Genomic DNA, 72,089 nt, shown 5'->3' on the forward strand with positions numbered 1-72,089 from the left:
AAGATAAGTTACGTGTACTGAGAATTACTGATTCCAGATGCCACATTTCTTGCCATCATATATTTAAAATGAAATACAGCTTCATAGTGTTAAGTTGCTTATTTTAGAATGTTCAAAAAAGCAACATTTCCTAGCTGGAGGTGCACACTTAGACTTCTACAGTCATTAAGGATTTCCTGAGCCAATGGCCTAAGCTAGGAGGTGAATGTTGCTATTTTGCTTTCAAAGGGAAATTTAAAAATTCATTAAATATTTACCATAGAATAATGTTTCTTGAAGACCACCATTATTTACCTTCATCCTGTAACATTGTTTATGCCATTTCTTCTTTTAAGTTTCTATATTTTTCTGATCAATACTATCTATGTTCTCTAAATTTTTAGTATTTTCATCTTTGAGGAAGTTAGTGCTCTATGCATGCAGAAAGTATTGGGAATGGCCAGTGTTGGAAGTGAAAGGAGAAATGTGGGGTACTGTACTTCACAGCAAGTGAGACTGCTGTTGCTTTCGTTGAACAGCACTTGCCTCCACCCACCTTGCATTAATTAACAATAGAATTTTTACAAGTTATTTCCACATTCCTGTAATCAACAAAATATTTTGAAATTTATCATATATTTTTCCTGTTGTATTGCTGAAAAATTTTTGATTGCCTGACAGATGCAATTTGTGAGCATCTTTGCATGTATGATTTTCTTATAAACAAAGTTTAAACAGGCACAGTTGATGATTAGGGGCTCTCCTGAGCTCCTAAAAAATTCTGTTGCTATTTTCAAAATAAAACAGCACTTGCTTAAGAACACAGTAGTAAAACTTTTAAGAACAAAACACAGTAGCACACATAATAACAATGTATTTTTTATTTGATCATATATTCTTTGCATTACTGAGGAGTCAAACAAGGTTTGCTAGTTTTTTTATCTTCAACCCTGAGCTCCTCATACTCATTGGCTTGGAATTTAAATCTGGATTAGAGCTTCCTGTTAATCTCAGAATTCTGATCACATACAGCTCCATCAGCTGCAATTTTATGATGAAGGCGTTTAACTAGCCTTTGATTGGAGCTTTTTGTCAGTTAAAAAAATCATATATATACAAATTTGGTAGAATTAACAGGATTCATTAGATGTTGATAGTATTTGAGAATGGTAATTCCTGCATTTCCTAACAGGGGAAAAATTGCCAGGGTGGGCTTAATGGTGGTGCACATCTGGAAACAGGGAAATAGTCAAAGTAACTGCTCACCTACTGTTATATTTGGCTTTAGTCAACCTAATTAACTGTGGTTTTTCTGAGTTTTCCATGGAAGAGGAAGTCTTGCATGGTTGTGCAGAAGCTGAAGGTTTTGCAGGTTCTGTATGTTCTGAAGAACTCAAAGATTGGTGCAAACTGCATTTATGTTTCTTGGCTGATACTGGATCAAAATCTGCTGGTTAACTGTCTGATGATATCTGATGCAAAAAACAGAGCTTGGGAGTCAACCTGTTTTTCAGTCACTGACCCTGAATATGCTGGGAATGGTGCAGTTAACCCTCATAGAATTACCCCTGAAATAACAACAAAATGTATAGACCTTCATCCATAAATTTCTGCTTCAGCACAGCCTATCGTTTCTTTCCGTTTCTTCACATAAATGTAGGCCTTCTAACTAGAAGGAGTGCATAAATAAATTACCAAAATGAATTGTGTGGTTGTAGCACGCACATCTTATTTAGATTCTCTCCTGAAATTGTGCATTCCCTCTACTATCCCAAGCTTTCCAAGGTTTTCAGGAAGACAGCTAAAGTTAAGGCCAGTACACGAACTTGCTTACTGACACAGACCTCAGAAAATGAGCCTTTAGGCGCCTGATAAGAAACATTGAATGTTGGGTTATGTTTAAAATCCAGTTGTTTTTTTGGACAACCCTATAAGCTTAGGATCAAGTGCCTGAAATTGCTACTTAAAATACGTGTCTGAAGATATTGTTTTCAGGACTCAGCAAAAAGTCTTCAATAAAAAACAGTAATAAAAGATAGTTTAAATCTTTAATCTTTTAAAATCTAATATTTTCTGCTCCTTATGTTTACAGTGAGTGCCACTTCCACCAGTCATATATGTTTTTTGAAGGGATGCGCCTCATTCTCTTGTCATTCTGTGATGCAGAGGAAATGTTTTCTGCAAGTGGATTATGAAAAGGAAACATTAAGGATATTTTATTCAGCCTAGGGATTAGACTATGAAAAGTTTTAAATTCTATATGAGCCTAAAGTTTTCATAACCATGTTATGAATTTGGAGATCTTCAGTGTCATGGAGTAAATTCTAATTCCTAAAATGTAACTGTTAATCTGACTAAATGGTTTTGTTTGTATGGGCACAAATGACTAGGATAGGAACGACATCTCCACAGCTCCTGTTTAATGCCCTACTCAGGCATTTAAACTAAATTTATTGAAAGCATTGAATGTAGGATAGTCATCCCTATTATGTTGTTACTGTTTCGTTCTGTTTTATCCAAACTGGAAGACTTGTTGTTCAGGAAGATCAGACTATAACATAGTGTATGTAAGGCTTCCATTTACCAATTGCACAGCAGTGGCTTCAAAATGGCACATGGAAAGCCTCAGGCCCTTATGTGTGGTGGTTTAGCTGACCAGAGCTCAGGATGAGTTCAACAGAGGGGTGAAGTAAGTGCGGCTTTGGGGAAAATTAGTAAAAACCACTATTATTGTCCCATAACATTTAAAGTTTTAAGAAATGCTGAAGCAATCATTAGCCATTGAGATCTTGTTGTGGTAGAAGCCAAAAGATAAGGTTAAACCTTTCAAATAAGTGTCAGCTGATAGCATGCACAGTCAGGTGAAACTTTGTGCCATTGTAAGGAAAATTGAGTCTCCTATTGAAAAGATTTCTGTTACAACAGAAACAGTATTATGCCTCCAGTCAAATTTGCCAACAATAAATGATTAACATTGGAATGCTTCCACTCTCTGACAACAGCTCTTGAAACAGTTTTTTCAATAACTGGGGGAAGAGAATAATTCAAAGTTTCACAGTAAACAATACTAAATTACAGGAATGAGATTAAGTTTCTCAGTTCAAACACCTATAAGTTTTTCTTAAAATAGGTAAATTCTAAGGAAGTGCCTCTTCTACCTAAGTGCGTTAACACTCATTATCAAACCAGTAGTGATAATTACCAGAATGTAGATGCTCAATTATCTGAAACAAAACTTTGATTTGTATTCTCAGACCTCATAATCTCAAATACTGGGGGAGTATAAATATATGTGTACATGTGTATTATAGATATCTATATCTGTATCTATATACATTAAAGGAGGAAAATCAGATTCCTGTGGAGAAATCACAGTTGTATCTGATGAAGTTGCTCTCATACATGCTAAGGGACATATACCAAGGACTTGAAAACTGCAATTGCTCTTCTACAAATTTCATCTAGAGAGATCTCTAAGTGTGATAAACTATACTTCTAACTATCCTGTAAGCATCACTAATTGTAGTTTGGTGGTATCCTTACTTCATCTCAGTAAAAGTAAGATTAACTCTCAAGTGGCTGTGAGAGCTTTTGTCATTTTCAGATGATAATTTGTGATTCTGGTGCAAATGTCGAAGCAGATTTTAGACATATGTAATTTAAAGTTTGTGGCCTCTATGCTGAAGAGTTTCTGCTGTAGTAGACCATCTCTTGACAAGTTCATAATAACACAATCTACAGCAACAGGTTTTAATTTTAAGTAGTTCACTTCGTTGTACCAATGCCACTCCTTTATTCCGTCTGAATCTCTGCAATTGAAAAATCATTTGGTTTTTTTTTTTTTTTTTTCCTGAAAATGACACCTTACTTCATGACTGGCTCAGCTGCTCTTTCTTCAACCTGTGATTTTATCATTACACATTGATTTCCAGTTTAAAAGTGAGTTTCCTTTTTGCCTATAACTGGTTGACAATTGTGTTGGTAGTCTTGGAGCTTAAAAAAATTTTATGGACTCTTTTTTGAAAACAACACATCCAAAAATGAAAAAAGAGTACTCCAGGAGATGTAGCTGTCATAGGGAAGGATGTTTCTGCACCTGCTCAGTGGTGCAATTCAAAGATAGGAGTGGAGTAGGAAGGTGTAATTATGTTAGTTTCTGGGTTCTGCAACTCAGACTGAAACTGGGCTCATTTGAGTAAGGAGATGTACACAAATACTAAAGATGTACAAGCATGACATAAACAAAAAAGAGAGCCATCCCAGTGAGGGGGTGATTCCTCATATGATATAAATGGGAAAGTCTCTGTTTTGGTCCAGTCAGAATGCTTATTCAAGGATTGGCATAGTCCAAGTTTCTGCAAGAATCCATTCTATGGTGAATTTGGTGTTTTATTGGTGGGGAAAGGAGGGAAGAAAGAAATCTACCATTACACGTACCTTTACAAATAACCATCTAAAGAGAAGACAACTCTAAAGTAGGTAGATGGAGGAGGATACCTGTCCCTGAACCTGAAGTATGCAGCCCACCTGAGTGTAGTGTATGTTCACTGGATTTCTGGAGCTGATTTCAAGAGCTGATTTGGATTTTTTTTAATTTATCCATCCACATTTTGGCAGTCTGATCAAGTCTACAAGGTTGTTTTTTCGGATAAGATTATACAGATTCCTTGGGGATTATTAGTATTTTACTTTAACACCTGCTTGAGTTAGCTAAATTAGCTGCCTGTTCTCCTAGTGTTAATGGAGAGAGTGGCTCTTAAGGTGATTTTCAAAATATCAGTCTAACTTAGACTCTGTGAATAGCCTCCTGAGGTGCTTTATCATATATCCATTGATACAGACTGGACTTGAAATATTGGTGTAAAAACCCCCTCATCCTTCAGTAGCATTCTCAACATTTTCATAAGAAATGAGATTTACAACATTAGTTTCTATATGCACACATTAAAATGCTTGTGACTGTCAGTGGCACAAAATTCAGTAGTTTATTCTAACACTGTTACTTCATTAAATTCATTCTTTGATGCAATAAAATATGGTCATTTGTAAGACCCAGGCTCATGCTAAGAATCTGTTTTTGGAGGTCAAAAAGGGACACTCCAGTATGGAAAATTTTAAATTCTGACCCTTGAAGAGTCAACCTGAACTTAAATGTTGTATTAGCTTACAATGTACTTTATGCAAATTTATTTTATTTCAAACTGATTCATTATGAATTTGCCCAAGCCTACTTTGTAATCTTGATGGATATATTCTGATTAGTAAAACTGACTCGTATTCCAAGTGACATAAATTAAAGACTTAAGGAGAATACACACCTAATTGACTGGTGGCATGCTGAGAATATTTGGTTTGCAGATGAAAGAGTTCATGGATATTATTTGGCAAAAATCTATGTGAAAATATCTTAATTTTGTGTTTTGCATTTTGCCCTGTGAAGATGTGATTTTTAAAAATATTATTAGTAGCTGAGTCAATTAAAGCATTGGGGTGTAGTTGCTGTTTTCTCATATGCTGTTAGTTATGAAATTTCCTCTGATATATATCACATAATATTTGATTTCTGTAATTTCATAGACATAGTTTTCATCATAGCTTCGTCAGAGCCTGGAGATATCAACATTTGCTTAATATTTGAGAAGCACAATGCAAAACCCTCTAGGCTCACCAGGCCTGTTTCCATAATCCTTAATTGGGAAAAGTAAGTCTTGAGACTTTTGCAATACCATGCTGAAATTGAGCTCAAGGGCTGGCAGCACTAACCTCTAAAACTCCCTATGTAAGCCCACAAACAGTAACACAGGCACCACCCCTTCCCAATATTTGTCAATAGCCTAGAAAATGTGCAGCAACAGCACAGTAAGACTTTTAAAGTTAATTTGAAATAGTAAAAGTATAAAACTCTGGGTTAATTTTATTTTTGAAAACATAAGAATATTATTTTTATGGTATTTCTGAAGAGAAGTTTTCTATTTCCTCTCAAACAATAGTTTATGTTATTTTTTTCCTTAAGTCTCTGATGGGAGTTGATTAATATACAAAAGCACTTGTGGCATTTCAGATTACTCAATAAGAGTACGGTTGTGACCAGTAATTCATCATTTTCTTCTTCATCCATTTCAGCTGCCTTTTTGAATTCTGCACATTATTGGAGGGTCATACAGGTGGCTTCAAGGTATATGCAAGAAAAATATTTCCATACACCTTCATCTTTTCTACATTTTTGTTTTTTTCTAAATTTTCCAAATTTTTGAAAGGTCTTTCTGCTCATTGTGCCACTAATTTTCAGGGCAGCTTTCTTAGTACCAATGGACTTAATAATGATTTAAAAGACAAGAACTGAGACTGGTTGAATGGAACATAGGCAGAGCATGAAACAGTTTACACTGGTTTTGTGCCATTTTGCATTTTCTGTTGATTTAGATTTATCTCAGAACAGTGATGGCATATGTTGAATAAGTGGGAGAGGAGGTTGGGAAGATATATGTTTATTAAAAAGTGCTTTCTTCAAGGCACAGATAATTCAATTTGTTTTTAGAAAGGAAAGCAATATTGTTTATCTTCTGAACCTCAGCTGGGCAAATATGTACTAGGCAGTGTGTGCTAAAACAGTGTCAAAGTAGACATTTGAACAGTCAGCTTAAAGGTGGGAAAGCTGCTGGTAAAGCTTAATTTTGGAGGATTTAATGTTTCTTTTGGAAGCACTCCCCTGAAGATGTTTTTTAATGTACTGCTGTAAATGTTATGCAAAATGCTATAGCTGCTGTCCTAAGCACCCCACAAAACATAAAGCCAAACTATTAGGAATTCAATGAGGTTGTATTACATTTAGGTGCATTAGGATGACAACTTGTTAATAGCATTTTGAAAATATTTAGAAAAATAACTTTTGGTGAGTCTGCCTTTAAATTTTTTGTAATATTCTGCTTTCCATGTTTTTTATACTCTGTTTGCTTTTGTTTCCAAACATTGACTGGCTAATTTAAACTAGATTTGCTATGCTACCTACAGTATTGTGAAATTTTTAAGTGTGTTTTGAAATTGCACTGAAATTTCTTCAGCAGCTGGAACATTTTTAGATGTAGAAATGAGTCTTTGTTTCTATGAAGAAAAATGATGATAAATTGGGTAAGACACACAAAATTCCTGTTATGTTGGAAGAAAGGCAGATGAGAATGATGGTATAATTTTTTTTTCTACTGGATCTAAATTAAGAATATTACCCATAACACCACATAATTGAATTAGTATATTGAAATATTGGTATTAATTCCAAAGTATGAGTGAAAGGCTTAGTGTTAAAAGGCTGCTAAAACTTAATTTCTCCTGAATGGGATTTGAAGGAAAGAACCATCAGCTTATACCTATGGGGAAATGAAATACTTGTTGAAAGTATGAGAATGGAAGATGAAGGCTGGTATGCAGAGGATGTTTACCAGTTGCTGTTTGTTTGTTTTCTTGCTTTTTGCTGTTCTACTGGTTTGGCATTTTAAATTTATTTGTAATTGCCATTAGGCAAACCTCTAGCCACTTCTCCATAAACATCAATAGTTTTTGCTGGAGTGATTTACCAAATCTGAGACTTGTAAGCAACTGAGAAATTGGATGAGAAAAAAATAAATACTAAGGTGAAATGCCAACGGTCTCTCTGCTACAGTTCTCTAATATTTGGGTTTGATGCGCTTCCTCTCTGACTTATTGAGTGTAAATCACTCTACCAAGAAATTGTAACTTTACCAGTGCAAATAAATGTGATTTTCTTTTCTGCGGGATTTAGATTTTTGATTAATACTTCTAACTTTCTTTTGGAATCTGTGATTCCAAAACCTTTTCCAAACACTAAAGGAACCCGTCCCTCCAGACAGGTTTGGTGGTCACTACAAGAAGTTACAAATCAATGCTTAAAGAAATTAAAAATCACATCTCTTCTACATCTATGAAATATTATACTTTTGTGGGCTGGATGTTTAATGTAAACCAAATAAAATATATGAATATTCCCAACTGGTTAATATGTGAGCCTTATCTCACTGGTCTCTCTTATTAACACTGCTTAGCTTAGCTAAACAAATGGTAGCATCTGTATTGTTAGTGAGTTTGCCTTCTTACATCTATACTACAAATTTATAATGGAAGCAATATCATACACTATTTAAATCCAACATTAAGTGATTGCCCTACTAGATTGCCTTTCTTTTATTTAAGTGCCATTACTTTTGTGTAGTCCATTTTCATTGCATTTAGTCCAATTTTAGTAATAATGTTTGCATGATTTACCAGGAAAATGCAATCTTTGCCCTGAATGGCACAGTGCAAGAAAAAATGGAAGTTGTTAAGAGCCTGAATGGCAAAAAAGTATTATTGACCTATGCTGGCAGCCATGTGTTTCAATTATTTTCAAGAATCCATTTGTCAAATAGGTGAAGCAAAGTGGGACGTCAAGTTCAAGCTGGGGTTAGTGCCTTTCTACAGCTCATATGATGTATCTTCTGTAGCCATGTAATTGAATTACCCAATTTATTTTTCAAGCAACAATGCTCTACCAAGAGCCATGACATTAAACAATTAAATACTAGTTTAAAACTCTGCATTTTGTGTAGTTCATCATTTCTCTGCAACAGACAGCTGGCCTAGGGCTGTGCTGCATTCTGGTACAGTAAATGCTTAGTGTCTCAGAGAACAACTATCCTGTCCAAAACAGCCAAATTTTGAGACCAGTACACACAGAGAATATGTATTTCCTTTGCCTGGCTAGTACTGTAAAAGGTGTATTCTTAATTTCTGAGGAAATGACAAAGAGTTTTTTTAAATTAGTATGCTTCAAGAACTTCTGGATTTCTGGTCTGAGATGAGAAATTCAGAAAAGGGACAAAACTAAAAGAAATTATGAGCAAAATATTAAGGGAAAGGCTGGACTAGATTGCAAAACTTTTCTAAATTTTTGTAGCAGTAAGAGTTACACTGTTTTTGTCACCTTGATCAAATTGTGTGGGATTTTTGCTTTCCCTTTTTTTATTTTTATTGGAAATTTTTTGCCTGCAGTGCAGTAAGAGAAGTAGTTGTTTAGTTGAGTTCTTATAAAGTGCACTAGTCTATATCCATATTCTTCCACAAATATTTAAAATACTTTCACCAATTTTACTAAAATATAAGTTGAAGAGCCAAGATTTATCTTTATTTCTTTGTGTTTTCCAGGTGTTACTGGAAATTATTGAAAATAATTTTTTTAAAAAATCTTAGATGTTTTCTTTTGTGGTTTACATATATTTTTATATGAGAAGAATAATTACTGAAACAGAGAGAACAGTAATGACTCATTTTTTTTTCAATTAACATTCAACAATTAAATTTTAATATGGTCAGGGAATTGTTCAGAGACTTTTGTATGGAATACTCCACCTTTAATTATCTGCCCTCTGGTGCCAAGCCTTTTCTTTGAGTGCTTCCATAAAAGCTTATTGCAGCTAGTTACTGAGCAAATTAGTACTTGAGTTTTGGTGAAAAATGTCTTTATTAGTCCTAAAACCAGAGTCACTGTGCATTCCCAGAAGGCGTGGTTTTGTTTGATGAATAAATCTAGTAATTATCCTGCTGTTAGGGCTGTACTGCAAATGTCATAAGCAGATAAACAGAAGGAGTAAGCCTTCCGTAAATTCTCTAATTATCTGTGTTGGATTATTTATTGCCTGCAGATGATATATGAGCATATTGATATATCCTTAAGTATTTTCATTTGAGTTCACGGATGCAAATAATTAAGACAGTAGTAATTTGCAAAAGAAAGTGGCAGGTAAGGGTCATCTCATTATAAAACTTGTGCTCATGTTCATGCTATGGGAGAACATACAGGTATTAGCACTTCGACTAGGCTTCCTCCTCTGATATCTTTAGCATTTCCTTTTGGGTTTCTTTTGTATAATTCCCAATTTTACATAAATATGTCTTAGACCTCAGTTTGCTAAGATACCATCAGGTCAAAATAGAGATTATTGTCAGAGTGATTTCCAATACCCAAAATGTATATTAATCTGGAAAGCCACACTGGAAAGTGTTTAGATAATATCACTAAAGACTGTGATTTTCTTCAACTTACTATTGTTTAAATGTTGTGTTCATGCTTTTACCTCACATCATATTAAAACCTGTTATATCCCTTTGTGTAGTCAGTGTGAATGAAATAAATATTTCACCTTTCTTTCTCAGAGAAGCACAAAGAAAGCTTTATGTGGAAGCATATAGATATACAAATTTTTATATAATGAAAGCCTCTGTGTGTGTAGCAGGAAGAAGATAATTTTCTCCATTTCAACTGTTAAGGGAAGTTTCTGCTGAATGCTCAAGATATGGGGAATTTACTTCCAATAGTAAAAAGCAGCTCAGTGAAACTACTGGAAAAGCTTGTGCTATGCAATGTATGTGAGATATCGTTACCTTATATCTAGATGTATCTGGGTTTTGTGTATTGCTATTTGCATGTATTTCCCTTGTCACATGCCTATTCATCTATCTGCCTAATAGTAGACAAAGACTTTGGCCTAATGTGTTACAGATTTTTGTGGATGATATTTTCAGTTTTACTTAAAAATTGATGTAGTGGAACCAGCATGATTTGTGGGCTAAAGAATAAAAATAATGTAACTGTGACTAAAATCGGTGTTTATAAGTGCTGCAATCACTTTCGCTCAGGGCTGATTCAATAAGTGCGCTTCATCTCTTGCAATAACTATTTTAGTTTAGTTTTGCTTTAGGAAGCATATTTGAACAGGCTTTAACATGGGAAGTGAAGAACTGACATTTACAACTTTCTATTGATATATTGAATATTTAATCTTCCAGATGTACTCCCATCATAATAACTTACTTCAGCAGAACCTTTTCAGAAAACACAGTAATTGCATGAAGCTGTATCATACTCAAATGGTATAATGGCAAGTTTAGCTGAAAATTCTTCTCAAAATTTTAAAACTGATAATTTGAAATATGCCCCAGGAATTATGATAGTGGTTATGATGCTGTTTGATGTGTTGCCCTATAAGTGTTGTCATATAAATAAGACTAAAATAATAATTCTAGTTCTTTTCATACAGCTGTGTTGTATGGTTATCTGATTTTTGATTTGTTTGTGGAGGTGTAGAAACGGGACAGTATTGATCTACCAGGCACACATAAAATGGGAGTAAATAAGATAAATAATATGATTTCGAGATTATCACTAATCTAGTCTAGGAAACCTGACCTTTCTGATAATTTCTTCTGGGCATAATAAACTTTGATATCACTTAAAGTATTGTTGAATTAAAAAAAAAAAAACAAAAAAAAAAAAGATTGGACTGACTTGTACTCTTTCTTTCCTAAGACCAGCATATCGTGGATTTGCTATCTTTATGGAGAGGAGTTTTTGTGCAACTAGAATATTCTCCTTTAAGTGAGGTTTCTCCTCAATCTAACTGACCTTACTGCATCCCAATTTTTCTTTTTTAGAAATATTAACTTCTTCTCTCTAGAGTCACAATGTGATTGCAAGAAAAAAAGATGGTTTATTGAAAAGACCAGAGGAATCAATGATTTTCAGAAAGACTGGTAACAGTTAGGGATTAAATACTGAAAATCTGTCTAGCTACTTCTAATCAGCTAAACCTCACATGCCATCAGATAATGGGTCAGAATTTTTTGTAATTCATGTGTCAGATAATTTTTCCATACAGACAATTTTGCTTCCTTGGGAACATCAGACAAAAATTGTTGTTATTGTTGCTTTTAACTTAGAATATCAAGGTGAATTTTAGTTGTTGGTTTTATTTTTTAACTCTCCTCTCATAGTAACATTAGTAACTTGGCAGCCAGAAATATTTAGAACATGTGAAACAATTAGTTTACAGTGCTTTTAGGACTTTGCGAGAATTTTATGTGAACAATCAGTCAAATACTTTAATCAATTTGGTGCGTCTCCCATTGTGTTCTTTTTCTGTGTTCAAATTTAATAGTGTTTACTGTTGTCTATGTTTATACAAATTTTCTTTTGGGGTACATGTTTGTGAACATGCTTGTAAACTGAAACCAAATTTCCATCCATATTCTATCAGAGTTTTTAGGATGAATTAATAAAAGTAGCAATATGTGACCTCTGTATTTATGACTGTATTTATGGAAAAATCAAATATGAAAGCATGATATTTACAACAATTTATTAATAAGTGATTTTAATAGCTTTGAGATACCTATTCAAATAAATAAAATGTTCAAATATAGCATGAACTCATGAGGAGTGAATGGAACCATAACATTAGTCAGAATTAGTTTCTTGAAATAATAACTCGGAGCTATTTTACTTGTTGTATTGTGTAGGTAGTGTCCCCTTCATAGCACCTTGAAAGTATTCCTGATCACCTCAACAACTTCTTAAACTTCTGCCTGGCTTACAATGAAGAAATGTACAGTAAGACTAAAATCCTCTTCCTAATGAGCCTTATTTGTGGATGAAGGAGGAATGGAGTCTGCAACGACCAGAGGTTTTATTATTTCTGGTGTTTTATGTAACAGTTAAAGTCTGATGGCCATGAAGCCAAAAAGGAATCTCCTGGAATGTGGAATTGTTAATTGGTCTCTGTCAGAGTCTTTTATCAGGCATTATATGAAAGCTAGCCTAGATGAGTGGCTTTTTCCTTTTACGAGAATTAATAAAACTGGGCTGTTCTCACTAAAATTAGTTTCGAAAGGTCAGATAGCTATTCTAAAATGTCTCTCCTGGTTTGAGAAGAGGGTGCTGACGATTTATTTGTGAGAAAACTACAAATATCCAGGTTCCATATTTTTAACCACTTAATGTCTAATTAATAAATTAGATACTACATTTATTCAGAAGGAAATCCTGAAAAAGAAAAATAATAGTGGTAACCATATTTAATTATAGTATTGGTAGCATTTATTACTCTGTACCATTCAGAATTGTTTTATTCAAAGTCGGGGCATCAAATATTGGAGTGTGGATTATGCACTAAAAATAAGACAGTTTACGTGAGTCATTTCTTAAATTATCATATTCCTTATCTATTTCTCATTATTATCTTAGTTCTTTTAGTTTTGAAATTTTGTCAAAAATTTTTAGCAATTTTTTTTTTGTAGTGGTAAAAATACTTTAAAACATAAGGCTTTCTATATGTTTATATATATATTAGTGTGTTTGATTTTAAAATCAATGAGTATTATTGAGTCCACTTTACTTCAGGACTAATTATATACTGACTGTGTATTTGTAGTTAATAAGCTTAGATACTAGAGGAAAAATCAGTAAAAAATATTACACCACAGATAATTAATAAAAATTAATTAGTTTGTTAATGAGTACTCTGCCATTACCCAAGGTAGCAGAAACCAGCTGGGGAAAAAAGCAATGTCCCTGAATAGGACATTTTAGATGGCTGAGATCTGCTGAGAATTTCAAAGGAAATGACTAAAAGAGGCAGCACTACTTGGGTTAAAACTGGCTAAATTTCCTCTTGAGACTGAGGCCCTCTAGCTAATAAATCTACTAAAAAAGTGATTCACCTTTAGTGTGTGTTATAAACCATCTTCTGATGCCTTAAGTACATTGCTCATTGCCCTGTATTAAAAACAAACCGCACAGTTGTAAATGTCAATGACTAGGATTGTTAGAACTCTTGCATCTCCTCGCTCTAGTGTAAAAGCTGGAAACACCCATTACCTCTTGGATGACTTTAGGATAACATTTTGCGTTCAGATATATAAATGGCATAAAGTCAAACATGGTCTGGCAACAAAATGCAAACTGCCTTCAAAACGTCCTTGGAATAAAATGGAAAAGTTCAATGGCAATGCTTATCCATTTGTAAGTGTACTTCTGTAACAAAATCTGTAACATGTTTTCTATCACCTTTCTTTTACTTTGTCTCTCCATTGCTAGGCCCTAGGCCGTGGTAAATTTAATCAAAGTCTGTTCAGAATCCAAAATAAAATTATAATCCATACACACACTGTCAGCGGGGGGTTTTTTTGTTTGTTTGTTTGTTTTTTCTTTTTCCCTTTTTTCTTTGGGTGGATATACCTGGGAAGGAATAAGTATTTCTATGGCAAGAGAGAGGAAGATGCTTGGATCTGGAATCATCGCATATAATCCAAATTTCATTTTTCTTCTCACGAAGCAAAGGAAAATAATTATATGTAAAAGGTTAAAGTATTGACCTCACCAGGAGTCAAACTATTTGTATTGATCAAGAAAGATGCATACCAGAATAAGAAAATTTCTCATTTTTAAATTAGTTGTAGATGGTTATAAACTATTGCTTCTGTCTTGGTTTAGATAGACAGGTATCTGCCAGGGAGGGTTGGAGTCTCCCTTAAAATGTAAGCCCCTCCCCCCCTTTTCCAAATTATCATAAATTTGCAATTAAAAGGCTGTCAGGCAAAGATTTTGGGAATAGGTATAGCAGTTCTTTACTAGGGATATAAAAATACAGATGTTGTAGTACAGAAGAATTAGCAAACAAATAAACAAACAAGAAATCCTAGAAAACTCTGACAGAGTCAGAAATACAACCTGACACCCTGTTGGTCAGGGTGTTGGAAGCAATCCAAAGTAAGCCCTCCTGGAGTGGCAGATGTGGTTCTGTTGGAGTAGAGATGGTCCCGTTGAAGAAAAAGGGTCCAGTAATGATGAGATGGGTCCGGTCTTCTTCCAGGGATCCGGTGGAAAAACTGGATACCTAGTGGGACTGTGGCTAATTTTTATCAAGGTTAAGATGGTTTGGCTCCTCCTCCCTGTGTGGAGCAGCTTACAGTAGTGCACTGTAATGTGTAATGTCATTGATGAGCTCTTAATGGTCCATTAGCAGAAGACATTCCCATGGAAGTAGTGAAACAATGAAGAGAGATAAGTAGCACTCCACCATCTGATAAGTGACACTGACCCATTTGAGCAAAGATAAGCAATTCTGCTCCACCCAGATGGAATAAAATAATACGCTCTTTACAAAACCCATGACAGTTTCAAAAACATTTTCTCTGTGAGAGAACTTCTATTGTTGTGCACAGGCCAGACATGAGCCAGATAAGTAGAGTATTTTAATGTTACTATAGTACTATAGTAACTATACTGTTTCTTATTTAAAATACTTTCAAACATATGGTTGTCATCCTGTTTTGGTAAACTTGGCATGGAGTTCACTGTGAGCAAGGTGTATGGCAGGTGATCTGAATGACTTGAAGTCCTAAGGAATCATTCCTAAAACTTAATTTGTTGCTGAAACTTTGTGATTTTAAAGTTGGAGAGACAAATATGACTTGCTTTTGAGCCATTGGAAAGACATTGAAATGTTTAGCTTCTGGGTTGGTAGTCAAGAATAATTCTGTATACTGCTGACTGTCTGATTTTCATTATTTCTATGTATGTTGGTGTTTCTTTATTGGTATCATAATAATTTAATTTTTTATCTGAAAATATATGCTCAGATAATATGAACTGTTTTGTCTAATTACACAGTACTTAAAATAATTCTTTATTCTCTATTCTTTATCTTGACTGTGTTATCTCAAATCTGATGAGTTGTTAAACACTAGGATTGATTATGTTGTTTTATATAACCATGAGTTATCAAAATGACCTTTTAAAAATTACTGTCTATTTTAACACATAAGTGTAACATATAAAATACCAATGCCATAACTCCCTCATTAAACTGCTTGCCATCACAAGCATTTCCTCATTAAGCTGTGTACCTATGGCATCTAAATGCTGTCAGAATGTAATCTTTGTATCAAGTTAGGGGTTCAGACAAGATGCACACATGAAAAGCTACACACATTTGATAAAAACAGAGCAAAGCTCCATATTTACATCATTATCTCGGTTTCCATATAAAGCATCTCAATTTTGAAAAACCTGTGCTAAGCTTATGGCTTTTTGTATATAATGAAAGGAAGCAGCAGAGTTGTGGATGATGGCAATCTTGGAAATACATTGTATGTACCTTTAACATTTTTAGTGGCAGAGTTAAATTTTACATTTTTAACCTCCAGTTATGTAGCAAGCAATGGACTACAATGTGATTCTTGGCACTCATTAAACCTTGATTGCCTTTTCCATCAACCAGAAGGAGCAGATCCTTGGCATTTATTAGATATTGGTAACTATCTGAGGCCAGTCAGGTACAGCACCTTGTGTTGTTAGATGTTGCCTGTTGAATTTTCAAGACATATCAAGCTGAGAGGTATCCAGCAGCAGGATGTATGAGCATGTTTAATTTCAAAACTGAGGCTGCAGTTTACCTAACTATATATAGCTTTTCAGATTTATGTAGACTTCTCAGTGGTCTGTTCATCATACTTTTGTGGTATTTGCATACATCATATAATATAATGCATCATACAAGGTAATAACAGTGTTATAAGGATAATATTCCTAATATAAATATTTCATGCTTCATATTTTATATTGATATCCTAGGAAACCACTCCTCCTAACACTATGGATATTTGAAATGAAGGGATTTGAGAAAATAGCATATTAACAACACACATTGTGTCTCTGGCTATAGAATATAAATCCAAAATATGTGTTGATTGTACTTTATTCTTCATGTATACTACTAAACATGTTACAGAACTATTTTAAAAAAGCATAATGCTAATATATCAATCAAAAGAGTTTGATAAAATAAATACTTTGACTTAACTGAAAAAGGTCACAGCAACCCTTTTGTATACCATGTGATAATCTCTGGAGGAAAAAGGGGCACATTTTTTAGAAAGAAGTAATATCCTTAACTCTTTTTCTTTTCTAGGCAGCTGATACACTGCAAAAATTAACTTGAATTGTTAGTTCTCTTAGTCCTCCACCCCTTACAATATCATTCTTCCCAAAAACATTGCCTCTTATTACAAACCTTGGAATAATGGAGTACATTGAGTGTTATTTCCTCAGTTTATGATCAACATCTGAAAAGATGTGGGTGCATTTTCTGATTACTCTTTCACTGCTTACATTTAGAATGAACTTTAGTTTTCTTAGTGGTTTTCTGAGTTTTCTCACTCCACCTTAAGTGCTTTTTAGACATGGGTATTCCCAAGAATACCCATTCATCTGGAGAAATGTGTATCTAACTTTAAAAATGTTCTTAAACCTTGCTGAATTGAAGCCTGATGGCTAGTACTGCTTTTTTCTGCTTCCCCCCCCCCCCCCCCAGGCCACAAAAGAAAGTTAACAGCTAAACTGATCATCTTCTGGAAAAATTTTACCAAATGCAATCACATTCAGTTCAAGGTATATCTTGAATAAATGCTTTATCTTATTCTACTTTGGTAGATGATTATGAATGCTATGTTTTTGCTGGATTTGGGGCTGTGAGGTTTTTTAAATTCAGGAATCTTGATCCTCCTACCATGAATTATTGACAGACGTCACTTTTCTTTGTGCAAGCAATATGTTACTGTCAGGTCACTTTGAAATAGGCTGCTTTAGATGCACAAAGCAGGGAGTTGTGGGGATTTCACGGGGAAAAGCCATGAGCTGTAAGCTGTTTCTAGGGATGCCTTTTCCTGGTCCTAAAATCATGAGCCAGACAGAGTTAGGGTGATAAAAAGAGTGCTACCTTTATAAGGATCCTTAGGTGCATGATTCACCAGATGGAAAATACTGAAGATGGACACACAGCATAACACATATACAATATTTATAGATTTTGCAAATTAGCATATCTGACAAGAATCCCCAGTTAGAGACATATGTGGTGAGGTAGTTCCCCCTCAGTTTGACCCTTTTTAAATCCCCCCCTCCTCTAGATAGGAACTATACTCTGTTTATGGCAATGTGTCATGAAGAACTGTTCAGCTTGGGCCCCCAGGAAGAACCAAGATAGGATAGGATCCTTGGATCCTCAGTTTGGAGCCCTTGGAATGTGTTTTGTCTTTCTGCCCAGTAGGTTAGGGAAAAGTGCTGGAGCTAACTACAAATACAAAAATATGCTGCAAAGCTAGAAATATATGAGTAAAGAATATAAGGAATATATAAAAGAAAAAAAAGGCAAAAAATCAATTTAGTATCACTAGTAACTCTCTCTCTGGATATGCCCAAATTCTTCCTTTGTTTATTCAATTTTATCGTTTTTCTAACTGGGGGTATAGTATGTCAGTTCATCCAGATTTGCGTCTCTGGACATGTGCTAGTAACTTTTCATGCATCTCTGGTAGAGTTGGGGCTGGAGGTGGGAGAGGCAGTGGCACCAAATTTGTTTATGGTGAAGTTTTGAGTATCTAGGCAGAAAGACTGGAAGGTGATTTAAGAGGAAACTTGTTTCAAACTGTGGTCTCAGGAGCTTTCATGCTCTTCAATATTTAAGCTGTAAAAATGGTGCACAAAGCATAAGATGACTAGTTTTTACCTATTGGTGTGTAAGTAGAATCTTCCTTATACCACATGATTTTCATTCAATTTAGCTTGCATTTTGCAAAAGAGGGAACACCAACTTGGAACTACTGTGGAGAATTCTGGATTGACATTTCAAAGGAAAACAGTTAAAACATAAAACTCATACAGCATTTTAGTGAAGACATTGAAGATTAAAGTTCAGGACCCTTCTCTGAACCAAGCGGTGATAGAATTTACTTGTCATCAGGTTTTTTATGTCAATCATCTGCTGTGTGTGTCTATTGGACAGGGAGTTTTGGGCATTAGTGACAAAAACAACAGTTATGGTTATATTAGTCATTTTGTTTCAACCCAAAAATCCTATACAGTGTGTAAGGAAAGACTGATCAAGACTTAGAAACTGTATACTCTGAAATTAGTTTTGATATCTAAAAAAGCTGTGCTGAATATATTCCCAATTCTTTTCCAGAGACACTGAATTCTAATTACTTCAGAGTACTTTGAGCCTAGAATTGTGGTCAACAGCATCTAAATAAGTAACTTCAGTAATTTTTCAGCTTGATACAGAACATGTTGGCAATTTTCAAAAAAATATAAATATAAATAGTATTATAAATAGTTAAATCAGTTGGCAATAAAATATCTGCAAGATATTGAGAAGAGCAACAATCCTTTTCATCTATTATTAACCATTTACTAGTTCTAGGACTAAAGTTTAATTCTTCCACTTTTTAAATATTTTTTTTTCCAAGTTGCTCTCTGTTATTCAGTTTCTTTATCTCCATCCTTCACCTAAAATATAGGAGAAGCACCTTCCTCAAAGAGTCTTGTGGATCCAAATTTTACACATCTGAAGTTCTACAGTTCAGAAGTTCAGGTTATGTGCAGCTGGATCTCATGTCTCCAATATAAAATCACATTTTTCCTTCTCTTATTTAGCAGTGGCTTTTGAGGTTTAGTTGAGAGGATGTGCTTAAAGTAATAAAAATGCTCTACTGGTGGTCAACGTGTTTTGTGCTGCCACTGTACTTCATCAATGATTGGATCTCCATCATATAAAGAGTATAGTTATAACAGAAATAGGAACATGTTCATTAATGAAGAGCAAAGCCGTGCCTGAGTGAAGAAAAATTATACTAGCATTTGTACAAGCTGACTTGAACAGAAATTGCTTATGGATTCTCCATCACCCAGTGAGATTGCATAAAATTCTGGTTGCATCTATGTATTAAGATTTAACAGAAATTAAAATGAAAGCAAGAAAAGGCAAAGGTAAAGTGAAAGATCTTGCTATTAGGCCATTGCTTTGATCATAAGATTTCAAATGTGTCTATCATCCTACATCTGTGAAGCTGTATTAAAAGGTTAATGAAGTTGTGTACCTTTAGGGGCTTATTATAGCTAAATTGCTGTATCAGCAAATATAGGGAATTTAGTACTCTATGATTTATCAGGTAACCGGTATTGTAAAAAGAGTAGAAAGTAATCAAATTTTTTTTCAAATATATTTTAACACATTTTATAGAGGAATAACATCTTAAGATTACTGCAAAAGGCTGCACGATACTCCTCATATTCCTGGGGACAAAAGAGCATTTTTATAAAAGAAACTTTCCTGTTTGGCAACTGCAGTGCTGTGATTTATATATAACTTGTAGACCTTAGCAACAAATGCTCATCATTTTTACGGTTTCAGCAAGATAACTGGCTTGCATCAGTCTTGTAGTGTGAGGCTCATATCATAAGACTGTGCATATAATAGTGATACTGTCATGTGTTAAATGAGCATAGCTTGAAGTATTATTTTTTAAAAAATTGAAAGGTTGTTGCAGTAATAAAAAGGTTGAATGGTAATGTCTCTAATTGAACAGTAAGGCGTCTTTCCTATTAAGTCACTCTTTCATCTGTCTTTTTAATTATTGCATTATCATTTTGTACTGCAGTTCACAATGAAACGACCATTTGTGTTTAAGTGAAAGCTAATTATTAGGACTGAATTATTGTGCAGTTTATTGATCCCTATGGTGGATTAAGGGCTTTAAGTTCGTCTAGACAGAATAGTTAGCAAAATGACAAAAGGAAACATATAAGACTCTTGGGAAGAATCCCCATGCTCCATAAGCAATTAATGCCCGCCAGGTAATGGAATTTAGGTTTATACTAAATCTAGCAGTGCTTTGACATTTCAGCTGCCTTATAAACACATTAGTCTAATGAATTAAGACTTATGAATTGTGTTGATATACAAGTAGGAATAGTTGCAAATGCAAGATATTTTTAGCCTTCTATTGAAAAATGAATACATTTCTTTTTGAATTTGATGAAAAATGAAATGTGTTATGTGTAATGTTTATCTCTGTTCACCCTGCTCTCTGGTGATGGATGTGCATTAAGAATTTCCATTTCCCAAAGAACACTAATCTCTCTTATGCATGTGAAAAGTATGTAGTGAAAAAACAAGGGAAAAAACCCATCCTCCCCCCAAAAAAACAACAAACCAACCCCAAAGACAATACTGCTGAGTAAGAAGCCGAACAGGTCATTCATCTCAGTCCAGTGCTGGGCAAGTTTTAAAGTCATCTCTCATTATCTTGATGGAAAGGCACAGCTTGAGCCCCTTGAGCCTCCAAGTATACAGCCCCTTGTTATTTATAAGAAAATGTCTTTGAATGGACTGTGAGCAGACAAGACAAACTGGTTTTGCTGGATCCTCTTTTCTTACACAACTTTATGTTTGTAAGAGGTTTATTATCAAAGACTTTCCAGGCAACATGCCAGCCAGGAGATCTGTTCAAAGGAAACAAAATGGCTTTTTAATGACACATTACAGTTCTAGGACTTTGTATCAAATTCTTTACTTTATATATTTTTTTCTGATAAATCTCATTTTGGAGTTTGTACTTTAAAATTATTCTTTTTTTTTTTTTTTTTTTTTTTTTTTTTTTTTTTTTTTCTTTTCTTTTCTTTTCTTTTCTTTTTTTTTTTTTTTCCTCCTAAATGCATAAAGAGTGACATTTGGGAAGACTGGTAAAACATGGTTCCCTAAGAAGAACATAGGGTCAAGACTCAGGACATGGGTGCTTTCTCCTTGATTCAAAGTCTCTTTGTGACTTGCTCACAACATTGGATGACTCAGGTTGGGGTACATCCCTGCTGCATTGTTTCCTCACATTTCAGAGAGGAATAATTGGTTTAAAAGTTAGCCAGGCTATGGGGTGTCTCTCAAGACCTGGTTTGCACCTACCAAACAGGTATGTGATTGGAGTGACTAAGTGCATTTGTGCATATGGAGAAGGCACTGTCTGCTTTCTTCCCATTACTGCTTCCTTTTTCTTTTGAATGAATAGGGCAAAGCTTTCCAGCCTAAAAGAAGTTTTCTGTTTTGCTCATGATTGTATAATGCTCATAATATGCAACTGGCTTAATGCTGGTATCATTTTAAAAATAAATTAATAATAATTCTTTCTGGTGACTTTGGCTAACTAGGAGAGTTTTATAGAATGTAAACCTCATTTCAAATTATTTCCTTCTGAAAGGGAAAGTAATAAAAGCTGTCTAAAAAAGGAATTATTATTCTGTCCCCCTGATACACAAGGAAGAAATATATATTTTGCTATATTCTGAGTGTTTGCTGGAAAGGGTGGAAAAAAACTAAACCAATATTAGAGAATTTAAAGAGAGAAAACGTCCAGTAAATAATGACTTGATCAGCTACATCACAAATGAGGACTTATTTGAAGAACAGAATGTTTGAGGGAAAGGCCTATTAAGTGTCTTTTATTAAGAAAGAGGCTGCAAAGGTGTTGATAACTGTTGGCTTCAAATCTAGTCTGAATTAGACAATTTGTCAAACAGAAGAACTTCTATAACATAGCTTATAATTAGTCTGAACACTTTTTTCTTGTAAAATGATGTCTATGCTATTTTCTAATTTGTGGGGTAACTGAGGCATAACATAAAATTAATCTCTGTGTAATTCCTTAAGTCAGCAGCAGTTACCTCTTTTACAACTTGTATTAATTTCACCAATTATCAGCAAGGAATTAATTTTTTTTTTTTTTTTTTTTTTTTTTTTTTTTTTTTTTTTTTTGTTGCCAGAGAAGACAGATTATTACATAGTTCAGAGAAAAGTCTAGGAAACTATTGAGATGACCATGCAGCTCTATAGGACCTTGAGCAAGTTAATTCCTCTTAATATATCTTCTATCACTGAGGTATTTTGATTATTTTTCCCCTTTTTGACATCAAAGCAAATGGAAAAAGTAGAGAAACTCCTTTATGTTGTGTAACTCATAAATGCTTGTAAAATACTTCCAGACTGAGATATTATACCTGTTTAAACATCAGTAAAAGATCTCAACCATGATTACTGTTCCTGAAACTACTTGTTTTCACTAACTTAATAACTGAGGAGGTGAACAGAGTCCTCTAATCTAGTGAGCAGGCTATTTCAGCCTCTTCTCTCAGTGAGAAAAGAATATGCACTATTTAAATTAGTATGCTGAATATGCCCTGTTTGCTAACTGTCCAGCCATGCAATGCCTTTCATTATTGAATCTGGTTCCTTGAATGAATATGATAGAAGACATGCTGGCTTAGATTAGCAATGAACCTAGTAATTGCCCGGAAATATATATTTAATTCATAAAAAGTCTTAAATCATGGCATAATGATGGGGAGGTTTTAAAAGAAAATGAAATACTAGTAATCACAAAATAATTGATAATGTTGGAACTATTCTTTTTCCTGACAGTACAAAACTTTTTTTACCATTTCTTTGATGATATGTATAATCTTCATTATATTCACATATGTAAAAATAAATTAAAATTAATTTACATAGCAATTTTTCTAAAAAACAGCTGGAGTTATAGAGATAGGTCAGAAAAATGAAAATAATGCATTAAAATTTGTCTTTTTGTAAGAAAAAAAATACGGAACTGATAAAACAGCATATGTTATTACATATATAACTGATACATGTAATATGATCTGGCATAATAAAATTATATTAAAGTTAGGGAGATTAATGCTGGCTGCATTAATTAAAAAAAAAAAAAAAAAACAAAAAAAACCAAAAATTATGTGTCTCAAATTAGGTTTTGGAATGTTCTTCCAACATGTATTTTTGAAACCATGATACTTCTGTTATTTCTAATTGCACTGAGAAACATAATATATGCAGCAGAAAATATTTTGTGTCATGCATGTTGGTCCTGAAAATCTTATGTTGTCCATTGGTCTTTGATTTTTCTTATGTTCTAATTTATCTATAAAGAAATATATAAGTATTTGTCTATAAATTTCAAATTCAGTCAGGATTTTAAATTTATATCACTATTTCTGTAAGCAGTAGAAATTGATGAATCTGATTTGATGTTCTAACAATGAAGCTTGTCCCAGGCTAGGACAATTGCATTTTCCAATAAACCACAATCCATTTCTTTCTATGGTTGATTTTTAAGCTGTCTGTTTATTAGCTTTTGTTGGCTGCACTGGGTAATGGGATGTCAGCATAGGAGTGTGGTGAGTCTAGGCCCTTCTTTCTTGCTTAGTCTCTTAATAAAATGAATCACAGCTCATTCTTGTATGAAGAGGAATGTTTTATACTTTCTTATGTTTTGATTTTCACTATAAAGACTAAGAAGCCTTTGTATTCTTTTTCCCGTTTAAATGTACAATTTTTTCTGTCACTGTCATAAATACTTCTGTCCTTCTCAAGCATCCTAATGACTTTAAATATTTCCAAGAATCTCTTCAGTGCAGGAGTGCTTGTACCACATGTATTTGAGCTACTTTAAAAGAGAAAATAATTAAATACAGAATAAATGTCTTCAATTTTGAACAAGCATGAAAATTCTCAGTTCCAAATGTCTTCCCTGCTGCTCACTGAACCTTAAAATAGGGATTTATCTTGAAGTGCCTTCTGGGTTGTAATTGTCACTACAGCATTACAGCAACCTGCTCTTTTCACTACTGTTACTCAAAGTACTCTGACAGTCTTCCTTCATCAGATTAGATGTTATACTTTTATGCTTAGGTTGCATTGCTTGGTATTCCAGGCAACAGATTCTTCCAGTCTCAATGACTCTGCTGGGTTTTACAATTCATATAAAAACAGATTTTTTCTGATTAACTTGAAGAGTGCGTTTGAGTGACTGAGATATGAAATAACTTGTATGTTTTCTTTTGGTTTCTGGTATGGACATGTCTTTAAGTACTCAAAGCTGGTGCATACTACTCCTCTGATTTTTTCTGCACTGGACATTCAGGTCCTGAGAAATTGTGTGTAGTCGCTACAAGAGCCTTATGACCCAATCAACACTGACTTTAAAAGGCTTCAATTCTTCTGCTGCAAATCACAAAATCTTCCTTAATTCTAGATGTTTCCACCATAAATTATTTAAAAAACAATGTTCAGATATGGACCTATATATTCTTTTGGGAAAGAGTTACTTCCTCAGAAACAGAATTTTTCTATTTCAAATATTAAAGGAAAAGTTTTTAAGTGTCATTCTACTTTCATTATAATTCTAGGGAAAATAATATGAAAATATGAATTTGTTCACATTGCTAACTTCAGGCATCCTGAAACTCTGCAGGAAATAGGACTATGAAAGCTAAGATGGTGAGCTAATCTCTTAGAACTAATAAAATCATACAAACTCAGATGAGTGTGGAAATTACGTGTCTACTGCACTGTAACCTTTGTCTGCATTATTAACTAGTGCAAGATGATATTAGAAATAGACTGCTCTCTGCAAGAGCTGGTATGCATTAATTTATCAGAGAAGGATGGAAACCTCAGATTATATTTTGATAAACATTCCAAAGTTTGAATGCAAAATTGAACCTTTTATGCATTTCATCCTGGAGCTTTCCTGACTCTCTTTTTCTCACTGTCTGTTCCTCCCAGAACTTGACTGCTTCATAGGTTGAATTGACACAGGTCAGTCAGATGATGCTGTGGAGGAGTTCAGCCCTTCTATTAAGCTAAGACAAAGAAATGTGTAGGAAATAATTACTTCATCAACAATATATGACACTCAAGTAGCATAAAGAGATAAGGTTTATTTCTCAGTATAACTGAGAAATTGTCCATCACTTCTTAAAGGAATGGACACTCTTCGTATCTGACCCTGCAGAGTCACTTTTCCCTTGCAGACATACAGCTTAATTTAACACTCTAAAGTAGATCTTTAAAGAGCCATTAATGTGCTGTCAAGCAAAAACAGGTGTTTAACTACACTTCAGTATTCAAAATGTCCTATTTCAGAAAAGCCAGGTCCAACCTCATGCTCTGAAGCCATTTCTGAGCTCTCAAGGAGCTTTTTGTCCCATGTTTTGTATTACTGCATAATATGTGTTGGTTTCATATCTGATCTCATATGAAGACAAAATCATTTCCTTCTGCATTCTCTTTTTTAGAGTTTTCTTTATCCTTCATAGCCTTTAAATACAAATAGTACTTCTTCTCTTTCAAGTGAGAAAGAAATATCTTCTCCTTCTACATATATAAGAGTTCCACTTAAAATAAAGAATTCTTATGTCATTTTTATTTGTTTTAAAGAGTCAAGACCATGAAGTACATCTTAGTTGCCACTGAATGTGCACAAATCACCTCAGATTCCAGGTATGAATCTGCCTACTTGTTTCTGCTCCCTATCTGCATAGTTTTCCGTTCTTTATACCTTTATGTCTTTTTGTAATGCTTGTAAAATCTATATCTGTGTTGTAAAGGGAAATCCAACAGCTTTGAAAGAATTAGAGTGGATGTGATCTGCATTCAGATATGATATGCGAAAAGCTCTAAGTCTGTTTTATGCAGTCTTGTCTCCATTTTCCTTGTATGATATTTACTGCCAAAGTGGTAACTGCACTACAGAGGAGAGTGTAAGAAGCATAATTAGAACAAATCAAATTATTGTGATTTGATCTTGAAACATGTATAAAAACTTATCTGGAGCACTTTCTGATTTTCAGTATTCCAGTAATCCTGCTTCTTGGCATCCAAAGCTGTAAAGCCTTGACTGAGACCTTATCTGACTCAATTTGTGCCCAGAAACAGTAATAAGTGACTTTTCTGGAAGGGCTATATGAACATATCTGTCTTACAGGGTCCTCATTATAAATTTTGCAGTTTTCTTGCAGCTTTAGCATCTGAAAGTGCATCATTGAGAGGTCTTATTTAGGTGAAGCTGTGGCCTTTCGGACATGAAAGCTAGTGAATACCAAATACTCAAACTCCGTTAATTTTACCAAAGAATTTCAACCTCCCTAAAACATGACAGTAGTCAACATGACCACAGCATCACGTATCTGTAAAGTAACAGAATTCAATACCAACACTCCCATAGTGCCATGACATGTCCCCGCTCTGTGGTACTCAGAGCCAGGCTGAATGCCTCTCCTGCCTATTCATCCACAAGAATGAAAAACCATGCAGCCATTTAGTACTCACTTGCAATGGAGAGAAAAAAGTTTGAGGTAGATGTGCTTCCAGCCATCCTTAAACAAATATTAGATTTCATTCCTTGGATGAGGGTTAGACAGAATCAGAAAACTCATAACTAACAGAAAGGTCTTTGAGGCCCATGTTGGAAAGTCAGATCATGCCTTTTTTTGACTCAGAGATGGGGCAACTGAGAGTTGTTTTAAAAACATTTATTCCATTTTCAGTCTCATGTGAAAGGTGAGATAGTACAGATGTTACAATTCACACCATCACAATCAGAAGCCAAACTATTTCCTAATCACAATACATTATGAGCATTTCTTGGGCCATCAGCTTTTGCCACACAGCGCTGCTAATGCCTTAAAGCAAGTCACCTAAAATTACCCCTCCTGGGTCCTCTACTACGCTACGAAGTTCAATTTCTCTGAAGTATCCAGTCTATTTGCAAGAAATAGAAACTTGTTTTTTACTTTGAAACCTGTTTCTAGTTTCATTTCTCTCTTGGCAATGTCTGTCCTATTCCATGGCATTTCTAAGTCTGCATTTTTTTCTCAAAGTTTGCATACAGATCCATACTTTGTGAGCCTTCTGTCAGGCTTTGAGAATTCTCTACAAATCCATTGCCCACACTAGAAACTTCTGCATTTGTGAGTCCAGCTGGTCTAAATACTGGCAAATGAAGGAGCAAGGAGGAAGGCAGGGGAGGGGTTCCCTCTTTTCCCTATTTTCTCCCTTTCATCCTTTCCTTGTCTTCTGAACCTTTCACTATTCAGAAAGGCACCCGTGTTGTTTGCTAGAGTCATAATGAAGGGTGCAATGATATTGGCCATCATCAACTGAGTCTCTGGTCCTTTTTGCATCCATCTGATGGCTTCATCAGTGTGTCCTTTGTATCTATGAGAAGATTTTATTTTCAAATAACAGATTTTTTCTGTGATTTTTTAACTTATTGTAGGGATCATAGACTACTATATTCACAAATATATGCATTTGAAAATCAAGGAGAGAAGTTGCCCTCAGTTTCATGAACCTGAGAATTGCTAACATCATGCTGTTGACACTTCAGATAGGTCAGTTGTCAGCCAAGTAGGGAGAGGCTCCCTTTGGGTCTGTTTCACTGTGGTTGAGACAAACAGTGGGATGCTCTTATCACAGGAACCTATGGGTTCAATCTGCTTTAGACCGACATCCTGAAGCTTTTCCTTAGTAGAATTTTGTGGCCATTTCTCACATTTCATTTATGAGCTGCAATTGGACATCAGTGATGAAGAGTGGGATTTTTCTGTCACAATTTTCTATATGGCCAGGACAGAGATAAAGATTTCAGTCCTTCCAGTGTGGTGGTCCCTATTCACTGGAGGTACTAGAAGCAAACTTTATACTTATACATGCCTATACATAGTCCATTTTTATTTGTATTTGACTTTCATTAAGATACTCAGTTTGCCTAAGATCCTGAATGAGGTAGCAAAGCAATATCACCTCATCAGCAGAAATGTTCCAAGACTTGTTTATGTGTAAAGCAACAGAATTAAATCATGTGGAAGAAGAGATGTGTGGCCCTATTTCCCTGCATGGGTATGCACATCATGTGAGTAGGTACAAGGCTGAATACCTCCCCTTGAAAAAGAAAATTTCCAACAGAAAAACTTAAATATATATATATATACACATACATACTGACATACATACATGTATATGTATATGTATATGTATATGTATATGTATATGTATATGTATATGTATATGTATATGTATATGTATAAAATAGTTTTCCAGTAGGGAAATATTATATATACATAATCTAAGAAATATCTAGTTTGTTATAACCTGAAATAAAAGCGGAGTTTCCTGTGAAAGAATATCTTAATTTTTTTGTTTGGGATTTAAAGGAATATTTTGTCAAAATTATTTTAGAAAATGGAGTTTTGTGTTGGAAACATTTTATATAAATCTAGGATTGCATTATTATATTATTATTATTATTGTTATTATTATTATTGCACTGCTACTCAAGAACAACATGTAACACTGCTGCAAAATGCTTGCAGTATGACATTTTTGTTCTGAATGTGTCTTGAAACTCTTTTCCTTATTGTCAACATTTCAAAGGTTAAAATGAAAAAGCAATGAGAGAAGTCACAAAGAATGAAACAAAATCTGAATTGAATTTTGTGGTTTAAGACATAAGTCTCTTCTTGAGATAAACTTTGAACAAAGGAACAAAAATTACAGTAAGTGAAAACAAGAGTTCAGGGGCCTGTGCAACCAAAAAAAGTTTTAAAACAGCCTTATAGCATCTGGACCAGATTTAAAATGTCCATTTCCTGTAATTCTAATGTTAGTAAGTCTCATCTGCTAAGGAAAAAGTATCTTTATCTCTGTTTTCGCATGATAGACTGTATTGTCTACTATAGAATATTCATTTTCATAATGTACGTTATTAACCTGCAAGTTGTGTAAATCTTTTGACATATGCATAATGTTTCTTTTTACATATAGAAAATAATTATGCTAGTATCCATCATATTGTAAACTGTGACAAACTGCATATATGTGTTTCTTGCTTTTAGCTGGAATATTTCAGAGGTTTCCTTGGTTTGGAAATTTTACAGCCTTCAGGAATTCATGGATAGGCTATTTATCAATAGCCATTATTCTTCATCTCTTTGGATTTTCATTTTATCTTCAAGATAACTGTTTTAAAGCTGATTAAAATTTTATTTTAGTCTATCAGTTTTACACATTAATATAGTTTTGTTTGAACAGAAGTATTTCCTAAACAGTTCTAATAATAGTGATATTGTCTTAGAGAATCTAAGAGTTTCTTTGTTCCAATAGCTGCAAATACATTAATTGTCCTTCCAGTTTTTTTCCAATAAATTTTTGCAAGTGGTTATATGTTTCTGCAAACATAGTTATTAAAATGAAGATTTTTTTCAAAGTAAATGTCTTTAAAATACTTGAGGAAAATACTTGTTACTAAGATCTCTGCACTGTAATGAACATTTTTATGTTCATACAGATATATATGAATATGTATATTATATTCATTACCTTCATTAATTTATTTTTATATATTATTACATACTATGTTTATTGTAATGACATTTGTCAGTATATTTTACTGAAAAAAATTTCCATTCAGAATGTAAACATTGTTAAAATGTACGTTCTGACAGAAGCAAGTCTAAAGCCTTTTGGTAATCTAAAGATAAAGGCAATAATTGCTTCATATAGATTGAATCCATTGTTGATGGGGACAAATGAAAAAAAAAAAAAAAAAAAAAAAAAGCAGGTCCTGAACCCATTTATTGGTATTGGTACAAATCTAAACAAATTTCAAGTACAGTAGGAATAAAGAACCATTTCTTTTGATTTATTTTAATATGTTAATAGATAGTCTGAAAAAAACTGGATAGTTTTACCTGTGGTATGACAATGGTACTAAAGGGAAGTGTGAAAAGAAATGAACACTTGAAGAACAGAAATAAAGGACAAAGAGGACATGAAAAGTTAGCAGAAGGCAGGTGTGACATAGATTTAAACCCCATTCAAATCTGGGGTTCTGTTCCTGTTTTTCAGTATTTATCAGAATTATGAATTTCAATTCTCATCTTTTTAACTTAAAATAGTCTGCATGTTTGATTTAAGGTTTGTCTAGGAGACTAAGACAGGGAGACAGGCAGTGATTGCTTTGTGGCAAATGCTTCTCTGGAAATACCAGTTTCTACCCTTCATTTGTATCAGTTAGTTCTGATGCTTGCACATGGTTTCACTGACACAGTTTGCATTTTATAACATATGTCTCAGTATGGGACCTCTGTGTGTGTTTTAATAGCTGTCTTGTTTTGGCAGGCTGTGTTTGCTATTCTGGCAAGATTTCTCATGGAGAATGCTGTGTTGTGTAAACTTTGATGGATTTGGGTTTTTTGTTTATTGTCAAAAGACTAGAAGGAAAATAAAAAGAAAGGAAGTTTTGAGGAAAACAGTACATTTAAATACCTACAGAAAATTAACTTTAAGCGGTAGCTCCAAGCAAGCTCATCTTGAGGACTGATCTTTCTTCACAAGTAGGTTTTACAAAGATGGGATGTGATATTAGACCAACAGACACTGCTAGACATAAGCAGAAAGTTATCTTCAATCTGATGCAAGAAGAGAAAGTTCCCTTTGTGGTATCTCCTAATTAGAAGGAAATCTCTGGGAAGTCTCATTCAAGGAGGCATGGGTGGATTTCCCCATCAAAATGTATGTTTAATCACAGAAAAGCTGATTACTCTGAAGTAAGTGCAAATCTCCATGAAGGTAAACGCATCCCTCAGGAAAGAGTATTGAGTGTTATTTTGAGGTGTTAGATCTTAAAATTTAATCTCTTCTAAAAAAAACCTTATAGTGACAGAAGACATTCACCCCCAAAACTGAATTTAACAATAAAACAGAGGAAGAAAACAAGCAGAAAGAAAATGTGTTTGAAAATGTCCCATGCTGAACATTTCTTCTACTTCAAACTCTCATTGATAACCTTTAATTTAAAGTATCTCTACTAACATTAAATAGATATTAAAAACCCTAGTTTTCACTACCAAAGGAAACTATTTTCATTGTTTTCCAGTCTCTTCCTAACTTCTAATCCAAAGGCGTGATCCATGGCAATTCTTTTCACATTTCTTCCCTATGGCAAAACTTTTTTTTAAGTAATAGCTATTGAAAAAATTATAAATGCTTTACACTGAAAATAATAAATAATTGCAATATGTAGCACACTTTTCTGCTCTTTTTTCCCCTACTTTGTCATTTGACTCTAGCTCTAAATGCCACATCTAGCCAAATTATGTTTATTTTTTCATCGTAGAAGTATGGTGATGTACTTTAGCACTAAAAGGCTTTCTATTTAAACTAGTACACCAATGAACCACTGAGAACGTACAAGTACTTTTTTCAATAACCCGAATCCTTAATGTCAAAGAGACAGTCTGAACTTTGCACTTCCTTCTTAAGGCATCATTTTCTATCTTGTCTAGAAGGTCTACACCTATTCTCTATATGAATAAGAAATGAAGATAGAAGACAATGTCTTAATTTTCTCTGACTCCTTTCCTTTATTTTTTTCAGTATATTTTATGTGAGATTGCACCACTGTTTTCTTCCTGCTTTTGGAGAATACAAAACTGTTATTTGCCCTCTCGCATGAGAACTTCCTCTGCAGTTCTCCCAGTTATGAAGGAGGTGGTCCTTTAGCATACTTATTTCTCACCTCCATGAGCTGATGCAGTGCTCACATTTGCTTATGAAAGTGAAGTCACTTTTATGTTTTTTTGAGGTGGTGTCAATTTTTCCAGACTAAGGAGCACTGATAAGGATTTCATTTGGGGAAAATTTTCACTAAACATCTAAATAAACTTTGAATGACAATTAACAACTTGTTCACAAGTTTCAATAGTAGTTTAAGTTCACCAATTTTTAATTTCTTGGCCAACGCACCAATTCATATGGTGGGTCTAATGTTGTCTAAACGCCAGTACACCTACTAGAATTATTTATTCCTTTTCTGCTGTGAGATAGAATTAGGAGAAGAGCAAAGCAGGCTCACATTTTAAGGGGTATAAAGAAAACTTTATTAACAAAACTACAAGAAAATATTTACTAAGAATTAGAATAAAACTTTCAAAACACTTCTCCTCCCCCCACAACCTTTTTTTTTTCCCATTGACAATGTACAAAGACAAAACTTCAGGACTTAGGTTAGCTGACTACCTTTAAAATAGTCTTTTATTAGTTCCCTTAGGGAGAGGAGTCTCTTCTGCCATGTCACGGAGACTTCTCCACAAGAAAACAGTTCTCTTGCGGCTACAATTCTCGCAAATAGCAATTGTCTGGAAATCTGCATTTGTGAAGTCCCTCCCATCTCATGCAGCCTTCCCACAGGTGCATTCATGGGCCATGTCAAACTCATGGGGTATTATTTTAAGGATGAGCAGTTCAAAGCAAAGGTTTTCTTCATCTATCTCTGAGATAATTTTCGTCTCTGGGTACAGAGGTCTTCTTTTTCTTTCCCTGGGTGCAGAGAGTGTTTCATCACTCTCATCTCTCTCTGTTTAAGCTTCTCATGAGATCACAGCTACTTCAACATTTACTTGCTTCAGCACAAATGCCTTTGCTCATGTCTGCAATTTGAACACTGTCTCCCCATACTGCTTCTGCGAATTAAAGGGATATTCTAATATATCACAGTCCAGCACCATGGCCTTGCAAAAGAATTTCAGCCTATGGCTAAGGCATCTCTTCATTCTCCTCTCATCTGGAACTTGACTCCTATTTTACTGACCTTGGTGTCTTCATGTTATTTCTCTACCTGTTTTCACTTTGTCCTTTTCTCTCACCTGAGAGAGGATCAGTGAATGTTTTGCGAGTTTCATCTGGGCAACAAAAGAGTTAATATCCACCCGCAGCCTGTGGTGGTCATCATGGTTTCTGCTGGGCAGTGGCCGAAGCAGTCACAGTGATGGATTTCAGGTTGTGCTGGAAGTGTGCTAAGATCTTGGGGGCCCAGGCCAGCCAGTGCTGCAGCTGAGGTCGGGCCCGGTCCAGCCTAGTCCTGCTAGGCCCATGCTGGAGGATGGGGGAAGCCGGCCCGGTGGCAAGGTGCTGACCACCGCTGGGGCCTGTCCAGCCCAGACAGGGTCCAGCAGACTCCACAGGTGGGGTCCCAGCCCCTCGGTAGGCCCTGCATTGGCCCGGACGCGCAGAGGGGGGCAGACTGGCCTGTTACCTGTTCCTAGGCCAGAAGAAAAGAGAGTTTTCCGGGGTTTGTTTGATTTTTAACATGTGCATTCACAGAGGTGTGTTCAGCTTCCTAGTGGTTTAACAAGGTGTCAGTATTCAAAACTAGTCACTGATTGGTTTGTCAGACACGGCTTGAGCTGTTAGCAGCTTCTCTTAAAAAAATCATTTCTGTGGGTGGCTTCTTCCCTCTTCACTAAATGTAAATCAATGCAAAACCAGCACAACAAGGTAAGATAAACAGGTAAAACTTTATTTGTTTAAATAAAATTGTGCAAGTGAACACCTGTGTCTGTCTTTGATGTGAGTCATTATAGATGTTTCTAATTCTATGAGGGAAGATTTCTAGTTTTTTGAAGAGGTCTCTGCACTAACATTATACTTTGATTTGTTTTAACTTGCCTCATACAGCCACTTTTCTTGCATTCAGTCCAGGTGCAAGTTGAAACTGATAAGAACTGGCAGTGTTTGTTTTATTGTGAACCTTATTCAGCCTGATATTTAGTTATGTTTCCAGGTGGTTTTGTAATGTTGTTTAATAGTTTTATTTTACTCCTGTGATTAGTTTCTGTTTGTTCTAATTTCTTTTTGACTCTTTCTTGACCTTGAGGTGAAAAACACAGAAGATGTATTCCCTCAATTTAATACCAGTCTGAGGTGTTTCTCCTGCATCATCAGATCAATGAAAAGTAAATAGCCTACATTTCTTGTTTCACAGTGCAGTATTGATCTTTCTTCAGCTTTTGCTTTCCTTTTTCCCTGAGTCTTGTGTCTTTCAACCCCTGGGACCAAAGTGATTGCCACAGATTGGACAAACTAACAAGCCCATGATAAGGAACTAGTGTTTTGTGGTATACTCACATTCTCATGCCTGGTATATAAAGCCTGGACCTCTCTGCATTTAAAGAGAGGTGCCATTTTGTGTATGGCAGAAGCCACTATGAAGAAGAGCCACAGGGAAGGCACCAGAGCAGCAGAGGATTTTATTCTCCACTCCAATTTTTTATTCCTACAGGTAGTGCCAAGCTGGGTGAGGACATTACTCCTCTGAAAAGTAAGACATGTAGCCTGTGGGGAATGCCACAAGTTTTTTTTTCCATGGCGATGTATGGGATGGTGGCAGCCGATGGGTAAGTCTGAACTTGATCTTATAACAACTGTGATATGTGTGTCAAGTTCTATTTAAATTTGGAGCAGCAGAGACCTATGCAGAAAGTTTGAAAGATGAAAAGGAAATATGCAATTTCTAGTTGGAAATGGGACAGCCAGTATAATTTAGGGAGTATATTTTGTATATTGGTATGAGAAAAGCTAAAGCATTGGTATGAGAAAAGCTAAAGTCACTATTTTATTTAGTAAATAAATTGAATTAATCCAGTAACTTTGGGGAGTCTGAGGGTTTTATGCTTCTTTTTTTTGAAAATACTGTGGAAAGCATTTTCCATTTAAATTTATGTAAATAGCAGAACCTTAGTTTCTAATGCTTAGTAATACTGCTTGTAGTGTCTACCTATCCTCAAGTGCTACGCAGATTAAGAAATAAAATTTATTTCAATTCTGTCCCTGGGCCCCTAACTGTATAAAGTGATCCCTGCTACTGAAAAGTGGTTAAATAAATAATTGATATTATGTTACATGTTACGCAGCATATTGTTTCTTTCAGGGAGATAGGTATTTGTGCTGTGCAGTGCTGAAGTTCTCTGACATGGGTTTAGGTTTCTGAGAATGCTGCTTTTGTCTCCAGGTGCTTATTTGTCCCTAATGCTCTTAAATTGCTACCATACTATTCTGTTGTAACTAAGCCTCATATAATTTTTCATGCACTTAAGTTGGTTACTGGATATAAATAATCCCTCTATATAGCATGTTCCAAAGTACTATACATAACAGAATCTATACAGTCTATAAGGAATACTTGGTATTTTATCTGCAGTCTGGTAACATTATTATTATTATTATTATTATTATTATTATTATTATTATTATTATTATTATTATTTAGATATTAGTACCTTACATATGCATTTGTGGACATGCTATTTTTACCCTTTTCATTATAGTGTTACAGTAGGTAACATGAATCCTGTACTAATACAGCAGTAAATTGAATTCTATAGTCTTATATTATTATTAACAGTACAGTGATATATGATTTTCATATTTCCCATGGACACCACTGCAATGCGGTTTGCTGGCAATACTTTCAGCTCTACACTTTTATTATGTAGATCTTTGTTGTTTAATGTGTTTTTAAAAAGTCAGTGTACACTACATAAATTATTCCTAATGTAGGAGCTATTCTATATCTTTCTAGTTTTATGACATTTTACACTTCTTGGAGCTAGATGATTGTTCTAACCCAAGTTATTATGTAATCCTTAGGGTAACCCTGATGCTGATTTGAACGCTATTAATTTTCTATTATAGTGTGATAAAGATGTTCTACAGGGTGAAGCTCACCTGCATTATTGAGTCAATGACCAATTGCAGAGTTTCTCTGTAGCAGTTGGAGCTTAACTCAACCCTTTGGGATCTCATTTATTATTTGCAGATATTGATTCTGGAAAAAGAAAAAGCTAAGATGTGTGAATCTAATACTGAATTAGACCTAGCCTACAGCATTTAACTCCTGATGGTCTGCTTACTATATGTGTGTCAGCTGAAGCTTGTATTTCTTTATGTTTTCATGCACAATAGGCTATTTGCTGCTACTGCATAAATATTTTAAATCTTCTAAGCGATCTGCTTAGTCAGATATCTGTATATTCAAATTGAATTCAGTTTCAATTATTTTCTTGATTTCTTATTAAAAGAATATAGAGTTTAAGAAAATACTTAAGGCAATGAAGTTTAGTTATGTTTTACATTATTTACTAGAAAATTTACATTAAAATGTGCTTTAATTCCTAAGACAACTTTGGTGAATTTGTGTCCAGAACAAGGGCTATATTGTATAACATTAACTAATGAAGTAAGGATACAATCTCCTGTTTTCTCCTGTCATGTTACCAATATGGTGAGCCTCCAGTTCCTCTTCTTACTGTAATGACTTAATATAACCACAGCAAGAATCATAGTAAGTACCATTTCTTTTCCTCCTCTATTCTGTATTTCTCTTTTCCCATGAATTTATCTAAACATAAATAAAAGAGCCGCTGGAAGTTTTGTGAACTTGATTTATTGGTGCTTCATACTCACCTAACTGCCTTTTACAATGGACAGTGATATTCAAATAAAATCAATATTCATCAATTACTTGACTAACACCAAATCAGTAATAGACAAGGTTCATACAAAACAGAGTAATTTAAATCTTTTAGATAGGAAGAAAATGAGGGGAATATGGTTTTGGAGTAGCCTGGTAGATAAAACTTGTCCATATTCTTCAGAAATGTGGCTATTTAAAAAACTTCATACCACAGACGTGATATTGTCTGGTGGAAAAGTGGTGTGTTTAAGTTACCCCCAACACTCCACTTTTAGGGATGTATCTGTGTCTACATATTCAGGCTATAGAAGGATTTCCTTTTTTTTTTTTTTTTTTTTTTTTTTTTTTTTTTTTTTAAGGTGAGTATTCACTATGAGCCTTCTATAGTCCAGAACTTTCTTGCATTGTCTAGTCTCCCTTTAGAGCAAGCAAAATGCTGTGTACCCTGCTATAGTTTATGCACTTATTAATATTTACATAAAAAAGGTATGAAGATAAATGGAGTCAGAACTATTGCCACAGCAGGTGGTAGGGAATATTTCCACTCTGGTAACTTTAAAATTCTGTTTACAGTTAAAAAAAGTATGGAGATAATTTGTAATAAGAAACAGCAAACAGCTCTTTCACAAAGTAGCTTTAAAAAGCTTAAAAAACTTTCCTGACATTCAATCTTTATGTTGAAATTGTGCCTCTGATTTAGATATTAATGAGAAGGCATCCTTTATCTGACTCTGAACACAATGGCAAAGGTCATGTGGCAGCATAAACCTGTGCATTTCCTTAAGTGGGGGGAACAAAACTAGGGTGGGGTTATATTTTAAATGAATCCTAAGATTAGGTTGTGTAAATATTTATATAATGCTGACTAAATAGCATGTAAGAAAACCAACCATCTCTATGTTCATGTGAATATAAATTTACATGAATTTAAATAAATCACATTTACGTGAATGTGATTTATATTTTATTTCTGTCCTTTTAAATGTAATTCTTATGTTTTAAATACTTTTAATATAGATTATATTCCATTTACAGATTGACAGATACAAAAACATCCTACTCCTGTGCTGTAGCAGTACCTGATTATGGCCCTGCAACACCCAGAAGCCTAATCTAAAGTTCAAAAGTACCCGAGAGTGAAGGGCTTTTCTGAGCTAAAAGCTACTATATGAAGTGGGATTGGCAATTTCAGCAAAGAAGAGACATGTTTTAGTGAGTAGTGTTGGCTGGTACAGCATGCAAAAGACAGAAGTAGACAGTTCTTAGTCTCAGGAATTCTCCCCAGGTTTGCAAAGCCTTTCGAAATGATGCTGCTGCAGGCCAGGTGGAAGCACATTTGTCAGCCAGTTAATGCAGCAATGCAAGACTGCACAGTAATACCTGCAAAGTGAATAAATCACAAGGAAAAATCAGCAAATCAGAGAGCAAAACACTGAAGTCTGATCAGAAATATATCTACGGACATTAACCTGAGTTCTGCTAATGACTTTTGGTAAAGGTGTTGGGAAATTGTCAAGAGATGTTACCTGAAATTTCATGAGTAGTTGTGGGGATGACCACCAGTTCATTAACATTTAACCCTGGTTAACTACCTGCAGGGTGCAGATCTAGGCTCTAATGTCCTGCTTTGGATGGGGGGTAGTGCATTAACATGACTAAGATAAAAGGTGCTACTTTCCCCTTGTGTGTTTTCCAACAGTTCTCTGCATGCATACAGCTAATGCACAGATCAAGAAGTCTCTCCACAAAATGAAGCTATAAATGTTTTCTGTCTTAAATGATTTAGGGATATATCACTCTTTTCATAAAACCTAGTGATGACAACTCTTGCCTGCACCATTCATGTACATGTACTCCATTCTCTTCTTTTTCAGATGTTGAATGTGTGTCTCATTTAATAATTTGAGTAGCAAGAGCTGGGTTATTGGGATGTAGTCCTGAAGAGCCTTCCATATAGTACAGAGGTTTCTATAAAGCCCTATGTGGTTTCTGGTGCCTCGTATATATACGTGTGTGTGTGTGTGTGTGTGTGTGTGTGTGTGTGTGTGTGTGTATATGTATGTATCTGTACATGTATGTGTATATATATGCATATGCATGCGATATATTCCACCTGTAAGGGGGAACGGTTAATGTCATTAGATGCAAGTTTGCATTTTGTATATGGAAACAACTTAGATTCTTTAAAATAAGACAGATTTTAAAGAAAATAATCCCCAAAATTATTTCCCTCAGGACTGATTTTTTATCTAAACAAGAAACTTTTCTCACAAAGCAAATTATTGAATACCTTAAAAATATTTTGAAAATATCAGTGGTACTCCTGCTGAAACCACCAACATTTGCCTGATTGCTGAAAGGGGATGAAATCTTTTCCAAGTGCTTTGAAAGATGTCTTAAAACATTGAAAATCATGCAGGATTTCAGCCTGAATAATGTAGGCAAAATAAAATATAATTAAAAGCTGGAAGCTGGGTACTGTGCAAGCATTAGGTAATTCAAAAGAAAATAATCACAATTTTATAACTTCTCCAGCTGCATTTATTTCTTTAAATGGAAGAACCTGATCCAGTATTTTAAAAGGTATTCACATTGTAATGCATGCAATCAAATGTTTCAAACTTTTTTTAAACATACAGTTGAAAATTCAGTAAATATGGGATAGGGATGTTTGCAAGGTAGCTGGTTCTCAATAAAAGCTAGTTTGCAGAAAAATTATTAAGTGGAATGCTAAAAATTTATTTCCAAAAGTCTAGCAGAGTTCCCTATTTATTTCTTACTCTGAAATAACTATGTTCATTTTCACCATTAGGAGCTCGATAAAAAAACCCAGAAGATTATTCTTAAGGAAAAATATTTTTGCTTAGTCGATAATATTAGTTCATTGAAGTTCATAGAATTAATGTAATTCTTCCTATTATTATAACACTTTGAGGTAAAAAGTTTATTTCCTGAAAATAAACTTTACAGGAAAAAGTAGACTTTGCTTCTATCATTTACCATGATTTACTGAAATACTATTTGGAAAAGCTGGAAGTCTAAAGAAATACTGAAAAGTTTTGTTTGTTTTCAGCTGTTAGGGCTTAGAATACATATACTGATTTAAAAAAAAAAAAAAAAAAAAGCAGATTTCATGATCATATTTATTTAATGAATTTACCAAATTTCATATTATTTTAAGCAATAATACCCTATTAAAGGTACTTCTTCCCCATTTCCTCTGTTCATGTACAGGTACCTTACAACTCAGCTCTAGTAAAAATGAATAGTGAAGCACAAGAGACAAGGACTCTGCTAGATGCAAGTCCAGTGTTTTTATCTGCCTTGCAAATTTCTGACAAAAACTTCCTTTTTTTGCTTAATTCTCATTTTTAAGGTCAAATAAGAGGAAAATCAAAACTCAATCTGTTAAATAGACATAGAAGATAAAGATAGAAAACTCATAAAGTTTCATATTTCTTGTCTCTTCTGAATGTGAGTGCTGAGATACAGTAAGTAATTAAAAAGCCAAAGAGAAGGAATCCCTTTTCCCATCTCTGGCTATTTCTTGACAAGAGATGAGACTGCTTCCCCATCTGGACCAGCGGTGCTCAGGGGGGGAAGCTTGCTGGGGATTCAGTGAGTCCAGACTGGGCAGTGGTGGTAATCTCAGCACTCAGCCTTGTATTGGTCCCACAAATTATAACTTCACAACAAGTGAGATATTGTTCACGAACAAGACAATTACTGAAATATTGTTTGTTATTTAGATTACTAAGCATATTTCTTTTATCTGAAATCAGTTATTGTATTCCAAAATCACATTGACTCCTGACAGAGGGAAAAAGAAAAATAAATAAGGCTATAAAACACGTCATTGATTACATTCACATTTTTTCTCATTGGATTTTTTTACCCAGTACACCTTGAGAGAGCCAAGTTACAATTCCTTCCATTGCAACCAGTTTCAAACACAGATAGAATATAAGACTAATAATATGTAATATTAATATACATCGTATTTAAATTATGACAGAGTTTTGATCTGTGTTCTAAATGAGATACTTCTTCAACACCTGACTATAAGTAATATACAATACAAGGAATTTCTTCTGTCATTTGTTGGAAGTGAACACTTCAAGCAGCTGACCATGCATTCCTTCTAATATACATTTTCTTTCCTTTCTTTCTGTTTAGAAAAATATTATGTACTGAATTGCAATATATTGTGATCTGAGCTACAGAGTCTGTTCCAGGTTAGTCAAGGCCTGTGACAAAATTAGATCATATAAGAGTATAATGAAAAGAGCTGTAGCTACTGCATTTACAAGAGACAGACTGACATATTAGTTGCTTTTACATATCTTGAGGCAATAGAGATATTCTTATGTGATTATGTCCTCTATACTTGGTTCACTATTACAAGTTTATAATGACTATCAGTTGTAATTTAAAATACAGTGATATATATTTTGCTTATAATTTTATTGTACATATTTTACACAAAGGGTGACAGTATTTATTAATAAGGGCCAGATGCTGAAATCATACATGTTAGATCTAACTTTCTATTTAAAATATTTATAGTATTATAGAACAATTTAAAGCATTAGAAAATGATGACAAGTAGGAAGACAAGCCATGAAATGAAGAGTGGGATTCTCCCACATTGAACTAGTTTTAAAAAGGTCAGAATGTGATCTTAATATTGATAATGATAAAAAAAAGATCTTTGAGCACCGATAAAACATAAATGAGAACTGTCTTGAGTGTTTCCTTTTTGTCTATAACCTATGGATGCACAATTGTTCAATCTAATGTAAAAAGCACAGAGTAATTCTGTGGGCTAATGCCCTGTTTCCATCAAAGATCACAAATGGAATGTAAATAGGCAGGACTAGAGCAAGCCAGAGATATTACTTGTATTCACCTGGAGATGCTCCAAAGTTTTTTGGTTCTAAAGGGTAAAAGCTTCTTAAAAACATAGTCTTTGATATGGAAAACAAAATGTAACATTGACCCCAGACAGAGGGGTAGTCTGACAAAGTGCAGGAAGAAGAATTAATTTTCTTTTCCCCTGTTATTTGTACAATATTGTTTCTACTACATATACATCAGAAAAGAGCATGATATTTAGACAAAAAAGGGGTTTTTTTCCAGTTCTTGTACTAATAAAGTTGTCATCATCATCTTAAGCTACTATGATAACAGAATATTCCTATCTTAATCCACAAGAAAGAACCTGACAGATTGGTTTATGTTGTCCACTGCATTGTAATATTTGTGGTTAGAAAATGCTAGGTATTTTTGCAAAACTTTTGAATCAATCTCCTGGGATTTTTATTTTTTTAATAGTCTTTACAAAATAGCATTACACTCTATTCTGAAATGTTTAGGGTCTTACAGCTCTTGGAAACTATTCCTTTGAAGATAGAAAAAAGAATATTATCTCGTTATAGATAATATACTATAGTTAAATGATGTTTTATTAATAACTAAAATTAGTTCCATATGAATTTTTCCCCCCTCAGAAATTTGGCAGTCTGAAATGTACTTAATGGAGTTTTTGATTGGAAGTACTTTATATAGTAGTTTCAACAAAATTTCCTATAAATTATAATGGTCAGTCCAATTTGTAAATTCTTGTCTGATACTTTTATTGTTGCTTTGGGTATTTTAGTAAGCTCTGAGCCAGTGACCCTCTTGTAGTTCTTGTCTGAACAGTCAGTTGCCCACTGTACCCCACTTGGGATGAGTAGGGGAGATGGCAATTTTAGACTATAGAATTATAGAATTATAAAATACACATGTAAATTCAAATTTTCTGTAAATTCAAACTTTCCAGAACAGACAAAGTGACAGAAAAGTATAAATTTCTAACCTATATTTCACAAACGCGAATTACAACATTACCTGATGGATTTTAGTTTGGGAATATTTGGATAACTTTCATCACAGAAAGAAAACTTTTTATGCCTACCCAAAGACCCGTTCCTTGAGAAGCGAAAATATTTCTTGTGTCTGTCAAAAGAGGCCACCTAAGATCTAAAAGACAGAGAGTAGAATCTGGAGCTGTTTTGCTAGGACATTTGTGTGCAGTGAAGAAAAAACATAAACTTATCTGAAGTTATTTACAAAATGCTTGTGTGTTTCTATTTTAGGGAGCAAGCAGACTGTTTCTTTGTTTATTTTTCAGCCTTTAGTTTTGCAGTGATCTCAGTGCACTTGATTGTCTTTAGATGAACAATAACTTCAACCAGACAAAGACTACTGTTTTAACCACTTGAATTTTCTGTAGAATGAGTAGGTTTTCTTCAATGTAGGTGCCAATGCACTTGTGTCCATTTGCTCTGCATTTCAAACCTATTTGCATATGCAGGTTCTGTAGACCTAATCTTCTGGAGACGTAGTTCCTTCAGAAACAGAAAGTAGAGAAAAAAATCCTATACCTCCAAATTAAATTGATTCTAGAGTCAACTGGCAAAGGCATACTTTGTGCAGGTTTTCCTTCACAGTCCTAAGAAGAACCTGAATTTTCTCAATAGTGTACCTTTAAACCAGATTTGTTCTGAGATGTTAAGGCTCTTGAAAGTGTACTACATAAAAATGAGCAAGCCTTGGGAGTGGGTGAATCAGGACTGGGCTATGATCATGTCTCCCTATAACTTATTTATTCACTCTCCCATTTATTCTTGAAAACCTATAATTTATTAATACTGAAAAGCATCAAAATATGACCAGAGGCTCAAGCAGGAGGCTCCTGAAATCTAACTCTGATTAAGATACATATTTATTCTGTCTTCTTAGAGTCCCTCAAGTTTCACAGGTCAATTTGCACATCTGTACAGCACAAGTGACTTCAGTGGGGTACGGACTGGGGAGGTTAGTTAAGTTTGTAATGCACTTTAAAGATCAAAAACTAAGTTAATGTCAAGGATTTTTTCTTGATCTTAGTATTACTGAATGCTTCTTCTGACTCTGAGAAAGGAGGAATAGCAGCTCCTCTGCATAGTTGCTCAGAAGAGCACTAGTTTTTCACAAGGAGTTGTGGTATATTTAATATTATTTATTAGATGCTTATTATTTAATTAATTAGTATTATTAGATGCTGAGAGTTTAGCCCTGAATGGGTTTGATTGGGGAAGAATACGACTAAAAAGAAGTGTGGATGAAGCAGTGTAAAAAACATCAGAAACTGAGAGATTGCTATGGGTCTTTAGCTAGTCTATCATTAGTAGACGCTACAAACAAATAGAACAAATCTTCATTCTCTGGAATACCAGAACAGTGGATCTTGCAAGAGGAACCCAATCATCAGCACCTCTCTGTCTTCAGTCCTCCTCCTATTCCATGTATACATTTTTCCTCCAGTCCTATTTACAGCCTGACAATAATTGAAGAACATATTTATGTTGCACTGGGAGGACAATCTGGGTCCTGAATATGAATCATGCAGCAGAGAATGCTGTGCAATTACACCAGGCTTAGACTTAAAAGCATGCAAATGATGTTAGATGCATTTTCAGTAAGACTCTTCAAGTACTTTTGTTTCAAAACTGTTTTAATTATTTTTTGAATTTAGCACTCCTTTTTCACTGTCCCATATAATTAAAACTAGAAACAGTAGAGTTGGCTTCAATGCAGACTTTTAAATTTAATTTTGACTTTGGAATCCATCTTATGACTAACTATTGTACATTTTGGTTTTCTTTAATGCAGATGGAGAACAAATCAAAATAGCATAAAAGCAAAAAGCTAAAGGACTGTGATCAATTTTTTTTTTCTGTTCTGCATCAGTAGAGTAGTTATGTTACTAAAATAAAGTGATCTGAAACATACCAAGTATATCAAACATGTTTAACTAACAACTGATATGAAAAATCTCTATATCCTCCAAGATGGAAAAAAAACCCCTTAAGTATATGGATAATAGAATTTTGCAGGATTACTCAGAAGATTATTCATTGCTTTATTATCTGCAAGGTTGGTGTACTTCTGATTCAATGTCTATGCAGGGTATTGCTTACAACATCTTCTGTTAAAATTGCATGTTATTTTCTAATTATTAGTACAAAAGCTTATTCTCATACTTTGTATTCCATAATTTTGTGAAAATGACCTAAAAAAGCTTTTTTTTCAAGAACAGTGTATTTTTGGGATAGAAATACAAATCTTTCATATGTCAGTCAATGATGAGTAATTTTTAAAATTGTGGTAAATTTGGTATATTTGTATAGAAAAAAATACTCTGAGACAATGACAGGTCTTAATGTTTTGCTTGGGTACTGTATAATTTTCAAAAATCTATGTTACTGCAGTGTGGAAATTTGTTTTATGGGTAACAAATGTAAATCTCCTGCAGCTGAAAGCACTGTCCATAGAAGGCTAAATTTATCCTACCTTGCACAGCAGAGCTGGTCTATATAAATAATTTTATTATGTTTTCTATAAACATTTTGGAAAAAGAAAATTCTTGGTTTAACACAATAATGTATTGTATTTTCATTGCCCAAAGAATTAGATTGATTAGAGTGGCATCTAAGATTGATGATACATAGATTTCTATTATGACACCCATTGTTTTAGTGCTGGACTGCAGAGTGATTCTTCCTTAAATGCATCCTTGTAGAAAATACTGACCTAGAGGACTTCATTATTCAAGCTGGAGAGACAGTCACTACTTAGCAGTAATAAACGGTTTCTGTGTTACATAGAGAATACTTCGAAAAATATGAGAGTTGTCAAATGTCTTGAAAATCCTGTCTTTATAGTACACATGACACTAAAGCTATGGCTGTATTTTCTGTTAACAAAAGCAAAGGCACAGGCAGATGTGAAGGATATCATGGCACATTGACAGGAAACTAAGAAAAATGAATACTTTGTTGAGGACCAGAGAAAGACACAGGGCAATGACCTTGGGAAGATTTAATAGATACAGTTTGGTTTTTTCCCCTTCTTTTTTTCTTTTCCTATTCTGTTTTTGCTTGGGGTTTTTTGTTTTGTTTTGTTTTGTTTTGATTTGTTTTGTTTTTTAGTGGGGAAAACAAGGATTATGCAAAGAAGTATGAAGTTAGCCTGTAAATTTTAGCCATATTAATTAAAATTCATCATTATGTTCCAAAACAAAATCAGGTAATGATACAGAAAAAATTAAATTGTCATCAAAAGCACTAAAAAGTTTCAGCAACTCAAAATTTCCAATACTATCTCCAAGCTTTGGTAATGTTGATACCTCCTTAAGATTAGTTATGATTAAGATTAGAATTTGACTGATTCTTGTACTAATGTGAATGTTTGGACATGAATGAAGAACAAAAAAAAATCCTGCAGCAGCAGTGACTCGTTTTTACTTTACCTCTTGTACAACTGAAAGTAAGTGGTAGAAACTGCCCATCCATGATGGGAAAAGGAACGATAATTCAGTTGATCAGAAAGTGCAATCATAAATTTAAGGGAGATAAAAAAAAAAAGAGATGATCAAATTTTGTCAAAATCCAATTATCAATTGGATATCTGATTTATATTCTCCTCTAATGTCCTTAGATCTATTTATGTATTTGTATATACATGGGCAGAAATCAATTATATTCTCAGGACTGTAAAATAAATGCATGCACTAAGCATCTCTTATCTGACCATGACCAACATCTTAACTTAGACTGAATCTTTTCTTGCTTCATATACTGTGCATCCTGGTTTACTCAGAAAAGTAAAAAAAAAAATTACAAAACTGAACCACAGCTAAGTAAGGACATATCGAGAAATGGCCAATAAAAGAGTCTTTGTTTTTGTTTGTATTGTAAAAGTCACACAATTTCAATCTGAGTCCACATATTCAAATACACCATTTAGCTGTAAGAATAATAGGCTTCATTTTCATCCCTGTGATTTAATAATAACATACTGTGAGCTTCTAAGACTCAGCCATAGACAAGTTTGACTCAGGTTGTCACAGCACAGTGTAATTTGTGTATTGTGAATGAAGATAAAATCAAACTGCAAAGCAAAACAACAGGAAATTTTGAATTTCTCATTGTATCAAAGAATGTTAAGTATTTTTACTTTACAATAAACCTTGTTTTGAAGAGTTACTTTCAAAAGCAATTCCATGCCAAACAAAATTGCCTCTTTTCTGGCTCTGATGCTCAACTGCTAAGGCCTTTCAGCGTCTTAAATGTATAAATCCTTTCTTTCTTGCTCCAGAGCACTGCTATAGTTTCGGCAATGCGTTAAGAGTAGGTCAAAGGTCTGCTTCTGTGTTTTCATTTTTCTGCAAGTTTCTCTAATTAATATTTTGTGCTGGGCTTAATACCGTATTCCTGTCATGTGGTCCCTTTTTTTCTTTTTTTTTTTTTTATCGGGGTGGGGGTTAGTATTTGGTTGTGTGAGTGTGGAAACAGTAAAGCTGCTTTCTTTTCATAGTAAGAGACATCTGCTTTGGTGGGACTACAGAACTCTGAAATCATCGATTTCTGCAGCAACTTGCTCAGCATTGAGGGAAGGTCAGGGAGGTTGTGTGGCCATGTTGATTTGCAACCTTTTACATGTTCTTCTCAATAACCTCATGTTTTGATGGCTTTAATTACCATTTCTATACCTAAGACAAAGATTTATCTCTACCCCAATGACCTTTTCCTCAGTGTTAAAATTCTTATTTTAGTTGTGTAAATTCTTTTGATTTTTTAAGGGACCATCATAAGTGCTGTGTATTATGAAAAAGTGAAGACCTTGTTTCCTGCTTGAGCACTGAGAACTCATTTGAACAATCTACCTAAACAAATGCAAAATCCAATTCCTATTTAGGTTCACAACCTGATTTTATGGGCAGCCCAATAATACATGAGAACTCCAAATGAAAAAAAAACCCAAACAAAAACAAAAAACCAAAACCAAAACAAAAAAAACCCCACAAAACAAACAAACAAAAACAACAACAAAAACCTCACAACAACTTTTTATCAGATCTATACGATTCTGCATTTCCGTTTCACTGCCAGCCTCTGGCTTACAGCCTCAGGAATTAGATTTCTAAGTTTTCGTTCACTGTCTTTTCTGGTGTACATTGGTCTCAAAAGCCTGATGTCATTTGTGTTACTCCTTGTTCTTCATGGATTATGTGGCTACATTTTCTTAATTACCAAAATCAGTCAATCCTATAACTAAAACAAGGGAAAAATCTATGGAATAGTTCTGTGCACATCCTTTAAATATGGGTGGACATTTGTACTGCACCATGATATACCTGCATCTTACCAGGTTTGTTGTAAGAAAATATAGAAATGGTAAACATTAAAAAATATTGTTAAACTCTGCCAGTATTTTAGACGGAATCAGAGAATCATGTGGGATGGAAAAAACTTTAAATTCATCAGGTATGACCATTAACCCAGCACTGCCCAGCACAGCACTAACCAATGTCCCAAGTGCCCTATCTATGCATCTTTTAAATACCCTTATTGACAGTGATCCCACCACTTTCTCGGGCAGTCAGGTCTGAAGCTTGACAATCCTTTCCATGAAGAAATTTTTCCTAACATCATATCTAAACCTGCCCTGGAACAACTTGAGGCCATGTTCCCTGGGAGAAGAGATTGACCTCCACCTGCCTACAGTCTCCTTTCAGGTAACTATAGAGAGTGAAAAGACCTCTTCTGAGACTCCTGTTCTCGAGGCTAAGCACCCTCAGCTCCCTCACCTGCACCTGGTCATGCTTGTGATCCAGACCCTTCCCCAGCTGCATTGCCCTGCTCCGGACCTGCTCCAGCACCTCAATATCTTTGTTGCCATGAGAAGCCCAAAACATAACAGTGTTCAAGGTGCAGCTGCTCCAGTGCTGAGTGCAGGGGGATGACTCCTGCCCTAGTCCTACTGACCTTTATATTCTATTATTGTTAATAGTCTATTGGGTTGCTTTCAGTAAGTCCCTTCCTGTAGCTGTACTTCTGCATTTTTTCTTATGTATTTTTCATGTTCTTTCTGTTGGTAAGTCCTTCGAGGTATGAACTGTTTTTTGTATCATTGTGTTCACAGAGTACTAAAAAAAATGGGACTTGCCTGGATTCTTAGGCATCACTGTAAATTGATAAGTAATCAATCTTTTTAATTAAGGCTTCCAGACATCTCCTTCCTTTATAGAAAATGGAAGAGGATATGCAGTTGCTATTTTTTGTAAGCAACCATATTTTATGGGCCTTTTTTTGTCCATTCTTTTGCAAGTAGAACCTCTTTTGGTTGTATATGGGGGTGTAGTTTTCAGAGCAGGAACCCGGGTGGCTTTTACATTGGTTGGTTTTCATGCAAGAAATTATCGTACAGGGTTGTATTGAAAGCAGAGGAGGGTTTGGGTCTTGTATTGTTTGGAGGATTTGGGTCTTGGAATTGCATAAGAAAATCTAGTATTTTTTCTTACCACCTTGCAATACCAGTTAAACTTTTTTACAGGAAAATAAAGATATAGTCCTAGTGTAATCTGCAAGTTTCTATGCAGCTTGTGTTGGCTATTGTGTTTTGAATTTATGGAGGACCTTTCAGGGCACACTTCAGTTTATGACAAGGATTTCTCATCCTTTATATGTTGGTAATAATATATTAGGAGAAACTGAGGCTTAGATTCTAGGCCTTCAATGAATTTTAGAAGTTTCTATGAAGTTAATTTATGTTTGAACTCAAACCAGACAGCAATGAAACATAGCAGGGAACAGCGTTGCCACAAAATTATTAACAAAGTACAGGAAGAAGTTCTGTAGGGCCTGGTGTAGCTGCATTCACAGGCATTCATTTAAAAATGCCAAAATATGTCTGTGGTCTGCACCAGAGGCACTGAGATAAGAGACTCCCCTTGGCAAGAACTGGACACTGTAGGAAGAGAAGCTAGAAGAAAAGTCACATTTTTTCTTGGGTTTGCATGGCCAGGCTTTGGTAGGTGGCGGGCCCATAAGGGTGGCTTCTGTGAGAAGTTGCCAGTAGCCCCCTTCATGTCAAGAAGAGACAATCCCCAGCTCCAAAGATGAATGTGCTACTGGTCAAGGCTGGGCCCATTAGATGCAACGGAAACACCTCTGTGATAATAGATTTAAGAAGGAGGAAAAAAAAATGTTATTACACAGATGTAATTGCAGAAAATTGAAGGGTGAGAACATGTGAGAGGAGCTACTGCAGACATAAGTTCAGTGGAGGAGGGGAAGCATGTGCTCAAGGAGCCCAAGATGTTATTCCCCTGCAGACCATGGTGAAGACCATGGTGAGGCAGCTGTGCCTCTGCAGCCCATGGAGATCCATGGAGATGCAGAGATCCATCTGCAGCCCTAGCAGAAGCCCCACACTGGAGCAGGGGGATGCCTGAGAGAAAACTGTGACCCTGTAGGAGGCCTGTGGAGAGAGGAGCCCACACTGGAGCAGCCTGTCCTTGAAGGAGGGCACCCCATGCAAGAGTGACCCATGCTGCAGCAATCTGGGGAGGACTGCTCCTCATGGGATGGACTCACATAGAATAAGTTTATGGAGAACAATCTCCTTTGGGAGGACCCCCATGGTGAAGCAGGGGAAGGACTCCTCTCCCTCAGCAGAAAGAGAAACAACGTGTGATGAAAAATTCTTTAAACATACATGTACCAGACACCCTTTCTCTCCTCAGTATCCCTTGCTGAAAATGGTACAGTAACTGTAGGCAGCTAAAAAAAGTCTTTGTAGCAGAAATATTGCCATAAGAAATTGCATTAGGAGCAAGCAGCAGGGTGGACAAAGGTGAAAATAAGGGAAGAAAATTAATCTGCATACCCAGCAGGCAATGGTCATTTATGTATTCATCTGTTTTTAGCACTGAACTTAGTGAGAATGTGTCCATTTCATGGTGCTGTGCACAGAAAATGAAGTGTGTAAGGTCATTCAATAAAGATTAAATTAAAAACATATTCCTATAGTACCCTCAGGGTCCATTAGCCTTGATGAGTGTACAAATACTTTCTTTGTTATATGTGCTCCATCCTGAAAGGGATTGTGTGCTTCTCTCATTATAAATGTGCACCTGAAAAGATTGAACATTATCCCCTCTTTTTTAACTGACCTGTGGCCACGGCTGGGTTCATTAGTGCAGAACATCTTTTCCACTGGCTGAGTCTGCCCTATTGTTTTCACTGGCCAGGTTCAAGTCAAGGGCATTCAGCCTAGATTGGACTCATTTGTCACAGGGTCTAGCAACAAAGCTGATTTCAGCAGAGATGGTGTGAATTTCATGGGGCTGAAATGCAACCTTTGACACTGAGTGCCCAGGGGCTGCTCAGGCATGCACAGATGGCCTGCCACCCTTAGATATCTATGAACAAAGGATTGGTGAATTATAAAAAAAGCAAAGTTTCCACAGTCAGCATATATTTTAAGTGTTTAAATTATTTGCAGGGTTGGTTTTTATTATTTGCAGTCTAAAATCATATCTTGAGCATTTGTGATAATCGCTGTGCTTTTTTGACTATGAAGAGAAGAAAAACAATTCAGTAGGGGGCTTACTGCTTAACTGGTGTAATGGTGTAAAGTGTAGCAATTTAGTGTGGAGTGCAGGTTTTTATGGTCAGCAGGAGCCAGCGTGAACAATGGGTCGTGCTGAGGTAGCATGTGGAAAATGACTTTAATACACTATACAGAATGGCTTATTGCTTTGGTCAATAGGCTGCAGTGAAGATGGTGTATTCAGCCACTTGGGAAGGTTAAACCTGTCAGGGTACACTGTGACTGATATGCAGGGGCTGCTTATGAGGTCTCTAATGGAAAAACCTGGCAAGCAAAGTTACAAAGGTTACACTTGACACATAGTTTAGCATTATGCCTTATATTAATCCATTTTTTTTTAAGGTAGAGTACTTTATATTAGTTAGAAATTGATGCCACAATAATGTTAAAACTCTAGAGGAAACATTTAGACTTTGGATTAAAATAAAGGACAGGATGCTTTGCACCTGCATTATGCAAATTAAATCTCTCTAAGAACAATAGTCTAACGTATTTAAATCCCACTCGTAATGCATTGTTGTTTTTGTAGGCATAGTTGTTTAAAATCATTTAAGTATGTTATTTCCTAAAATGGTACATTGGGATGTAGCAGAGAGCACTGAAGAAGTTGAGACGTTCAGTAACTAAAATGAAGCCCAGTCCTGCTAGATATAACTTTACTTCGGCATTCAATTAAGTTGTAGATATTGGTCAGAAAGATTTTATTTTTCATTTGAAGAGTAGTTTTTTTACAGAAGGTACTCCCCAAAAATCCAGAACAAGACGAATCTTAGAAAGACTGGTTTCCTTAGTAGGATTTATACATGATAACATTATACTGAAAGTAGCTGAAAACTGCATATGATCCATTTTTTATTATTAAAAATAGAAGATGGGTGCTTTTGTTGATTTTTTTTTAATTGGGCAGGTGGCATCTTATTTTCTACTAGAAATGTGCATAGCATTTTAAGGAATATAAAGGGCTCTGATATTTGTTGCTAGTACTATTTAAAACCAAAACCATGATGCTTGCACTAAAGTGCTATATTCAGTAATAAATTTCAGTGTACTGAGACTGATTTAAGACACTTTTTAGAGATAACTGTAGTAGGAATAAAATGCACAGGAGAGACATAGAATACATTTTCTGTGGGTTCATTATATTTCAGCTAGGAGAGGTAGATATACAAGTGCAGGGAACCCAAAATAGTTTGGATTTTTGTCCTTGTATTATGTTGGGTTCTTGGTGATCTAATTCACTTTAAGTGGATGTATCATTATAGAGCTTTTTGAAAGGTGCCATATTTGACAGCATATAAGAGTAAAATCTTTTTATATTATATTTTACTTCTTCAACAAAAAGAGCTGTTTAAATATTTGTGTAGAATGCAGAACATTTTAGATGATAAAGGTAATTAAGTGGTAAAATGGTAGTCATTGATTTGTCACTGAGTGGGGAAAAAGACAGCTGAATAATTTATAATGAAAATGTACCGTGTTCAAGGGAATTCTACCTTTAGACTTGTATGGGTCTGAATATGGCCCAGAATTGTGCTGCGTTGCATGGATTAAAGAAACTTGCATGGGAATTTGTAGTCATTGGATTTGCAAAAATTGCTTTAAATAAAGTTAAAATGTAGCAAAGGAGGAGCTCCCCACTAACATATGGTAGAACATTTTAATGTATATAATTATTCTAATAAGGAACCTGCACAGCTATGAAAATTGCATAGGAACAAATGAATAACAATCTCATATTTTTATTATGTCTGAATAAACAAGTTACAGGCAATATATTGAATTATTTTTGCAAAGGTAAATACAAAATCTTAAGTACTATAACATTCTCTGTCGAAAGAATAATCCATATATGCAAATAAACAGAAGATTAAGGAAAACACTTTTCAAGAAATTTGTTGGGTTACTGGCATGATCCAACAAGAGACTTTTGAAAAGGAAAGCAAAAGGAAAGAAAGACTGCTTGGCCTCCAATTGGCTCTGCTCTTAGATGATTGTGAGTTAAATGTAAGGCTTTAGTTGACCCCAGAGCACAATGTATCCTGATGCCATCAAGATATGTAGGAGGAGAATATTTCTGTTTCTGGGATGACAGGGGGATCCCAACATGTGACTGTACTGGAAGCTGAAGTGACCCTGACTGGGAATGAATGGCAAAAGCACTCCATTGTGACTGGCCCAGAGGCCCCATGAATCCTTGGCAGAGGATACCTCAGGAGAGTGTATTTCAAAGATCCAAAAAGGCAACACATTGTTGGGCTTTTGGGAGAGCTGCTGTGGGGACAGAGGAAGTTAGACAGCTGAACACCTCACCTGGTCTCTCAAAAGACCCTTCTGCTGTGGGATTGCTGAGGGTTGAAGAACAACAGGTACCAACCACTACCACAGCAGTGCACCATTGACAACACTGCGCCAGCCAGGACTCTGAACCCCAGACATGAGATGGGTCCTGGAGAGCCAGGGAGCGGCCAGCAAGACTTGCTCATCCTTTAATTGTCTTATATGGCTAGTGTGTAGGTCCTATGGAGAGTGGAGACTGACAGGAGACTATCATTGCCTGGAAATACTCCAGCAGACATTTTTGAGAAAAGGGAAAAGATTATTGAGATCCTCCTGAAGGCTGGTTTTGCCATAAAACAAATTAAAGTTGAGGTAGGGGGATGGTCATTGATTAGTGAAATAATAGCTGTGCTTGTGTATAGTTATAAGTATATATATATGTGTATATGTGTAAATATATATATATATATGTATATGGAAAGTACGATATCTGGGCATAATGTGCATGGTATAGCATAAGGGGTAGAAAATGTCCTGGTTGCAAAGAGGAGGGTGCAGCTTAGCATGGTGTGGATGTGTCTACATTGTCATTCTATACCACTTAATCACTGATGAGGAGCATGGTTTCCAGATGAAAAATGAGAACCCTCCCATGGAAGTCAGCATCATTTTGTTTTTCTCTCTCCAGTGGGAAGATATTAAAGTAGGGCCCTTTGGCCCTGTCCTCTGCCTCCACCACCAGTTCCCCTCCTGTTTTCTCCAGAACCAGATTACAGGATATGGTGCTGAAGGGTAAAGCAGTGAAGGTGCAAATTGACAGTGATGCTGAACCAACAGCACCAGAGACTGCTGCAGGCAGAGAGCTGGCAGGGGTGACGCCAGGCTTGTCAAGCCCAGCAGAGGAGACCTCACCTGGGCCTGGATGAGCTGAACCAAAGGGAGCACAGCAGCACAGTTGAAAAAGTGGCTGCAATGCATGGGAACAACCTCCAACAGGGTCGAGGGGTAAAAATGGTAGTGCAGGCACCTGCACAGAGCTGAGCCCAGTGGGGTAGCAGTGCAGCCTGACCCAGATAGCCAGCTTTTGTGGGGTTGGTTTGTCATGCTTTCTCACTGTTTCAGTCAGATAGGTGAGAAACACTAGCCATGATAACTCCCCTGCCATCTTGCTTTGGTTCCTGATGGCCACATGAGCAACCTGTGGGAACAGTTGCCATATGCCTTTGTCTGAGGAAAACTACACGGATGCAACCTGTGGGAATCAGCTGCCATCTTGGGTTTTTTTTTGTTCTCAGAAGTGAACACCTTTTCTCTGGGTAAAATACCTTGGTTTTGTGTGCCTCTGCTATCAATATTGCTGTTGTCATTGTGTGTGCCTTATTCTATTGCTTTGTGCTTTCAGTAAATTGTTATCTCAACACAGTCTCTGCTTTCGTCCCTCCCTTACTGGAAGGGGAGTGTCTTATTTAAAGTTTAATATATGGACTGGTATTAAAACCAGCACACTCAGAATTAAGATTAATCTTTACCTTGATGAAATTATTTTCAAACATATTGTTTAAGTTGCCTAACCTCTTTACTCCTAAATTGAATCCTGCTTGATGACCTTGCTTTAAAACAGAGAGAGTTCATCTTAACAAATATGAAGGTCATCCAGCCCAAAGTGCATTATTTGTGTTTTAGCAATTTAATAACAATGTGAAGTGGAGCACTCCAAAGGATAGCTATAATAACTTTATGGCTTTTTTGTTATTAAGACCTCTTAAGATAATTGTTTTCAAAATTGCAATATTAGCTTTTAAGGACTTCCAGCCTGGGCACTGATTTATGCTGTCTGTGATTTCATTTCTGCTCAGTTTCACACTGTGTTAATTTTCATTAAGTTCATTATGTTTGAGACCTCTTAAGGGATTTATTTAAAATTCATCTCATGATTAGACACATACTGTATACTTTTACTGCTGTAACAATATCTATTTTTTTCCCAGAGATAACAAGACCTGAGTTATGGCTGTAATGCTATTCCTCAGAGTACCTATAATAAGTCTCTTAGAGATATTAATATGTTGTTGTAATTATTTTTTGATGCATGTAAAACATATAAGATTTGATCAGAAAAGATATGTTTAACATAATTGGGTTAGTGAAGTAAATCCCAACCACGTATTTTGCATTTTTTTTCTTTTACGTGCTGTAAAAGATTAGATAAATTTCAAAATATGCATTCAATATAATTTTAAAGGATTTCAAGAAGTTACTTCATCAGAATAGCACCTGTAAAAATTTAGTTTACAAAATAGCACTTTGCAGACTCAAAAGTTTTTCTAAAGACATTGCATTTTTTTCTTGATTAAGGAGTCTTTCAAATGAAAGAGAGCTACACAATACATTTTTCTTAGTTGGTGTATCATTATTATTATTAGCTACTGGTCAAATATATATTAAATTAATTACCAGTAACTGTAGTACATGTTTTATATATGTAGATATAAAACACATATAATGAAATAAAAATCTCATAGCCAGGATGTATTTTCAATGTTCCAGAATGTAACAGTTTCTCTCTGTGGATTAGGAAATAGGAAAATAATACTAATATTGTGTGTGGATAAAATATAGTTTAATTTTAGAGAGGGGGGGGAAAGATAAATAGACTGAGCTATATTTTAACAGTCTTAATACAGCATATTTTATTCTTACTCTAAAACCACATTCTTGTTACAGTTTGTGTCTTTTAAGCTTCAGCTACTTTCTCAGTTATTTGATGTGCTCCTGGACACTTCATTGACTGTGAACAGGACAGGTCTTATAAAGGCACACAACCTGGACATTCAGAAGACTATGTCTCTGAGAACAGTTATTCACATTCAGCATCGTGTTCTCACCTCCAAATGAATAACTTGCCATCATTATGGTGTATTATTGCAAACTTCTTTCTATGAAACAATTCAAATTTTTTTGATATTTAAGGCGACTGAAAAAAAAAACCCCAAACAATTTTAAATTTAAAATGTAAAAAATTAAAGTTCTGGTTCTCCTGGTTTGGGTATTTTTGATTACCTCCCCTTTCTGTACACTCCAATGGTTACTTTGCATGAATGGAAATTTTAGAAACTTCTGTCTTGGAACCCAGATGCATTTATTGTAACTCTCAGAGTGAAATATTACTACCTTCTAAGCTACTTCACTCAATATTTGGTTGAAACATGTATTTTTTTCTTGTTTTTTGTTAAGTAATATGATGCTTTTTACCAATATATGTATGAAATTTACACAATAACTCCATTGATCTGCATGAACAATATTTTGAGAAATTTTTGAAAATTTGACATGTTTATGAATTCTTCTCATCTACTGAAATATATATTCTTAGTTTTTCTCTAGCTCTTGCCGTCCTTACTGACATTTTAAAAAAAAAATTAGTTAAAAAAAAAAGTGTAAAATTTCTTCAGAAAAACAGGAGAGGCTTGAGACAGGTATTAAATAACTGGTTCAAGTAGTTGCCTCCATTTTGTCTTGCACAGTTAAGTGTGTTTTCCCACAGCATGAAAATCCCAAGTCATATGTTATCTTGAACCCAGCTACTGGACTGGGATTTTGTTTGGTTTGGTAAGCTGTTTGTATACCATTGTGGATGTGCAAATAGTAGTGAAGTGTGTTTGTGTTTACCTTACTCTAAGGTAGATCCTCTTGTGAAACTTTTAATTATTGTTCAGGCACAAATCTTCCTAGTGGAGAATAATTTGAACAGTTGAACTTCTGTCCTGGGTATTTCTCCACATGGTAGAACACCATACAAATGCATACAGTAGGATGTTTTTAACAAAAGTTCCAAAGTTAATGTAATATATTTTCTGCAGTAGAGGTTTCCCTGATCCGTACTGTATACTACCAAAACTCCAAGCCAGGAACCTCAATGTTTTTTTTCACTAGGTATCCTCTCTCAGTAGCTGCTCTGTGCTGCTTCTCTGAGAATTTCATATGTTTACTTGGTGTGCAGTGGGTGGGTTTTTTAAAAAAGATGTTACCATAATTCATAACAAAGTAGATTTTTTAAAACAAAATACATAGGCATGTTTAACACAGCACAATTTTGATTGAAAACTTGGTAGAGGTTTTCAATAACCCAATTCTTGAGGTTTCTCTTCAAAAGTACATCTTCAGTGTGTTGTACTGGTAAGACACTGGTGAGAAACTGAACAGCCTCTTCAGGCCACTCTTCCATAATTGCAAAGAGCATGCATTGCCCAGAGACTACTTGAGAGTGTCTAGGATGATACTCTTTCTTGCTAAAGTAATTTTCAGTAGGAGCAGGCGCAGTATCCTCTTTCATCTACCCACAGTTTTGGGAAGTTCTTAGGTAGATGCAAAAAGATAGATATGTAAATCTTTAAATAGTGCAACCAAATGATCTTTTTTTTGTTTCCGGGATACTCTAAATCAAAAATCTTCGCAAGATTTTTATAACATAAGAGATTATCAAAAGACAAAATGTAGAGGTGTTAAATTGACAATATGTCTATTTAGTGACTAACTATCGAGTGGCAGGTCTTTCTAAGAGTTTTTAATTGAGGCTGCTCTTGTGATGCTGACATAGTGAGAATAATTTATTCTTCATAATACTAAAAACAAAAATGAACTGTAAAATTAATTTTTCTAATAAAAAACATGCCATAGATTGATTTAGAAGGAGGCATGATTTTCTACACTTTGTCTAAGGTCCTAATTGCTGTTAGCTGTCTCATTTCTTACTCTCGTACACCAAGTGGGCTTGTGGAAGTTTGCCTGTTACAATAAATGCTGTTTGGGTCTGCTTTGTCATTACAAATCTCTGCCACTGTCTTTACTGCAGTATCTGTTTAGAGGTTTTAACAGGGAAAGTTGAAAGCAAAATTGACCTTGTGACCTATGGAAATTTTCCTTCCCCTATCCTACCTGAAATCTAGTGGGTTTTTAGTAAAACTAACTGTTTTAGGAGCAGATTGAGAGGTATAATCATTATGAAGTGACATCAGACTTGCACAGTGGCCTTTACAAACAGAGATTAGGAATGCATGCGACATAGAAATTATATTAAAGGGGAAGGTGATTTTTTTTTTTTATTAGGTGCATTTCAGCAAGTACCACAGAGAAAGACTGTAATAGGTTGCAAATGGCAGAAGGCAAAACAAAAGTAAGCAATTCTAGCATGGTGAAAGCTTTATTTATTTGTTTTCAAGTTGGACCTATGTAGCTGAAAACCTGATAAATACAGAAATTTTGGCAATTTTAAATGAAGCTGAATTTGAATGCTTCTTTTTATCCATTCTACCTGTTTGTGGGAGTTTTTTTGCCTCATGTGACTTTTCCTCTGTGTCTTCTTGCATAGAAATATTAGGGCAAGGTGCACTTTTACTTTATTTGCTGTAGTCTAAAGTCCTTAATTAAATTATAATACTGATTATCTCATCCCAGTGGGAGAAATATTGCCCTGGCTAGTTAAATCAGTGCCTTGTGCTAGAAAAGTAATGAACAGTCACCAATAGACTAGAGAGCTGCTAACTTATTGTTTGTTTTCAAATGAGTATAATAATCAGGGTGTCCAGGATATCTAAACAGTCTCCATGGACATAAGATATTTGTCTCTGTTCTTTTCTATCTATGATTGGTAGTATGATTTTTAGGGAAAGGAAATTGAAATACTACATTAATCAAAAATGTATTGCACAACACGCATTCCAAGATTCCTTTGAAATGTGGTATCATTATGGGCTAGAGCTAGGTTGGAAGAACAACCAGTTCCTTTGTCTTCCATCATCTGCAACATTGTTTCATATTGCAAAGTTTGAAGTCTTGAATTTACATGAGAGACATTTAGAATTGGTGAACACAAAGGGATCTTTAAACCTGATAGTTATTTTTTCATATTGTTAACTTGATATATTAGATTTATCTCTCAGTTCATGTTCATTCTCAGTGCTGAGGTTTTTTTTTTATATTTCACTCTGCATTTCACATTTTACGGAGCAAGTCGAATGCTAAAGTTAGTAGAAAAATCCATTGCCTGCCTTCTCTGAGGAGTGCTGGTAGGCACATTTGTCCATTTATTTTATTTTGAAGTTTTGATCTGTGTGAAGTTAGATGAGCACACTCATTCCCTCCTTTGCATTAGCCCATTTTGATTTCTGTCCTTCCTAACTGTGGTGGTTTTTTTTTCTCTTCAAATAAATGTGTCAAACCACACCATGCTTGCTTGTTCTTTTTTTGTGGCTAATTCATTTAGTCATCCTCCTGTGTTGTCTATATAAATGATTGTTATATACTTGGGATTTTCCTGTTTCTATCTTGTTTGCAGAGCTGTGGCTCTAAGGATGCTATATAAAGTATGGTTAGTCTAATGAGAACAGGGAAGCTAGGATCTGAGAAGTTTAATGAACACATGGACAAGGGCATGGGTATTAGATCACACTGATGTCATTATTCTGAAGATCATGAACAACCCACTTTGTAGCTCCTTTCTAATTTAGTTGGTTTGGAGATTTTAAACCTCCAAGTTGAAAGTTCATTCAAGTAAATTTTGTCTGCAAAGTCATTGACCATCCTGTTATGGCATTCTTTCACTCTCTCTTCATGGTATCTTGCATTTTGTATCAGTCATTAATAATTTACTGACTCAGAAAAGGAGAGTGGTGAGTTTCAGCATCCAGAATTTCACAGATGCTTATGGATATAAGAACTGGTCTTAACTCGTCTGAGTAGGGAGTTTTGAGTCTTCAGGGAAGTTAACTCACTTAATGGTGTGTGGAGCAAGTATGGGTCAGCATGCTTGTATTTCACTTTCAAAAGATTTTGTCTTGATGTGTGATACAGAAGAACTGATAGAGTTTTCTCTCGCTCTCCCATATATGTACAAAAGCATGTGAAAAGTTCTGAAATTATTAAACAAATGATTTTTCTCTACCAGATAGCTATCATAAAGTACATGAGTCTCATTCCATGTGTGACATAAAAAACTTCCAAGTGAAAGGCTATGGGAAACAAAATGTTTCTTTTAAAGATTTTCTTTATCATATATATCATTTAAATGAAATATTTCATTAAAATATTTAAAACAATTCCATTCAGTATACTTTTAATGTTCATTTAAACTTGATTTTGTATCATCCCCCTATTATTATTAGTTATGACTTGTTTATGAGGAAAATGTATTGACTTGAAATGTACTTGAGGGCTCTGTTTTCCCTTAAGAAAAAGTAGAGTAAAAGGCTGGATTTGAAAAATATAGATATTACTTAGCACAAGTTATCATATAGAAGTAGGAGACTTTTATGAAGAAGTTCGTTTCTTCATATATTAATTTCCTCTAAAGAATCACAGGCAGATCCACTCAGATAAGAGCACTTTAAGTTGTGTGAATTTGTTTCAAAAAAGTGCAATGAAGATAAAGGTCTTGGTTCCCCCATATTTAATATCTATACAGATTTTTAATATCTATACAGATTTATTTTGCCTATTTTGTCTAATTCTACTAATTTTGATCTACCTTCCATGCAATCATATACTTATGTGCATTAAATTTACCCTAAAGGACTGGTAGTCTTAACCTTGTAGTCATTAATTTCTTGCTTTTACTCATTACAAACTATCATTAAATAGGATTGACCATCTACAAAGAAAGCATATATCCATATTAATCTAGAAGCAAGGTATGCTTTAGACACTTTCTTTGTACAATTCATGTTACTCATCCTCATATGCCTGAATGAATAGAAAATTGAAAATATCATGAGATATGAATAAGAAATCAGAGACTTATTTTCTGAGTTCTGGCTGACGGGGTGAAAATTCCTCAGTGGTGTCTGTGGAATTCAGCTGGTGCCATGCTCTTCCCCAAAGCATTCTCATCACCAAGAAGACTGAATTAATGATGTTTTCTGGGTAGAATAGTAGAGAAAATATGAGTTAGCAGCGAGAGCAAATTAAAATTTTAAGCTTTTTGTGTTGCCATCCTTCAAACTCTATGTGTTTCGAAAGGTTTTCTTGCAAATTACTAGAAAGGCCCCATGCATTACTACACTTCAGATGTTCTCCAAGACTGTATTTTCTGCTTAAGAAACTTAGAACACATGCTGTAACAGCACTTACAGGAACCTGAGGTTAATTTCCTATGGTTAGATATACCGATACTGAGATTTTCTTTCAAATTGTATTTTTGAACTAAAGCAAAATGGCAGTGTAGATGCACCCTTAGTACTCCAAACTGGCTTGGACCAAGCAGATACCAACCATTCCTACCCTGTAAAATCTTGAGAAGAGTACAAATAAATAGGTTACATTACTGCTGTTGCACGTGAACACAAGAACCTCACTGTATCTCTACATGCAAACTTTTACTAATACTTAAAGAAGTTGTTATCCTTTTATGACTGCTTACATGCTATTTTACAAATATGTTACCACAGTTACACTATAAGTGCAGCATTATTTTTTTGCCAGAGGCATTTTATAAAACAAGGAAAGTAGTTTGAAAGTAACTTTGAAAAATGCCTTTGGATTATTTTACTCTAGAGGAAAAGGAGTGATAATGTTTCCCTACATTAAAATTTGATTTTTTATTAAAGTTGGAGTTTTTTTCTAAATAGTATGTAACATTTGTAAATCATTAAAATACAGTAAGCATAAAAAATACCTTGATTCAATTATACAGACAATAAAGTTGCAAATCATATTTATTGGATCAGTAAGCAATATGGACTAAAGTAAACATTTTTTATACTAGTTGTGTTTTTATTTCCTGCTTAGTGTAAGCAATCATTTTAGAGGCATTTTCAGTATACACATAAAGTTAAATGCCATATTTCTAGGATGTTTTTTACCAATACAAATAGGTAATAAGATTTCCTCTGTGAACAGCAGAAATGTGAATCAAGTGAAGAAAGATTATAGTTATTTTTCTTTAATCAAAAGACACTTCAAGTACTGTATTAAAAGGATCTTTTTAAAAGAATCATTCACTTAAAATTTTAGAAAGACAAGAAGTTAATTTTCTTTACCTGACTTGTCAGTAAATTCAACAAAATTAAAAATCTAATGCTGCCGTGCTATTATGATAGGTACAATTTTGTTTGGCAGTTTTATGGAACATTTTGCTTTTCATTTTGCTTTCTTTGATTGTCTGGAGTTTTTTGGTAAAGGAAATAAATTCTAGATTATTTAGTAAAATTGTTTTCTGTTTTATAATGTTAAAACCAGAAAGAAAATTACACCAGATTTAATAAGAACCCAATTTTCTGTGAAATTTGAGAAGTGGTAAATAGCTTTTTTTTTTTTTTTAATACATAGCACCTTTGCTTTAAAACTATAATATGGTTTTGGAAAGTGTAATGTATCCTGTCATTTATAAAATAAAAAATACTTCTACTCATGCATAAAACAATACAACTGAGACAAAGATATTCTGAGCTCCTAAATCTGCATGATTTTATTACTGATCACTAGTTTTCCACTTAATGCACTAAATATCTATGTAAGTAATACAGTAAAAAAAAAAAAAAAACCAACCAAAAAAAAAACCCCACAAAAAACCCCAAAGCTGACTAACTTCTCATTTTAAAAATAAAACATAATTTTCAAGTGACCTTAATACATTCTGCATAGTTGTTTTGTAGTTTGTAGTATTGAGTAACTGGAAATGGGGTTACTAAAGAGTTCAAAATGTCCTGCAAATATAACTATCACAATCAAATAATAAACTGTGTCATACTTAATCAATCTTTCAGACTGTAAAAAAGCCCTCAAATCTAGTCGATATCTCACACCAAAATCATAAATATGTCAGATATCTCCTCACAATACATTTAGAGCAGTAATTTCCCAGGTAGACTCTCTATGAAATGTTTTCTGTCCTTGTAAGAAACATACAATTTAGGAATGAAAAATACTATCTAATTATGTAAGGTTTTGTTTTAAGTGAATAGCAAATATTTGTTCATCATGCTTTAGCAAGTTGGACTAGTAAAGCCAGTCATCTAGAAACTGCCTGTAAATCCTTGAAAAGAACTCTTGCAGGGCAATGTCCTCTTTTACCTTAAAATTGCAACTGACAGAAATGTCTTTCTTCTCAGTAAAAAATACAGTGCATTCAGATGCAGTAAAATTTTCTCTGTTCTTCTATGTTCCCCCTCTTCTGATCAAGTCCAGATTAACCAAGGGAAAACAGAGATATCCTTGTTGACCATAGCAAGGATGGAATGCAACACTGACTAATCACAAATCACCAGTCACTATATTTCAAGGAAACTCTGAACTTCTCTTAACCTCTTGGAAAATTTTCTCATTTAGAGCTAAATATGGCCCTCAGAAAAATTAGCTTAACCATCTCATAACGACCTTTCCCTGCATCTCCACAAAAAGACCAACCTGTTTACTACCACTGAATTTTGTACTGTAGCAGTTCAGCTTGTGGTAGACCTGCATAAGAAAATTGGGACATGGTTGCTCACAGGTTTAAGGCCTTTGAACTGGGTTAGATTCCAAAATCACAGAATCACATTGTATACTGACTTGAAAGGGATATAAAAAGACCCTAAAGATCTCTAGAGACCATGGATGCCTGCCCTGCACAGCACTATCCCCAAGAATCACACCATGTGCCTGAAAGCATTTTACAAACACTTCTTGAACCCTGTCAAGTTTGTTGATGTGACCACTTCCCTGGGGACCCTGTTTCAGTGACCAGCCACCCTCTAGGTATAGAATCTTTTTCTAATATCTGTTCTAGACTTCTCCTGACACAAACGTTGGCCATTCCCTCAGGTTCTGCCACAGGTCACCCCAGAGAAGAGATCAGTGTCAGCCTCCTCTTCCCCTCATGAGGAAGTTGCAGACTAACATGAGGTCTCTCCTCAGTCTCCCCTTCTCCAGGCTAAACAGAGACAGTGACCCCACTGACTCCTCATATGGCTTCTCCTCAAGGTCCTTCAATATCCTTGTGGCCCTCCTGGACACTCTCTAATAGCTTTATAGGTTTCTAATACTCTGGTGCCCAAAACTGCCCCCAGCACTGAGGTGAGGCTGCCCCAGGTCAGAGCAGAGTAGGACAATCCCCTCCCTTGCCCAGCTGGCAATGCTGGGCCTGATGCTTCCCAGGGCAAGGTTGGCACTCCTGGCTGCCAAAGCACTGTTGACTTATCATACTCAATTTTCCACTGACCATGACCCCCAGGTTCCTTTTTGTGGTGCTGTTTTCCAGCATCTCATTCCCCAGACTGCCCATACATCCAGGGTCGCCCCATCCCAGGAGCAGAATCTGTTGCTTTCCCTTGTTGAACTTCGTATGGTTGGTGATCGCCATTCCTCCAATTTGCTGAGGTCTCTCTGCAGGGCTTCCCTGCATTCGAGGGAGTCAACAGATCCGTCCACATTTGTTACCATCTGTGAACTCACTTAGTATCCATTGCAGTTGCCTGTCCAGGTCATTTTTGAAGATGTTGAGGAGCACAGGGGTGAGATGGATCCCTGTGGAACCCCACTGGTGAGAGGTCACCAGTCTGATGTCACCCCATTCACTTTAGCCCTTCATGCCTGACCCCTGATCCAGTTGCTCACCATGATGTGTTTATCCAGAAGTGTGCTGTACGTTTTATCCATAACAATATTATGAAAGACAGCATGGAAACCATTACTGAAACCGAAACACCAGCTGGCTTCCTTTGATCAACTGGGTCGGTTACCTAAGGCAAATTAGCAGGGTAGCAATGATCATACAGAGATTTTTCAAAGTAAAAGTACATATCTAATACCATTCTAGATCTCCTTAGAACTGAGTGGCTAATTGCAGAGCATTTTTACAACACTATTTTCTCTTTAAATAAATATCAATTTGCAATTCCCATAGTAACTGCTAATATAAGATGTCCTGGTATGTAAGGTTTGTTCACCTCTAAGATACAACACACCAGTGAGAAATACAAAGATGTCAGGGGAAAATTTGTAATTTTTTCCTCAGTGTTTGCAGGGGATGGAACCGATACACCTGCTCAGTGCTGAGTTTGTGGAAATAAAAATACTGCGTCTTCATTTTATATTCCTCTTTTCTCCTTGTAGTGATGATCAGAATCACATTTTTTCTTTATTTGGAGGTTTCATGCTCCAAATTGAATGAAAACAGAAACCAAAGTCATGGGTGAATAAAGCAAAATGTTGACCTGAGGAACTGCAGGTTCTCTCTCTCCTTAGGCTTTTGAAAGATGATGGAGTATGGCTGTTTACAGTCCATGCAAAAAAAATCACTTGTTTCCTCCGAGCACAAATTATACTCAATCAGTATAGTCACCTTCTCCTATTGGCTAAGCAGAAAAAAAAAAGACAAACGGATTTTTTTTCTTCCTGACAGTAAAATATAACACTTGAGTTTCCCAGAAAGATTTTGCCTCTCTGCCCTTGAAGGTACTCCTGGTGCAGGTGAATGAAGCCATGCTGGCCTGACCTGTGGTAGTTCTAGATTTAGTGGCAGATTGGATCCTCTTGATGTAACTTTCAACCAGTATTTCTTTATAGTGTATTTCTGTGAAAGCATGCTAACAGTTGCTTTCTGTAATTAATAGAAAAGTTTTAAATCCGTGTTACAAAGAAAGGCATGGTCTCTCAAATTAAAATCTGACAGGTTCTAGTGACGGTATTTATGGAAGCATTCTGCTTCCTTCTGTCTGGGGTACAGAGTTCTGGTCAATGGCACCATTTCAGCATCTCATTGTTTCAGTCTGGTTACCTTTTTTATGATTTTCATTGCCCTAATTAATTATTAATCTACTTTAGCAGCTCCTTAAGAAAGTTTCTCCTGTCTCCTACGTTTCTTTTGTTTTTTATAGCATCAGAATATCCTTGTATAAAATTCCATGGAAAATAACCTTTTCTCAGGCAAGTTTGTATCCTGCCAAGAACTGCGAAATGGTCAGTTACATATTATAGCACCAAGAAAAACTTATTTTGGAAAATTTTAAACACTTTTCTACTTCGGTTCAGATTTTCCATTCTCACTAACTATTCTGCTTCAGGTATTTAATTTGCTATAAATGATCAAATAAGTGCCCTTCATTGCCACATTAACTAAACAGTTATAGGTGTATCACCTAGTCTGTGGAGATTTATGGAGAGGTGATGTTGAACAGCTTTGCAGTTTCCTTTTGTGTGCTAAACACCTTATTTAATTATTTCTAAAAATATTTTGAAACCATCATATGAATGAAAAACTAAGCAAATTTAAGGAAAACATAAGAACCGATTTAAAGAACATATCACAGGTTACAAAAGTTGTATGTTTTAATTATGTAGCTTTTCTTGGTGGGTTTCTGCATAGAGTACTGCAGAAAATGTGTTGCTTTCACATTTTCATGTGAGGATTAACTTTTTTGATTAGACTTGCCTCTTTTACCCAAGAGATCTGTGTCTTTGGTGAGCTGAGGTTTAACCTATCTAGTATATTGAAGGTCTCCACATTCAAAATTAATTGTATCCAGAAAACATCTTTCAGAGCTATCTTTTTAGGTGTTTCTAAGAGACAATAGAAAACAGCAAGTTGTCTTCTTTTTTAATGAAACATACACCCTTTTTGTATGTATATCTGAGAAAAAAAATAGAATGCATATCTAATATTTCTCCTGCTCTTACAAGTATTTTACACTAACTTTGGCATTATAGGAAATAATATTAATACAGATTAAAAGCCAACTGAAAACAGAAGAGAGTTTCTAATTGGATTTTCATAAAAGAAAGATAAATAAAATCATGTCAAAAGATGACCTAAAAAATTACTTCTACTGATCTTTGTATCCATTGCTGCTCCAAGATTAAAAGTGCTAGGGAAGTGATGGATTATTGACTTAAAAAACCCATGCAGAACAGTGTGTGTTGAACTTTGTCTTGACTGAGCTGGATTATTACTAAAGTATTATTTCTGAGCAGTTCTTGTGACAGTGGAAGTGAAATTGTCAGGAGTGAGTATCAATATATGGGAGATGTTAAACTAATTTCATAACTCTCTGGCACTGTGATATTAGATGTGATGTAAGGTGATGTAAGTCCTTCAAAGTTTGTCTTCTTAGAGATCTTATTTGAAACAACTTGGTTTTTCTGTTCATTTCAAAGTAGTCTACATTCTTTATTACTATATTTACTTTGTTTCTATATTTTTATAATTTTGGGTTTCCTACTTGTTTACACTGCTCTTAGTATTGTGATGTTAAAATGTTGCACTGTAAAAAAAAATTTTTAGCAGTTTGTTTTGTCATATTATTTTAGACTATAGCTTGAATCCCCCTCACTGTAGTTTCCATCCTTTTTTTTTCTTCTTTTTTTTTTTTTTTTCTTTTTTTTTTTTTTTTTTTTAAATTCTACTTTGTTTTATCTTTCTTGGAGGACTTCTCATTTTGAATTTTAGGAGACTGGATATTCCCCAAGTAATAAAGTAAGATGTTTTAGATACTCTTTTTCACTAATTACTAATTTTGATAAGAGCTGTTGAGGAATATATAGATGTAAATTTGAACTTCAGTAAACCTGATGTGAACTTTCAGACACTAAATATTTTAACAGATTGATAAAAATAAGATTTTTTTCATATATAAAATATGTTTAAAGGGTTTACAATTAAAGAAATGTCTAAGTATTTGTCAGACATCCAGTAAGGATTATTCAAATGCCCTACATATTTCCCATCAGAAAGCACATTCTTGCAAGGATGCAGAATTTTCCTTTTTAAATTTGTCAAAATGCATATTTAAATTAAAAATTTTGATAGAAATCAATTAACTTTGCGTTAGCCTTCAGATTTCTGGGGTTTAGCTTGTTTGTCTGATTGATGGGTTTGTTTCTTTTAAATTATTCTTCCCTGTTGTGACGTTTTGGATGTTTTCTTCTATATGTTTTACAGCAGAGATTCTGGTTATTATTGAAGTGTTTTGGCTTGTGAGTCTTTCAAATTTTGGCTTTAAGCCACTGGAGTCCAGCTGATTTCTGCTAGAAAGAACATGCTTCTCTCCTCGTTACAAAAGTGTCTGTGTTAAATCTCTCAATTTCCTCATATGTTCATACTTTTTGTTCAGATTGCTGTTCTCCATTCAATGAACTTACCTTGCTTTAATAAACTGAAGATTTTTTTCTATTCAATAGCCAACTAATCCCTCCTGCTTTTTCAGCTCTTTTCTATGTCTGTTACTCTATGAATGCTATTTTTACTTATCTAAACTTCTACTAGCCTGATGCTCTACAAGTTTGGGAAGATCCATGTTTCTACCTATTACCTAAACCGCTCTGGTCATTCTTATGAAATTAGTTTAGGTTCTTAAATTCACAGGCATGGAGAATTTCTGTCCTTACACCTGCACTAGGAAATCTGGCCTGTGGAATTTTCTGTAGCAGCTTTGATTCCAGGTAAAACCAGACAAAGGTGAGACACTAAAGTACAGCCTGCACATACTGCCAAACTTGCATTTTCCTCCATTCATGTATTCAATTTACTGTGGAAAATCACATACGCCCATTTCCCATCTTAAAAAACTGTTCAAAATACGGTGATTAATTCTGCTAGATGTAAAAGTTACCATCAGTACTTTCACTGTGGTTCAAGTTTTATGTAAAGTTAACATATATTTAATTTATATATTTATATTATTCAGGAAGAACTTTGCCTTACAACAACCTAAGTTTCTTTGAGAGATTCATGGATTTTCATATTGCTTTTGAAAAGTCTCTGTTTAGTGGAGGATCTGGTCAACAAAACTTAGAGACTTAGAATAGCTTCTGTTCTTAAAAAACATCAAATTTAGATTTCAGAATTAAGGTAACTATAATTTTACTTTGACTTTTATGATAGTCAATGGTATTCCTAGTAATATGAAAAAAAAAATAGAGAAAAGTAGTATTAGTCAATAATATACAAGTTACTACTTAAAAATTCAAAACAAAATTCTAACTATAAGTGTAAAGTAGTGCTTTGAGAATTGTCTGTAAAATATTGAGATCTGACTGGTGTAATGTTGGGATATGAATTTTATAGGAAAAGTTGTATTTGTTTTCAGAGGGATTTTTACACGTAGTGTTGTCAAGTTATACTGAATTGCAACTGGAAGATGAATAAGAAATTTCAAATTAAAAAGAGTGGATTTGTTTTTACAGTTTAAAGCTCATTTTATTTCAAATATTTTCACTACAAGGCATAGAATAACAACCTTTTAGGCAGGTTAAAAATTATAATCATATATATAAAAATAATGTACCATTTCCCATATCTTCAGAATGCATTATTATTTTAATATTTAATATTTCACAGATTCCATAGATATAATTTATGTGTACTTTTCATAGCACTTCTATCTCACACCATTTTGGCAAGTAGCCTCTGGACTGTAAGATTATTGAATATGTTTAAAAGTAGGTAAAAGGACACTTGCTGTACTATTAACTGTTCATTTGTTCTTGCTGAACTGATGGTCTTTTGCCACACTGTCCTGGGTTGTAGTATAGGATGTGCACAAAGTATTCTATCACCATCTTCATGAACTGTTGAATCCAGGTGGAACAGTGTTTTCCATGACACCCTACCTCTGGGCCATTATCTTCTGTTAATGGCCCATCAAATGCCTTGCCCATGATTCATAGATAACTCCCTCCGGCAGTTATCTCTGTTTAATGGGCCATCAAGGACCCCCTGCATGACTCATCATCCCATTGTGAGATGCTCCGCCCAGAGGGAGGAACCAAGCATTCTCACCTGGATATAATCTGGGGTTTGGGACAGTACAGGGGGCCTTTACTAACTGGATTCCCAGAGGACCAGAGCTACCAGACCTTTCTACGGGATCACTGCTTTGGGAAGACCGCCTCATCTGGACTGCTTCCATCACCATACTCAGGTTGTATTCTGACTCTGTCAGTGGACTTTTATATTATTGCATCTATTTTGTTTTACTTTCTTTCCTTTCTTCCTATTAAATTGACTTGGAGCTTCTCATTTGTTTTGCTTTCAAACCACTACACACACAGAATAGTTCATGTGTACGTGACAGCTAAGTATGATATACAACTGTTCAAATACATGAAATGCTTTATTTCTGGGAATAGAAAACAGAAATGCAGGAACAGAGAACTAAAAATGACAATTGGCAATGGATTCAAAACTGCTTTAAGAGGTTTCATTGTCTTAAAATGTATTAACAGACTAATTTGTCCTCGTATTTCCACTTGACAGTATAGCCATGGAAATATTCCCGTTATCAAAGATTGTTTTGAAAACAAATGCTTTTTAATCTGGCCTTGTTCAGCAAGCTTGTGTACTTAACCATTGTCCTTTTAAATGTCACATGCTGAACAGGCATTTCTAAACTTTTCTTGTCCTTCTTGTTGGGATAGCCACAAATTGATCAAACTGGAACTGGATTAACCAAAACTATAGAAATAACAGTAACCAATGCAAGTCAACCCACATTTCAGTTTTACTGAGCTTTCAGGTGGAGTTCATTACAGCAAACCACCCAGCATGATCCCCTTGACAGTACATGAAGAAAATAGCTTAAATTAAGGTGTTTTGTACTGATAGGCTCATTTCCTGCTCAGATGTGAAGGCTTCCTGCTTTTGCCCACACTTACTTAAACTACAGAACATTTGCTACCCTCAGAGGTCCTGCTGCTATTTGCTACTCTGTTTTGATAGCATGTGAAATATTCATGAATTTGCAGGCTGAAGCACCACATATTTTAAATGAAGATTTCATAGTTGTGAGCTCCTAGTCTGTGAACAGATAATTGAGAATTTACAACTATATATTGTTTATTTATGAACAAGAAGACCTTTGGGCATCTTGCTTGCAGTGATTATTCCTTGACCACCCCATTCCTTGCCTACCATATTTCATTCAAACCTAGGGAACCTTCTAGTTTTGCAGTCTGTGTCATGATAAAGAACAACATTGATATGCCCATGAAATTCCTTTTAGGCAAATCATACCCTATGGACTATAGCTAGGAAATGTAATGGGCTGGCTGAAGTGTTCTCCCATGACCTCTAAAAGTCTCCACCAGTACAAACCATCCTATGATTCTCTGATAAGTTCTGTTTCTGCTTATACTATATATATGAAGATATATAAATACTGTCACAGTAGGATCACAGAAACCTTATCAATTTGCTGTTTTCAGTGCTTGTCTATGTTTAAAAACTCTGTTCAAATATGATCAATAGATGAGGTGGCCGCAGCAATATCTGAGGCAAGTCTGGGCATGATTGTTAGACTGAGCAGTACAGGGAGGTTTCTAAGTTCAGGGACACCCAAGCAGCACACCAGAGCCCTGTCAGGACATAGTAGCTCTTATGAAACAGCCAGGCAAGGAGGTAGCATTGCCAGGACCATCCAGGAGGGATTTAAATGGTTTTAGGGTATTGACAAAGCACAGCAAACAGGGCAAGCAAACAGCATATGGCACATCAAAAGGATGTGGCATGACAGTTCAAGGCCATGCAGGAGTGGTGCTGCAATCTGCAGGTAGGCCCA

The sequence above is a fragment of the Chamaea fasciata genome, unplaced genomic scaffold (assembly GCF_029207755.1).
Source record: "Chamaea fasciata isolate MVZ Bird 193981 ecotype frontalis unplaced genomic scaffold, bChaFas1.0.hap1 SCAF_4, whole genome shotgun sequence".
Classification (NCBI taxonomy): domain Eukaryota; kingdom Metazoa; phylum Chordata; class Aves; order Passeriformes; family Sylviidae; genus Chamaea; species Chamaea fasciata.